The sequence below is a fragment of the Centroberyx affinis genome, unplaced genomic scaffold (assembly GCF_046629955.1).
Source record: "Centroberyx affinis isolate AG114_WGS23_722 - 3 ecotype Tasmania unplaced genomic scaffold, CSIRO-AGI_Caff_v1 ptg000985l_1, whole genome shotgun sequence".
Taxonomy (NCBI): domain Eukaryota; kingdom Metazoa; phylum Chordata; class Actinopteri; order Beryciformes; family Berycidae; genus Centroberyx; species Centroberyx affinis.
In genome coordinates, this window is record NW_027279552.1 from 109,489 (window position 1) to 181,577 (window position 72,089).

The following is a 72,089-nucleotide window of genomic DNA, read 5'->3' on the forward strand; positions in this document are numbered from 1 at the left end:
CCAAACATTCAGGAAGAGGAGAAATTAAAGTCTTATTGACTATAGGCCAATGTTGCGTTGTTCTAACCTTAAGTCCCTGCAATCAAGGTAGACGGACAGTTTCCTGAAAAGAAGGTGTATGTAATGAGACAACGACAGTCAGTCAGTCAGTCAGTCAGTCAGTCAGTAAATCAGTCAGTCAGTCAGTAAATCAGACAGTACTGCAGGCTGAGGTTAACCAGCAGTCGTCTCTAGCCTGTGGTCAGGACACATGTGGCTGAGGCTCAGTGATGCTCATTAAAAGCGGCACACTAGCAAACCTAAAAATCACCATAATATTCCTATAGTGACTTGGTGTGTCTTTGGTACACAATAGTAAGTTTGTAGTGACCTTATAGTACTTTATGGTATTCTTTTATCTCCTATTGTATCACTATAATACTCTATAATATTCGCATAAGGACTTATAGTGTGGCTGTGGTCAATGGTGAGTTTATAGCGTAGTCATATTTCTATAATATTCCCATAGTGACTTATAGTGTGTCTTTGGTGCTCAATAAGTTTATAGTGACCTTATACCTTATGGTATTTGTATTTTATCTTCTACAGTCTCATTATAAGATTCCTATGATATTCCTATCCTATTGCTATAGGAACTTATAGTGTGTATGTGGTCAATAGTAAGTTCATAGTGACCTTATCATACTTTCTGGTATTTGTTTTTATCTCCTATAATATCATTATAAGATTACAATGATATTCCTATCATATTACCATATGAACTTATGTGGCTGTGGTCAATGGTGAGTTTATAGTGTAGTAATGTTCCTATAATATTCCTATAGTGAATTATAGTGCGTCTTTGGTGCTCAGTTGTAAGTTAGTGACCTTATCATACCTTATAGTATTTGTTTCCATCTGCTATAGTATCATTATAAGATTTCAATGATATTCCTATAATATTACCATATGAACTTATAGTGTGTATGTGGTCAATAGTACGTTTATAGTGCAGTTATACTACTGTTATATTCCTATAGGGTGTTATATAGAGAGTTAATAGTTTAGCTGTGTATTTTGTATAGTTTCCCTTATTATATGATTACTATAGAGAGACTAAGACCAGATGAAAATGAGCTTCTTAAGAAACATACAGTAGGCTGTCTTGTATATTAGAGAAGTCTGGATTCGACACACTAATATCAGTCAATGAGTCTACACACAGCACAGGCGTATGGTAACACAACATGAATAATACATGTAGTCCAATATTTACAAGGCAACATAATACTTGTCATTTGAATTGACTGAAGTCCTGTTGCAGCTTCTCCTCTGCATCTCTCAGCCACAGCAAACACACAAAACTGAAACCCAACGCGTCTGATGGAAAATGAGTCTGTTTCAGTGTCACCGACTGGCACACGCTGCCTCGTGTCCCCTTCATTATAACCTGACAGGGCTTTATAGTTATAGTAAATAATTAATAACTCTAGACTTACGACCCCATACTGGCACATCTCAGCTTCTCCGTTCGCTTTAAACCCCCAACACCACCAAAATCTGCCTTCCTGCACCAAAGCTGTAAAATAAAAATCTCTCATATCTTCATTCAAGTGCGGAATCCGCTGATATCTGTCACTTCAACCAAGGGAATTAGAAAAAAAATCACCAACGGTCGAGACTAAATTGATATAACTAATAACTGTAAGTGGTCTTATTAATTACCAGTGATACTAACACAGGGAAAACTACACACAGAAGCCCTACTGTAGGGAACGGAAGTTCAATTAATAGGTAATTAGATATTTTAATGAGAAAAGTCGGTTCATTCTTACCGAGTCTCTCCTGTCTGAAGCTCTGCGCGAAACTGGACGGCAGCTCTCTCTCTCTCTCTCTCTCTCTCTGTCTATCTCCCTCCGCGGTAGACGCACACACACACATGCACGCACGCGCGCGCGCACACACGCACGCTCTCCCCCTACAAACACACCATGCTGCACATTTCATATATACCTCAGAGTACACCATTGTGTTTGTACATGTAGATGACATTCAGAATATATATATGTATATCTTCATTATTCATTCATATTCATATCTTATGTATATCATATACTGTATGTTCTAAGATACATTTTGAAACTACACATGTAGCTTTTGCAGTATGGGGCAGACACTTTGTGAGGGGAAGAGCTTTGTATTAACTGTGGGAGTTGATAGGTCGGATGGATGGAAAGAGAAGACAGTGTGTGTGTGTGTGTGTGTGTGCGGGGGAATCTCCAGTCACACTGATTCGAACAGATTCATTTCCTGTTTGCATCAACTTTTCCCCACAGCAGTGTGAGTGGTGGGAATCTAAACTTTCTTCACCCACCTGATCTGACACCCTGCCTTCATTGTTTATCTCTTCCCACTCTGTTGTGTGTATTCATGCGTTTAATGTCACACTCTCCGCTGGTTGAATATTCCACCAAACCTGTGTAGTGTGTGTGTGTGTGTGTGTGTGTGTGTGTGTGTGTCTATATGTTAACATTTACATCTGAGCAAAGTACACTAAGAGCAAATCAGTACAAGTCAACATTCCTGGATCACCATCTTCACCAGCCTGGTCATCAGGATAGTAAAATGTGAGCGACTAGTCAGTGCTGATGCTGCCTTCAGGTGCTCTGGGAAAACTCAGAATTACAAGTTCATCAACAACAACAGCGAATTACTGGCCTAGTATTGATGGATATTTCTAATTTCACTCTTTGTTTGACTTTTAGTTGTCACACATTTTTGCAAACACAACTTTTGGGTAACAATGAAAAACATCAATAATATGCCTGACGCACACTTTCTCTTTTTCATTCTGCCACTGCAGCACAAAGTATCTTTGTGTCGCTTTATGTCTAAAATAACACAACCACCACCACAATAATATTTTTGTTACAGGGTCCATTTTGTTAGAATTGTGGTAGAATGACGACTTCGGAACTTGGAAGCAGGAGCTTACGAGGAGCACCTGAAGGCAGCATAAGTGAAGAAAAGTAAAGAGAAATACTTTGTGTGTGTGTGTGTGTGTGTGTGTGTGTGTGTGTGTGTGTGTGTGTGTGTGTGTGTGTGTGTGTGTGTTTCTCAGTTAAAACAGCAGCTGGCGTCAGTTCAAATTTATAAAACTTTATTAACAAAAAAGGTTTTGGTCGTAACAACATCAGTTGTTTCTACTGAGTCAGACTAGGAACCATTGTAACCATAAGCACAGTAGTCAGATCACAGCATACCAGTCAGCAATAGTAATAAAGTGTACTAGCGGTTATTCCAGTAATAAATCCCAATGATCCCAGAACCAGTCCGCCTTCTGCTCTCACTCTCTCTCATCTGTGGCTGCAGCCATTTTGCATCCCTTCTAGTTAACTTTTTGTTTTTTTTTTCCAATGAAGACAGTAAGGCAGGTGGACAGACAGACAGTAAACAGGTAGACAGGCAGGTAAGCAGGTAGTCAGCAAGGCAGGTAGACAGACATGCAACTAGTCAGACAGACAGAACCAGCTAATAGAGTTGATCAATTTGAGGGCGCTTTAAGACACACACACACACACACACACACACGCACGCTTGTTGGAATGCCAATAACGTAATATTGCAACACACACACACACTGTGAGTGTGTGATGTCAATAAAAAACAGATATTACTTCTAGAGATCCAATACATTTTCTTTCCATTTAACATAAGCAAACTGAAGGTTGCACAGCAAAAACCTCAGCATCTCTTTCTCCCTCTCTCACGCTCCCTCTCTCACACACACACACACACACATAGTGACGTCCTCTCCCTCTCTCTTGCTTCTAATAAAGCAGAGATGCCTCAAAAGTAATCTTTAAAAAAAAAAAAAAAAAAAGGTTTCTCAATGACAGCAAGTCCTGAGCTAAGTGCAAAGTAAAAAAAAAAAAAAACACAAACAAACCCAAAGGTAAACACATAGCTAAACACACAGACAGATAGAAGAGATCTTGGTTGGTTGATCCAGAATGTAGAGATGCTAACAGCGTTATTGACAATATTCGATATACCTTCTGTGTTTCACATCATGATCAGTTGATGCAATCTCACTACTAGGATTTTTTTAAAGTTTCAAAAATCTACAAACTTTTTAATTTTACAACGGAATCACAGGTTTGTTCCAGTTTATGGGAAAGTTTATCTTCCTTTTTTTTTGGTATCAACATACATTTTGAAGGTAAAGTCTCAAAAAGCTTTATAATGTTACGATTTTACAAAAAGTATCCCAAGTTTTCTGCAATTTTACCAGCACTTTTACTGAAATACCGTTTATAAAATCTACTGGCATGTACAAATGTTACACGTAAAATAATTTAGCTCGTTGCATATTGAAATGTGCTTTTGCTCCACGTGGACAGGCGATGGAGAAGATTTCACGACAGCCAAATCTTCATCATCAGCGCAGCTAACTCCAGTGTTAACCATCCTCTTCCTCGTCATCATTCTAGTGCTTTTAGGAACGAGTGTTTTTGCAGTCAGTCAGTTCTAAACAAGATAATGCGGGAAGGACAGATTTCTATTTACAAACAGCAGTACAGACAAAAGGTCAGTCAATCATCGTCATTATCATCACAAGATTCATCTTCATCGTTAACATGATCATCGGTCCCCGAGGATTACTTTAACTCCCCTCGAAATTATGAGTATCCAGTCATTTCTCCCTCTTCATCCTCCTCTTCCTCCTCTCTCTCAATTCAAATGGGTTTAAAGGAATGCACAACGTTTTTGGGAGATTGTCCCATTGGTCAATTTAACTGTTAGGCGATGAGAACCTGGACACCAAAATCATTCATGTGTCCATGGTAGATCATTGGCTCCTGTGCTCCATGCTCCATACATGATGTTGAGTGATAGTAGGCAACTAGAATCTCAACAGTGAGAAAATGAGAACTTGTTACAGCTCTAAGGCTAAATGTTAAGTCATCTTAAATGATACACAGGTAAGACTGGCAACTGTGTGTAAATTGGTGAAATTTACTTGAAATATGACATAAAAATAACATACTGTTTTGAACTAGCAGGTACTGCTTCGCATGTTTCCACAAGAAGTGAATGTAGTGGGTGATGGGAGACTGTGTGCATCTAAATATCACTGCACAGTGGATGAATATGTAGCTGCTCACTTAAAATAGTTCCAAAAATATACCACAGTTACACCGGTTATATTAAGTTTGTGATGTTTCATTATTAAACACTGACAACTTTTTATTACTAAAAGGTCAGTCTTCTTACTTTGAATAATGCTAGTTGCCTACAATCACTTAACATACTGTATACTAAAGTGTTAGCATGGAGCCTACGATCACCCAACATATTGTATGCTAAAGTGTTAGCATGGAGCCTACTATCACCCAACATAGTGTATGCTAAAGTGTTAGCATGGAGCCTACTATCACCCAACATAGTGTATGCTAAAGTGTTAGCATGGAGCCTAGTATCACCCAACATAGTGTATGCTAAAGTGTTAGCATGGAGCCTAGTATCACTCAACATAGTGTATGCTAAAGTGTTAGCATGGAGCCTACTATCACCCAACATATTGTATGCTAAAGTGTTAGCATGGAGCCTAGTATCACTCAACATAGTGTAGGCTAAAGTGTTAGCATGGTGCCTACTATCACTCACCATAGTGTATGCTAAAGTGTTAGCATGGAGCTTTGGAGCCAAAGATCTACCAGGGACACATGGATGATTTTGGTGTCTATGTTCTCATCACTTAACAGCTAAGATGACCAACGGGCCAATCTCCCAAAAACTTGGTGTATTCCTTCGATCGATAAATAAAAATACAAAGGTAACTACTGGCAAAACAAATTCATTGCATGCAAACTATAACTATTCTGATCACAATGGATTTAGCCTGAATCTCTCCCTCTCTCTCTCTCTCTCTCTTGCTCTCTCTCCGTTGTGCACAGTGCCTATAACTGTCCAGTGCTGTCTGGCTAACTTAGCGTGCAGCGATACACCCTAACAAAACACAGTGGTTTACCCAGCAGTGTGTGAGTATGTGTGTGTGAGAATTTAGTCCAGCTCAATGGTTAGCCCAGCCACATCCAACCCCCCAGGACAATGCTTGTGTGTGTGTGTATATATATATGATTATGTGTGTGTGTTTGTGAGACTAGTGTTGGCTAGGGCCAGGCAACATTTCCAGTAAAGTGTCAGAGTGTTGCATGCTGGGATAGGATCTAAAGATGGAGGGAGAAAGACTGTAATTAAACTGGGAGGAGTCCCTCCATCTCTCTGTCCTGTTTATCTATCCATCCTTCCATCTCTATATCTGTCCCTCTATCTGTCGCTCTTTTTCCTTCATTCTCTCCATCCCAGCATCCCTCTATCCATCCTCGTACTCCCTCTCTCATCCCTACATCCATTGCTCCCTCGATCTCTCTATCCCCGAATCCCGCCGTTTCTCCCTCTCCTCCTCTCATCTCGTCTTTTCCAGTGTTTGTTCTAGATAGAGGAGCAGAGGAGGGGAGGAGGAAAGAAAAAAAAAAAAGGAGGAGAGAGGAGGTTTGTGAAGAAATCTGATACATTCAGTCGCTCTGGTGCTTCTGGCCTCCTTCACTTCAGTACAAACCCCTTAACAGCCCCACCCTCCTGCCTCGTTCGGATGCTCAAAACCCAGCAACCTCAGTGCTGATGGAGCTGGGTGAGGTGTAATTCCTGGGTTACAGTCTTTGTGGATTGGTAGCATCCAGCTGAACATTTGCAAGGCCACAGAGTGTGTTGGTCAGAATCAAAGCCATTAAGTTCCAGTTGTTAAACCAAACCCATCTTTAGTGTTATGGTCCACATCCACAACTATGCATTTCTTTTTTCAAAGTGTTTTTGTTTCACTTGTCCTCTATGGAAGATATATGAGCTGAGGGCTTCGAGTGTTGTGGATTCTTCACTTTCAGATGTCTCAGCTCCCCAACAGCGGCAATTTTGTATATGAGAAAATTTCTACCATTATAACCAATAGCTTTAAAATCAACATGGGAGTCAAATGGGTGCAATTGGTTCAAACATCCCATAGTTGAGGGGTCAGAAATAGTCAATAGCCAGTGTGTCAGTTTCCTCTCATAGCAACACTTAACCAAATCAGTGCCGTCTATAAAAAAAAAAAACTTTGGTGGCTCCATCACCCCATAGCAATCCCATCCAGTGGGATCAGACTGTTTCCTGGATCACAGGAAAACATCAGAAGACAGTGGGTTCCAGCACTTAGACAGATCTTAGACTACCCATCGATAGTGTTGTGGTGTTCAAGTCTAAACCCCATAAAGGCCATCTAGTTTTTAGGTCAATTCAGTTCAACTTGATGTCACAGATACTCTATAGCCATTTTGCACCCCCCCCCCCCGTAGAAAAGATTCAGCTTGGGATGCAAAATGGTGAGTGGAATCAATCCATAGGATCCAGAGTCCTGTGCGACTGAAATCGCTGGCAGCACCTAAGCTTCAGAATGCTTCCTGACAGAAGGTTTAATCAGCTGTATTGGCAGGCGGCGGATATAACTCAAGTTTGGTTGTTTTTCAGCTCCAAAATTTAGTTCCAGGAAACAGAAACTGAATGAACGGCTCCTTTACGCCGAGATGTTTTTAGATGTGGCTTTGCTTTCCAGGATTTAGACAGAGACCAGCCCATAGAGTTCCAGTGGTTGATCCTGTATTTAGACAAAGCTTAACCATAGAGTTCCAGCAGTTATAATATTTATCCACAATACAAAGAGCTTAGGCCACAGACTTTGATTACTTTTTTTTGAGGGTTTGGACTTTTCCCAGCCCATATGCTTCCAGTACTCAGTGGCCTGTAGACTTAAGGATTTGGTTCCCATCTTTAGACATAGCCACACCCACAGACTTCCATGAGTTTGTTGCAGTATTTAGACACAGCCGTACTCATACCAGACGGTCTGAGGGTCGTTGTTGGGGTCGGGGGAAGCCGGAGTGCTTTTAGGGCGTTCGACAGAGCCACACCGCGCTCTCTCGCCTTCTTTCTTTAAGTGGGAGGAGTCAGTCGAGCGGCCGTCTCTTAGCCCCTCCCCCTGCTCCGAAGAGTCGTCCAACCGCAGCGCCGGCACCGCCCTGACAGGGGTTACCATGGCGACCTCGCCGCGGTGATGGTAGGAGGAGGAAGAGGAAGGGCCGTTCCGAGAGACGGGAGTCCTCGCTCTTTCTCTCTCTCTTTCTCTCTCCCTTTCTCTCTCTCTCTCCCCGTATCTCTCCGTTTGCAGATTGAGGGAGGAGGAATGGTGAATGGGCGGGTTTAAGAAGCTCGCATCTCCGTGCTGATTGGTTGGACCGGCCAGCCGTGCAGAGAGTGGCCGTTCTCTGCCATTAGCTCCTCCCCCCTGCCGCCGAACCACCACATCCGATTGGCCGGGAGACCCTTCGTTTCCACGGTAACTGTCTGGTCCGTTGGAGCGCAGCAAATCAGCTGAAGCCAGGCTGAACGCCCTGCTCAGCGATTGGCCGGTTCTCTGGGCGAGGGGCTGGCCCGAGGCCGGCGATTGGCCGACAGGCTGGCGGGGAGAGGGCTTAACGCTCTGCCCTGGCCTCTGGTTGGCTGGCTGGACGGTGGGCGTGACGTAGCTGGTGGGAGTGGCTTGGTCTCGGCCAGTGGGGGTGGAGGGGGCGGGGCTTCTGGTGAAATAGTCGGTCATTAAATCCTCCCTGCTTCCTGTGGAGACCTAGACACAAAAATAAAAAATGATGGATAAATAGGAAGCATATAACAGAGAAATGCTAATTGTTTTCAATCTTGCCCAGTTTGTGTTGTTGCTTAGGTCTTTTATCTAATTTAATTTAGTGTATTTATTTTTCTTTTATCGTACTCTTTCCTATTTTATCTGCCCCTTTTATATTTTACTATTCTTAAATTTTAGGCCTTCCTGTAAAGCACTTTGTAAACTCTTCTTTTAAGTAAGTACTATATAAATGAAGTTTAGTAATAATGGTAATACGGTACCTCTCTGCTGTTTAGCATTTTAAATCGAAGCTCAGGTATCACATTCAAATGGTTTTAATTCAACAGAGAAGGTAGCATAAGGGTGGGAAACTGTATTTATTACATTCATTAATTCAATTGATTTAAACTTGTTATCTTTATCAATGTCTAGTCTAAGTAAGAAGGGTGCGTCAAGGCCAAGACTTTCCAAGAATTTCATATCTTCATGGGTATTATTATTGGTGTGTGTGTGTGTTCTTAAGAGGTAACTATGACGGCCTCTCCCTCTCTGTGGGATTGTCAGTATGAAGAATTGTGGTTGTAATATTTCAGTAAAACAGGATAATTGTTTGGATTGAACAGACAGGCGATGAGCAAAACGTTAACTGCCTTCATGTAATATTCTCACGCTGATTTCTCGCGCCTGGCCCAGTCGATACGTGTATGGACAACAGCCTGAAGTGCAGCGACAGATTTATGTGCGGGACTTGGCCACACAACAGCTTGGATCAAAGAAATAAGATTAGAGGTGATAACGAGTGCATTCATAAAAATCACATTCCGAGCACTCCATGGAAAACGGAAAGGAAAAAACGGACAGATTAGCTTTTTAAGATCGGGCTGTAACTTTTTCAAGAAATAATGAATTAACCGAATGATACACCAGTCCCACTAACTTCCTGTTTGAAAGCTCAGGCTGTAATTTTTCAAGGGCCCATGGGCTATGACTACTAAACAGGTGGTTACAGCAAATACAGCATTCAGACCGATGATGCATGTGTGAGTGTGAATGAGAATGTGAATGAGAATCAGCATGACGGTGCATGAAATCTGGGCCTACAGTCTACTTAAATGAGGCATACAGATGCATAGGTACTGTACATTTATTCTTTGAACCCTATATGTGTTGCCGGAGTTCAAAATTTTGAAACATTTAAGACTGAGAATCAATGAGAAGAAATTAAATTGAAATTCAATCGACTTTCCACTGACTGGTATCAATCAGTTTTTCAAATAAATGCATTCAAGAATTCTTCCATTGTGTAGTCAATGTTTCCCCACTAGATCTTATACACTACCAGTCAAAAGTTTGGACACACCTGATTGAATGTACTATTTTTCATTCTCTTCAAGCCATTTTGATCTAAAGGCTTTTGCTTAAATGCTTGAAATTAGTTTCTTAGACAAATATAAATAGTGAAGTTGATCCTATGTATGAATTTCTTTCCAAAGCCTTTGCCTTTCCATCAAGGCAAAGGGCGGCTACTTTAAAGAATCTGAAATATAAGATTGTTTAACCCTTTTTATCGTCACTGCATAATTCCATTTCTGTTATTTCATAGTTTTGATGTCTTTACTATTATAGTAAAATGTGAAAAATAATAAAAATAAAGAAAAACGAGTGTGTCCAAACTCTTGACTGGTAGTGTAGTTGTCCCCCATATAGTCTCAAGCCGTCACCTGGTATAAAAAATTAAACTCTATTTTCTCTGTTATTATCCATATTGTGGTAAATATAGTCTGAAAAAAGGTCTCTGCTGCCAATATGGACCCTTTAGGCAGAAATATAATATCTAGATAGAGAAAGGTTTTATTATTTCTTATTATTTCTTTGGGTTTTTAATACTACTCCAGATTCTGCTGAAACAGAAACAGCCAGAGCTCCAGGCAGAAAAATGAAACACTTTATTGCTTCTTTACCTTAGTCTGATATTGGACAGATCGTATTTCTCTCTCTTTCTCTCTATCCATCCATCTGCTCGTCGTAAAATGAAGGATAGTCAATCATCAATTCCTCTTTGCTGTCTGACTTGAGATTAATTATATCATTATATTATCATTTAAATGGTATATTCTATTATTACTAGGGATGGAACGATTCAATACACCCGCGATACGATGTAGTAAATAAAAGTTAATTGAAAAAGTGTGACTGTGCAGAATTATGTTTATTTCTGAGCCACAAATCTTTCTGGCGATGGCACTGGCTTGCTATAATGTAAACAATTTAGAAATGTAAATACAAAGTGCAAATAATTTAAGTTCAATGGTGATTACTACCTAGCAATCAAATAAAAAAAATAAAATAAAATGGAGCTAATATCGTGATTCATTTTTATGTTCCACGATACGTATTGTCACATTTTTGTATCGCGATATATTGAATTTCCATATATCGTCCCATCCCTAATTATTACTACTTTCATATAATTACTATTAACTCAACAGTCTTTGTGCTACCTGTATGGACATACAGAAAGCTGATTTCTTTATTTCTTCCCGTTCTCACTCTCTCTCTCTTCTTTGTATCAGTCTTCTTCATCTGTTTTTAGTGAACGCCCTGCTGCTGCTCAGAGCCAAACTTCAGCACAGTTCTCCGGTGCTTGAGGCTCCGACGATTAGCAACGATGAATGTAAATTAGCAAGCTTGAATGCACAGCTATCTCTATGGCCGCTACCTTCAGGGAACAGGCCAAACGATCACTCAAGAAGGTCCCATTCATTCTAACTGTTTCTCGACCGGTGAGAGATGCACTGCAGTCAGCAAAATGATAAACACCAGCTGGCAAGCAAGAGAAACACCGTTGCCAGTATACTCTCTCCTCAGTTGCCAAAGCACTGCGGCCATTTTACAGACCTGAATGCATAATAGTCAGTGCTCCATCATCAAAGACAAATATTGATGTATGGAATGTGACAGCAGTGGTTTCAAATCTACTTAACTCATATCTAGCTGCCCATTAAACTTTTATCTGTCCACATGAAGGAAGAAAATCAATGTATTTTGTCATTTTTCCTCACATCAATTATTTAATGAGTCCTAATTGCAGAGTTCCCACAGTGGCCCGGATGCAAAATTCCATGACTTTTCTACGACTTTACAAAACTAAGAGGGAACGCTTCCATGACCTAAAAACGCTGCTTTGTTAATGTTGTTTTTCAGTCGGTTTCCACTCCAGTTGGGCTGAAAACCAACGAACGTGCGATCCAAGTTGGAAAATACATTCTGCTATATTCCCGGAAAGTGACCCATTTGTTAAATTCCCTGATATTCCTGGACTTGCCCAGAGACTTTATCAAATCCCTTAAGTTTCCCTGTCTGGAATACACCTCCCTAAATTCGATGATATCCCAGAAAATCCCTTGATAGTATCTTTTCCTTTGTTAGAGCCAAGTATATATGTTTTTTGATTAAGGTGATAGTGCGAGTCGTGTGTGTGTGTGTGTGTGTGTGTGTGTATCATAGATGGTACCTGCCAGTTTTATTGCGTATATGTACACTCAGTATTCACTTTATTAGTTACACCTTCAGTATATTACCACAGGAGGTGACTAATTTTTTTTATCTATATGTTTATGTATATATTTATTACCATAGGAGGTGACTTTATGTTGCTCTCTAGCAGAAACTGTTCCAGCGTCACCATCTCACTTCCTGGGGACGATGGGCGGGTCTTGGTCCTGACCCCGCCCCCGCGCTGCGGTTGGGCCCTCTGCGGCGTGTGGTCGTACGGGAGGGTGGAGCTACGCGGCAGAGAGTGCTGCGATTGGCCGAGACCCGTGACGTCATCGCTGGAGAGGCTGGCCGAGCGAGCCTGGCGATCTGATGAGTCTAGAGAGAGGGAGATGTGTTAGTACTGTTTGAGTTTCTTTTTTCTTCGTCTGTTCAGCCATGGTGGCTGCTCATGCTAACTAGCCAGTTCTTCTTCTCTATTCCAAACAAACCAGAAATGTAAAATGCATCACTTCCTGTGTGCCAGAGGATTTCTCCTGGGAAAGCACTACCAGTTTAGAACACTAAATCACTATTGTGTTATAACAATCAGTGATAGAGAGTAGCAAAATTGACATTTATTTGCATGGATGTGTCACTTAATCAAGAAACGTGTGTATGTGTGTGTGTACCTCTACAGTTGACAGGTGAATTGGAGCTGGAGGTGTTGTGGCTGAGGTCAGCTGACCCTGGGCGACCTCCTGCGTTACCATGGTGACCAAACACGCAGTCAGAGGTGTTGAGGCGAGAGTCTTCATCAAACACCAGACCTGAAAAATTCATAAGTAAATTCATACATATGCATTATTAATGAACATCCACTGACTCTGAATAAGGGCTGAGGAGAATCCCGGTGTGAGAGTGTGCCGTGTTACCTCTGGGCCTGCGGCCGGGGCCTTGTCCCAGTCTGGAGCCGGAGCCGGAGCTGTGAGCCGGGCCCAGCGCCGCCGCCTGCTGACTCGGAGTGGAGCTGAGAGCCTTGGGGGTCTGACCTGGGAGCAGAAAACAAACCGGTAGGAAGAGAAAACTTGCAACAGCAGCACCATTAAATCACCATTATAAATCGATTCACTGTTAGCTACCGTGACATTTGATAGCACCAGAAAACTTCTTTATCTCTCCTTTCATTTTGCGTTTCTAAAAGTGAAAACCCACAAACCCTGTTGCTTCCTGCTGCAAACAGGATGTTGCTACTTGTCCCTGGTGTCACTCTCTTTTGAAGACGGATACAAGCTGATAACAGCCTCGATAACAGCTAATATGTATTCAGACCAGATATGCTGACATCAAGTTGAAACTATGCAGCTAGAACAGTGGAACCAGAATAAAGGCATGTATTACTGCAATACAGCTCCAGCAGATTTCCCACCAAATCTGACCTAATGGCACACAATATAAAGTGCAGTAGAGGCCAGTAGAGGCTGACAATCTTTTCAGCAATAGTCTGTGTTTACAGTAATTCTACAGTACCAATGACTCAGTTTAATTAATCCTTAAAGTGTCAATTACCTTGTCCATGTCCCTCCTCTCCGTTTACGCTCTCATTGCTGCCTCCTGGAGTACTGCTGCGATACAGGCCGCGCCCCCTGTCCGTCAAACCTGCGGACCAGAATGTGGTTAGGAGCCGTTTTGGACCACTGCCACAGCGTGACCATCGAACACACAAACCACAGGAAGCACTGACAGCGCTGCGAGAGTGCTAGAGGGTTAAAACACAGGGCCGGGGGGAGCGTTTGTTTGTGTGTGGTTAGTCACTGTAAGAAAGCCAAGCAGAACATTAGGAGTTCATTTATTTATTCAGGCAGACAAGCAGGCAGGGAGCTAAACACCATTTTGATATCTGATCTTATTCTGTATCATATTAATTCTAACTGGTACGAATCTACCCCAACTAATTGATATGATGGATATGATGCAGTTTGATTACATATTTGTTGTGGAATTGATCGATACTACTACTTAACCTGAATTGACTCCAATTTCGACATTTTGATCAGACCATGCAGGAATATGAATATATTTTTAGATGTCTGCCCAGAGAAATCATTCCAGTGTGTTGTGGAGGATTTTACTCAACAGTCTGTAAAACCTGCAGTGAAACCTGCCTCACCCTGCCTTTCGGAGCTGCTAACCCACCAAAAAAAAATTCACTCGTCTGGGTTTCCATGGAGACACTTAGTGTCAAGTGATGGTCTAAGTGCTTTTCCAGCGGCCGAGAATAAAATTCCGGGGGAAAACACTGAATCCTTGTAATTTTTGCATGAATTTTGAGGACTTCATTACCCAGAAATCTTGTTAACTCAGTAAACTAAAGGTCTTCTTCTCAGTGTGCGGTGGGGTTTGAGGTGGTGAAGAGGTTCAGCCATCGTTGGCGAGTCCAGCTTTCTCTGGACGGAGCGCTCGCTCACTGCTGTTTAGCAGATACTTGTATTTTGCTCTTAAGTTTCGACCCGTCACTTCCTATGTGGAGATGATTTCCCATAGTGATCACACCCAGCACCCAAATAATAATTTGGGTAAATCAGTTGAAAGTTTTGATTAGTCTCTTCTCTGTTGCAGCCACACTTTGTGATTTAGGCTGATAAGACGGGTGGAATTTTACATAAACATATTGCCTATTTAAAGATACTGAATATCGGCTAGTGGCAAATTCAATCCACAATGATCGGTATCGGCCTTCAGAAACCCATATCAGTCAAACCCTAATTCCTGGTACTAGAAAATGCAGTTGTCCCAAATTAGGTGATGCTGATGCTGACAACACAACAGATGGATGGATGGATACATATGGCAGACATGGCACATAAGCAGACAGGTCGACAGAGAGGAAGGTAGATGACAACTTTACAGCAGTGTGGTTGCTGTGGTGACCCGCCACTGCTGGATGAATAGAGAGAAAACTCTGCAGCAGAGCCTTAGAAAGCGAACCGATGCATCTGCAACAAGCTCTGTCCCATCCGTCTATAGGCTGTTAATATAGCCATCACTCCTCACTGACACACACTTACCAGATTACAACATATTAAAAAGGCACACATACACTGGGATATTATTTACACCCATATCAATCACGCACACAGACGCTTCAAGGATATGCGCACAGATGCAGGCAAGCCTTGTGTACTCGCAAGCGCAAGAATGTGTGTGTGCATCCACCCTCGCACACACACACACACACACACACACACACACACACACACACACACAACTTACTGTAAAGATCTCTAATGATGGCTGGTTCACAACTGCAACATACACATTGTGCTTGTCTGTGTGTGTTTTGTATATTTGTGTCTGTATGCTTGTTTGCCTGCATCAGCATGCTTGTGAAGTGCATGTGTGTGTAAATATGTTAATATATGCGTGTGGAATATACGTGTGTGTGCGTCCCGTTATGTCACAGCAACAAGTGTTATTGAAAAGACGGGGGTGAGGTGTGACAATGATGAAGATGGTGATGAAGATGTGTATGGTTGATGCAATGATGGCAATGATGAGGATGAGGAGGATGATATTAGAACACTCCGTTGGCTGCGAGTGGCTGGCTAGCGATGGTGTCAGCCGTGATGTCAGTGGACGACCAGAATCGCAGTCGTCTGCTGAGAGAGAGGGAGGGCCGGACGGAGGGATGTGAGGAGGAGGAGGAGGAGGAAGAGGAGGAGGAGGAGGGGAGGAGCTTGTCGTGGCTTTTACTGCGGAGAAAACGAAAGCGTTTCGCAGCGGGAGGAGCTGGGAGAGAGAGACAAAGAGAGAGAACGAGAGAGAGAGAGAGAGAGAGAGAGAGAGGTGGGAGGGCAACATGAGGAGAAATATAAAGAGAGATGGAGAAATGTAGAGAGAAGGATGGAGACTATGAGTAAATGAAAGGACACGAGTGGTTATGAAGTTATTAAGTTATCAAGCATGTGATTACCAGAATATAAAAGTAATAGATACCATGCAATAGAACCAAGTAGTTAGAATAGAACCAGAAATAGAATGACACTAGTAAAATCATCAAGTAAAATCATGCATTAGAATCAGGACTGGACTCAATTCACTCTGAATTCAATCATTGCATAGATTAAAGTTGCACTCGGAAAGATTTTTAGGTAAAAATCCAGCCTAAATCTCTTCACCACCTCCACCACAGAAGAAGACATTTAGTTTAGTGATGTCACCTTACAGGATTCAGTCAATTTTCAATCCTCAACTCAATCTCTTGAATAGGCGAATGTGACAACCGTCTCCTGCCAAATGATATGAATATTTATATGAATTTTGAAAAGAAATGCCTCTTCCTTAGTTGATCGTGAATTGAACCCAGCCCTTTGTAAGAGTAGAACCATGTAATAGAAACCCAACAGAAAACAGTAAAACCATGCATTAGAACCAATTTCTATCATTAGGATAGATAGAACTTTGAAAGTCATGCATTAGACAGCCATAGTACAGCTGATATAGATGCACAGAGGAGGTGGAAGCTCAGCAGGGAAAAAACAAAACAAATCAGACCCCTTTAGATGTTGTTTTGACGCCTGCAAATTTCAATTATTATGCTGGCTCTGCAGTCCCGCTTTATGGCTGTTGCAAAGTAACTGGTGTTTCTGCGTCAGAAAGCTTTAACATGTTGGCTGTGTCACCATGATGAAGCTACACAGGACGGAGTTACACATTTAGTTATGCTTTTTGCCACCAAAATTCCAAAACCCACTTATATAAATGGAGTATATTTGTATAGACGATATGCTATATTATACGTGGAGCAACGACTGATGACTGACCAGATATTATTTAGTCAATGTGATATAAATTGTTAGACGTAGCTCACCAAACTATCAGCCTAGAGGGAATATTGATCCTGAATGCTCCCTGATGTTATTTTTTTTTTAACAATATGGCTTCCAAATACATGTTGGGGTATTTTTGCTTCATCTTCACTTCATTTAAGCAAAGCTACCAGCTCAAAGTTGGACTCACTTCAGCAAACATATGTCAAGGGCCTTATGTTACCACACCCAATGGACAGAAGATTGCCCATCGCGTATGAATTCGAGAGGCACTCTCATGCTCTTTGCAGCTTCACAGACTACAAAAGAAAAGAGTGCTTTTAGATGACCGGTGCGTCTAAACAAAACATTTTGTAATGTTTTTGTTGTCAGTGCGTCTGACGTGTTGACGCGCGCATATTTGTCCGCCGCCGCTGAGCACCGACTGCAATCTAGCAGGAATGCCTCTTGTCATTTCAGATCGCTCACAGCCCGTTATAAAAGCCGGGTAGCATTCCTCGCCCCGCTAGCTGTCCCGGATGACTGATTGTCCCGTACGCGGCGGTGACCACTAAGAGGGCTTGTGATGATTTCCCAAACATACTGACAGGCCAACAAAAGCCCCACATTGATTTTTTGCTACGGTTCACCAACAGTTTAAATGTTGACATCGCTTTAAGGGTTTCTATGAGTGTGAAAGTGTACCCCTTTGTTTTGTTTTGTTTTTAATTTTTCCTGCTTAGCCCCTCCGTGTGTCACATCATGAGTTTGAGGATGTGACAGGATCTCATACAGCTGATAGACCATAAGGAGCAAAAGCCATTTCTGGTTGAATAGCAGCGAGCCAAACTGGCGCTACTCGGCTCCATCATAGGACTCAAGAAATACCTGACATCACTCTCCATCCACTGAATGATTTCCCCTCTCTTCTCTCTCTTAAAAAACAATCTTCCATCTCTCGTCTTAGCTCTTGTTCGGCTTCTTTTCCTAGCACTTCACTCTTACATGGTCACTCAATGGTCAGGAGTATTGGTTGCCTATTATGCTGGTGACGTAGGAATTGAAGCTTATTCTATTTTTGCACCACCGTTATTATTGTAAACTAAAACTAAGACAAAAACTAGGTGTTTACATTGTCGTAACCTGAAATAAAAATGACACTTTCTGAGAAAACTAAAACTGAACTAAAACGATTTGTCAATTGCAAAACTAAAAAAGATAAAATGAAAATATTGGTGAAAATGAATTTTGTTCAGAGAATTCTTGGCTATTTTTACTGAACAATAATTGAATAGGTAATTTTTTTTTAAAAAGAATTTATGATTTCATGTTTGCATCACACAATGCCTGTGGCAAATAGATACAAAATACCTGTTCTGAATTTCTATCCTTATACGTATAAAAAACACCAACCCTACCATAAACACTAAAACAATAAATAAATAAAAACTAAACTAAAAGATTTATAAAAAATAAAATCTACACTAAAACTACCAAACCCACACTGAAAACTCAGTGAAACTAAACTGAAATTGAAATAAAAATTGAATACTATATAAAAATTAAACCTAATCAAAGAAATCTCAAACTGTAATATTTCTAAAGAGCCTGAAAATTCTGTAATTAGATCAGGATGGATGGTGGATGTGATGTTGACTCTGGCTCCCTATGGTTCCAACATGCATTAGAAACCATTTCTACTGTAAGGAGCAGAGCCTGGCTACTACAGCAGAAACACAGTAGAGGACAGGACAGGTGCAGTGGATGATGAGGGATGTGAAAACAGGGGTGGAAATCTGCTGCCAGTCAGTCAGTCAGTCACACAGTCAGTAAGTCAGTCAGTCATTCAGTGGTCTACAGCACCCTCCAGTGGAGCAGACGGGAGGTGCAGCTGATCCAAAGTCAGCCCGTCCTTCAACTTTTTATGATTTTTGATGTTTTTGGAACCAAAACATGCAATATAAATGTATTTGCTACAGGCTGTATGCATTGGCCTTATTCCAGTGTATTAACCTGTGTATTAGCCTATGGAAAAGTCTTGTAAGGACACAATATTACTGTAGGTACTTGATGAAAATCTCCCTAATACATACTGACAACGGTGTGGTGACAACCACACCATTCGAATGGCTTCATTAAAACAGTGCTGTTACACTGCTTTAAGTACATTATGCTCCAGTAATGAACACATTACCCCACCTTCCCCTGTAAAACTAATCCAATCTGAATAGGGATAAAGTTAACTCAGAATACAGCAGGTAATTCTAGCTGGAATTGTTACTGGGGTAGATGGAGAAAATCACTGAAACTCCTGTCTAATACTAATGCTGTCTGGAAATGGTTCTTGTCATTTTTTGGAACTGATTGGCATGAAAATGGTCAAATGTAAATAATATTGCCTCAAAATATCAGCTTTCAAACACCCATATCGGTTGAACCCTGGTTTAAAATAATAGCTCCTTTGATCCAGTGTTTCACACATGTACCATTGGGCCTGGTAAGCCCTGCTGTAAAAATGCAGATTGTGTGTGTGTGTGTGTGTGCGTGCGTGCGTGTGTTTACCTCGGCTGATGGGCGTGAGCGCTGGAGACTGGGGTCCCAGGCTGGGGCTGGCGGTGGTGGCGGCGGTGGCACTGGTGTGGTTGTTGGCGTGGTTGCTACGGGCGTGGCCGCTGTCCGACGTGTCACTGCCTGTCCGCGGGGGGAGCGGGGGCGGGGCGTCGGGGGGGAGGAGGGGGGGCGGGGCGGGGAGCGGGAGGTCCGGGGCGCTCTTGGCTCTCTCTCGATCTTTGCCCCCCTCCTTGTCCCGGTCGCCCCCTCTCTCCCTGCTGCTCTCCTTCCGCGGTTTGATCAGCTTGACCAGAGCCTTGGCTCCGGACCACTGACTCCTCCTGTTGTTACAGAAAAACATTCATATCCGTCATAAATAAGTATGTATATCTGTTATATAATAAACTCATGTTAGAGAGATATATGGGGCAAATATTAGCTGTTTATTAAAAGTCAGATCTGGTCCAGTCAGTGTCGTCCACCTCTGATATGATGGATATGATTTGATTTGATTGATTACATATTTAAACAATGTAATAACATTTTTCAGATCACTGGTTCCTGCTGTACTATACAGCTATTTTAGATTTTATGTAAATACATAGATGAGTCAATGGTAAGATAGTTACTTTTTAGGTGCAGGGTCATAGAACTTGTACTGGTCCATGATCTTCTCTTCTAGTTTCTCTTTCTGGCGTCGCAGAGCATTCAGCTTATCACTGGAGAGAGAGAGAAAGAGAGAGAAAGAGAGAGAGAGAGAATTTTGATCTCTTTCTGAACTTTATACAACATTAACTGTCTCAACATGTATGTATCTATCTAACCATCCTTCTAACAGTTTCTGTTCTTGGTGCTATATACTGTATAGTTACATGTATAGTTTCTGTTCCTGGTGGTATATACTATATAGTTACATGTATAGTGGTATATACTATATAGTTACATGTATAGTTTCTGTTCCTGGTGGTATATACTATATAGTTACATGTATAGTGGTATATACTATATAGTTACATGTATAGTTTCTGTTCCTGGTGGTATATACTATATAGTTACATGTATAGTGGTATATACTATATAGTTACATGTATAGTGGTATATACTATATAGTTACATGTATAGTTTCTGTTCCTGGTGGTATATATTATATAGTTACATGTATAGTTTCTGTTCCTGGTGGTATATACTATATAGTTACATGTATAGTTTCTGTTCCTGGTGGTAGAGCTCTTTGCTCTCCATGCTCCTCTCCAGCAGAGTGTGGTTCTGCTGACTCAGCAGGTTGATCTGACTCAGGAGGTGGTGGTTTTCCTCTTCCAGATTACCCTTCAGTCGACTCAGCAGCTACACACACACACACACACACACACACAGGGAGTCCAAAAAGTATTGGGACAGTAGGTTAGTCTTCCTTGTGCTAACCCTAACCCTTCCATATTAAACACTGTTGAGACAGTTATACCAGCAAAACATAAACCACTGTTAAATGTGACAAAGGTATTTCAGCTGATTGGGATGCAAGGAATATCTGAATATCTTCAGCATCCAAATGCTGATAGGGATGAGTTGAGTCTGATCGGCATTCAAACACTCCTATGCTAAAAGCAATCTCAAAACAATGACGGTTGGTGTAGTTGCTCCCCTCTGTCCCGCAGGAAACTACAAAACACCATTTACCTCACAGTGGTTGTCCAGTTTGGTCATAGATAGATCCAAGCCCTGGTGTTGCTCCAGTAGCGTGTCATATTGCGCCATCCAGCGACTCACTTCCAGCTGGGCGGAGCTTAATGAGCTCTTCATTTCATTGGTCCGCTGCTGGAGCCCTTCCCACTGCTCCGACAGCTGCGTTTGGCTCTCTGTCACCCTGGGGGAGGAAATGGGAGACGTCAGGAGGACAGCCATGATAATAACGATACTGAATACTGATACTGACCTAATATTCCTTTTCCATACTGCTCTAACAAGGGCTAATAAGAGCAATTTCAACTAACTGTATTTTTTATGTCGATGTCTGACAGTGTGTGAGAGTGTGTGTGTGTGTACCGATCCACTTCTGTCTTCAGCTGCAGATTCTCCTTCTGCAGGAGCCGATTCTTCTGGGCTTCCTGGTTTAGCTCCTCCCTCTCCTTCTGACCACGCCCCTCCTGCTCCTCCCATTTCTCCTTCTGCTGCAGCAAGGTGCAATACCTGTAGAGAGAGAGAGAGAGACAGAGTTAGTGATAATACACAGGAAAGTAATGAGAATCCCAGTGCTGTCCGCCATGTTTTCTTGCTGACGTCAAAATATGATGTCACGCTGTGTAAGTCTGGGTCTGACTTTCCATTTTCTCGTGTATTTGTTTTCTAATGTTGCTACTTTCACACTCAGTAAGCTTATTTATTCACTTTTCCCTACCTGAGTGAAAGCAACTATGCAACTGATTCACATTTGATTTTTTGCACGCTAGTTTTTGCATGCAGTGTGAGCGTGCTAGTTAAATATCAGTGTTTGGGGAAGAGTCAGTATAGACTAAGCCAGCCAGAGCAGGCTCACAGTGAGCAACACAGTGTCCATTTCTTCCGCTAGTTAAACATTAGTAGTCACGTTTCCCCTGCAGGGCTAAGTGGGACTAACCAGGGTCAGGGTCAACATCTAAACAGATAGTGTTGGGCTACTAATTTCAAAAGTAATAGTATTACATATTACTTACTGACTTATTAGTGGGAGTAGTAATTTATTACATTTACTTGTTATATTATATTACTTTTCTGTTACACCTTTTACTGGAGAAAATCAAAGCAGTGGGAATAATTCCACCCAGAGAAAGCAAATTTTTCTACCATTTCTCATCTTATGAAGAAACCTAATCTAGCATGTAAGATAGCACCCAACACTCACAAACAGGATCTAAAACACTATAGGGAGGTACAGCAGAAGGCCATATCTGGTAAAATGGCATTAACCCTGCTAGCAATGACCCTGACAGACATTACATCAAAGGGGTTGGGTATAAGCGGACATCACAAATAATCAAGATTCAAAACCACCCAGCTCGTACCTTGTAAGTCCCTTTCGAAACCTTTGGAAAAACATTAGCGGCATGGTAACTTCTCTCTATAAACTCTGACTTCAGCTCCATATTGTCTACTTTGGCACCGCTGCCCTTCTGAAAAATAAACTCCACAATATGCCAGAAATAATCACAGGAATGTTTTGGGAGTTAAATTGAGTTACACAGATAATGGTTGGCCCCTGGTTGTATGGTGGTGTTGTATTGATTGATGTTGCTGTCAGTCAGTCACTCATCAATATTATTGTGACCTACAGCCACTGGTGGTGATATCAATACGGTGCAGGCACGGGATGTCAATAAACACCATCAAACTAATACTGGGAAAACAGTGTGTGTGTGTGTGTGTGTGTGTGTACCTCATGTGACTGTGTACATCCAGAGAGCCTGAGGGGAGCTATGCTCTGTAGTGCAGAGCTATAATAAACTACATCAGTTTACGATGTAGATCTACAGCTACTGGATTGGTCCCACATAGCCATAACCTGAATACAGATCTACAGCTACTTGTCACAAGCCACTCCCTAGTCTGGTCCTAATAGAGCATGGGTGTCAACTGGGAATGGATCAAGCAAAGTTCAAGCAAAATCTCCAGATACTTATTTGGAAGCAATATCTTTTTTTTTTTTTCAAGGGAGCATTTAGGACCAGTGTTCCCCTCTAAGCTGATAGTTTGGTGAGGTACATCTGATATTTTTTCACACTGACCAAATAGTATCATCAGTCATCAATACTGCCACACATTCTTCAGCAATCTTAATGATCTCCATCCCTATTTAACACACATTAGCACATAAAACAGCAGCTTGGTTGCCTGTAGTACAGCACCTTCTGCAACAGAGGGCTCAATTTCTTTGGGTTTCTCCTCCGAAAAGCTCTTGAAATACACAACATTCACACATTCATCATTCATTTCATCACTGTTCATTTGCCATCTGACTCAACACGCTCAATCACCACCATAATCACACATGAGCGAAATTATTCACACTCTCTAAAAAACAACTATTAGAACAACAGGCTATATGTCTATGCTATGCGCCTCCAGGGCTTTTCTTGGAGTTTTCTTTTCCCACATATAAATAGAACAGAAATCTAGCCTAAATCAGAATTCCCAAGGTATTTGTAAGAGTGGAGTCTTAAGGGAATAGTTTATCCCCAAATTAAAATTCAGAGCAATTTAGCCCCTGTAGTTCCATCTCAGCCTTCTCCCAAACTACTTAAATTAACAGGGCCATCTTTATACAGCCAAAAAAAAAAACACACATAAAATGTCCACACACATCATGCAGTATAATCCAAGTGTTGTGTAACCAAACAATTGCACTGTGGGTACAAAAGTCCACTATTTACCTCACTATCTCCTATATTTTCCCCACTGACAATACTCTGGTCATGCACACAATACAGTGCACTGGCAGAAGACTGCTTGCTACTGTAGGGTTTGCGTGTGACCAGAGCATTGCATTATATGCTATGTAGAAGCTAGATAATGAACACACTAGTCAACTTGATAACAAAACACTGTACCGTTGTTGTCACAATCAACCAGCAGACTGGACACTTAATCAAAATAATGGCATTTATAGTCCATTTCGGGGCTAAGGTTGTTAAATACTCAGAATTCTTCTTACATTTCAAAGTGTAAACGCATTTATGTTAGCCATCCGTCTTGCCTTGTATTTTCTAGGACCGACTGAATAAGTGAACCACACAGAATCCACATTAAATATGTATGCTGCAAATGAACAAACGAAATAATCCCTGAACCTTGGTGACATCAGGATCATCACAGGACCTTTAGCTTTATAGTTAGGGTTTATGCGCTTACTTGCTGTGCAGCGTCCTGTGCTCGCTCTCTAGCGCCCTCTGCTTGCCTTTCAGCGTGGCGTGTTGACTGATCAGCTGCTCGTACTCGTGCGCCTGCCTCTCGTGCACGCTGAGCAGGCGCTCGTGGTCGTTGAGCACGCTCTCGCGGCCTCGCTTCGCCTCCTCGCGCTGCCGCTGCCACGACTCCGCCTCCGTCTCCAAGGCGGCCACCTGGCCCTGCAGCACGGCATTCTGGGCCATGAGAGAGGCACTCTGGGAAGAGAGCGTGGAGTGCTCCACCTAAAACACAGGACTCAATGGTTAAAATATATCAGCAGAAAGGGGAATATATTACAAATGGTTTTATTCCTACTGATTAGTCCAGTTTTTCAGTATTTACTGCTGCCAAAAACACTTTATTTTACCCAATTTTGTCTGTATGGTATACCTGTAGTTTTGCCGTTTGTGTGTGTAAGGCTGTATTCTGTTCCTGCAGGGTGGTAGTGTGTCGTTGCAGCGCCACCATCTGGTTGTTAAGGGAACTGTTCTGGTTCTCCAGTTGTTTTAGCTGCTCCTTCAATAAACTGCTCTCTGTCTGCAGGGAGGCATTCTGGATAAAAAAAAAACATTAAAAAAAACAAAGATCAATCACTCAACATTGAGAGGGAATACCAACCTATCAGTCCTACAATAGAGGTGCTCCAATGACAGTGGATAAGATGAAACATGAATTATTAATATTAATTATCACTGTGGGCGAAATTGGATCGTTGCAGCAGCAGACAATATGATACAGTAAAGTAAAATAGAATATAAATGAGAATAGAGCAAATAGGGGGTATTTAACATTAACCCATCAATTTAAACACTAGAACAAATTAAGTATATAAGTATAGTAAGTATGAAAATATATGAATTACATGTAGGCAGGGTGTGCAAAAATAGCAGCAGTAGAACATACTGAGAGAATGGTTGAATATATGTAGTGCTTAAAAATGCACAAGTATATGTAGCATAAAATAAATAAAAACATAAAAAAATCTAAACATATATCCAATATATAATAAATGAAAAAATTTGAGAAATATGAGAAATGCACTCAGTCAGAAAATCTTACATTCTTCTCCACATCAATGAGATGATCTTTGAGTCGTAGTAACTCAGTGGTGGCTGACCCTTGACCCCGGTCTCGCCTTGAGGGCTGCTGGGAGTTCTCTTCCACCTCCTGTTGCTGACGCAGGGCAGACACCGTCTGACGAGCCTGACACAGGAGAACAAACTCATTACAACACACTTAACGATACAACACAATATTAATATCATGTTTAAATATGTAATGACATGTTTAAATAATCAACAATATGTAAAAACAATTTAATCACACAAATCTTTAGCTTCTGTTCAATGTTTTTTAACCTGTATAACATTGTACAGAAGCTAAAGATTTGTGTGTGCCTGTCTGTGTTAAAGTTCACTGTTCTTTACATTAGGTAAATATAGGTAGAATATATTTTATTGTTGGCTACAAAACACTTGTACGCTCTTTTTGGAACTCTAACCCAGTGCTTCTCAACTTTTTTTATATCAAGGACCCCTAATTTAGTCCACATTAGGGCCACGGACCCCCATTTGGTGAGTTTTTGTCTCTCAGACCCAAATCTGAGAATATTTTTATTGTTAGATATGATTTTGTCCAGAATAGAGAGATAACAGTGAAACTATGATCAAAATCTAGTCATTCGTCTACATTCTGTAATTGTTCTTGTAAATGAAATGATGAAGTTTAACAATTTGCTGGGGACCCCCAGGAATGCCCTCAAGGACCCCTGGTGGTCCCCGGACCCCACGTTGAGAACCACTGCTCTTAACAACCAGACCCCATTCACTTCTACTGTTTGGAAGAAGGCCGAGATGCAACAGTGGCAGCTAACTCGCTGTGTGTTTGGTGCTCGTACAAACTTCATTTTTAGGGTGAACTGTTCCTGATAAGAAAAGCGTTAATTTCAGGGTGAGGGGTGTGGATTGTGTGTGTGTGCACGTGTGTGTGTGTCTATGTGTGTGTGTGTCTCCTTACAGTGGTTAACTCTGTGCGTAGTGTAGCGTTGAGTGTGCTGCTCTCCTCTAGTTTCTGCTCCAGATTGGAAATTTTCTCCTCTTTAATCTTCATAGTCTGTTGGACCGTTTCCTCCAGCCGAGACTCCAACAGCCTGTACCTACTGACACACACAGACACGCACACACAAAATAAATCAACAATAAATAAATTAATAATACTCAATCAGTAAGTAAATTCCATTCATCCATTGTTTGATTAACAAAATGATTTTAATTTGATCAACAGCCTTAAAATGTGTCTAATATATCAATATGCGGTGTCAGTGTTAGGCTCAATATCATAATATGAATATAATTGACAAATACATGCCAATATATTTCCTGTAGGCTCTGTGTGTGTGTGTGTGTGTGTGTGTGTGTGTGTGTGTGTGTGTGTGTGTGTGTGTGTGTGTGTGTGTTACCTGTCCTCTAGTGTGTGTTCTTGCTGCAGCAGTCTCTCTCTGTTCAGTCCAACCTTCTCCAGTTCTTCGTTCAGTCTCTCCAACTCAACATTGTGCTGCTGGACACTGAGCTTCTCTGACACCAACTCCTGCAACACACAAAGCTCCGTGTTACACAACTGGGAATGGGTTTTATAGTCATTCATTATCATTATGGTAACTCTGCGTTTCCATACAGCTGAACAGTCCAAACGTTTCTCCGTACCTCTCTCAGAGTAGCCAATGTCCTCTTGTCAATAGTCGCCTGCTTCTGAAGCTCCTTGTTCTCCCTCTCCAACTCCTTGCCTTTGACTGCCACCTCCTTCAGCCTATCCACTTCCTTACTCAGAGCCCCGCCCTCCTTCTCCAGCGTGGCCAGTCGCATGGCTTTCTCCTCCAACTCTGCCTCTTTCCCCTCCAGCTGCGTCCTGATGCGCCAGCTCTCCTTCTCCAGGTGTTTCCTGTCCTTCTCTGACTGGTCCAGGTCGAGTTGGAGCTTCCTCCTCTCCTCCTCGCCCTCCTCCCTCCTCCTCCTCTCCTCCTTCAGTTCGTCCACCTCCCGCCGCAGCTCCTCCTCTCTGCCCCGCGTCTCCCGCCTCTCCCTCTCCGCCTCCTCCCGTTCCTCTCTGCTCCGCTCTCTTTCCTCCTCCAGGCGGTGTTTCTCCTGATTCAGAGCGGCCACGTTCAACTCCAGCCTCTCCGCCCGCTTCCTCTCCCCTCGCGCCTCCTCTCTGGCATCCTCCAGCCTCCTCTGTACCTCCTCTCTCTCCCTCTGCGCCTCCCTGTGCTCCTCCTGCAGGGCGGCCAGGCGGGAGGCCGAGGAGCGCAGGTTTTCCAGGGAGCAGCGCAGGTCTAGGTTCTCCTTCGTCAGCAGGTTGTTCTCCTCCTCGCGCCTCGCGAGCCGCTGGAGCTCCCGCCGGGCCTCCTCCGCCTCCCGCTTCAGCCTGCGCACCTCCTGCTCCAGGGAGGACGCCTCCTTCTCCAGAGCCTCCGACCGCTCGCTGGACACACGCAGAGACGCAACCTAGAGGTGAAACAGACGAGAGTTAGATTTATAATTTAGTCCTCCCCAAGATTTATACATAAGCCCAAAAAGGTAACACTTTACATTAAGTTCAGCTAATTCATTAACTAATGCATTTACGAACATGAATTAAACATGAATAACAACTTTAACAAAGATTAGTTATGTTGTTTTTATGATATGTAATGTAAATGTAAATTAGGGCTGAACAATTAATCACAATTTTATTGAAATCATAATATGGCCTTCTGCAATTTTCAAATCGCAGGAGGTGCAATATTTGTTAAAGGCGAAATGTGTGTCAAAATACCATTTTAAATTAAATATTGTCGTGCTACAGAGATGTCCTGGCCTACACATCATATTCTACAAGACTAATGATATAAAAATGATCATTCCCTCTAATATCGCAAATCATATCGCAATTGCAATATCAGTCAAAATCGCAATTAGATATTTTTTCAAAATCGTTCAGCCCTAATGTACATGAACAATCACATTAATTAATGTTGATATACATGTTTGTTAATGTTAACTAACGTGTTTGCTAACATGAATTAAGCATGAGCAGTGACATTAACAAAGATGAGTTCATATTACATGCATAATAAACAGTGCATTTAGTAATGTTGTTCTACATGTTTGTTAATGCCAATGTATTGTTTAAATTGAAACCCTAACTCTTCATGTATTATTTAAACATCCTAACATTAACTACAGTGATTAAGTCACAATAAGCATTACCTAACATGAATAGTGTGTTATTCATGTAATTCGGTAATTCCTAATTCCTGTTACTCCACCACATTTAAAAAACAAGGTAAAGTATATAGTATATAGTGGTAGAATACAACACAGTACAGTATAGCAAGCCTACTTTTTTCCTAGCATTTTGAGATTTGTTTGTGGTGCATTACAAACAAAATGCATGATATTATTATTATTACCTCTCTCTTCAGAGCGTCTCTGCTCCTCTCCAGCCTCCCCGCCTCTCTTTCTGCCTCCTCGCATCGTCCCGCCTTCTCCCTCAGCCTCTCTGCCTCCTCACTGACTAGTTTCAGCTGGGTTTCCAGGCTGGCCAATCGTGAGCCGGTGTCAGTGATGTTCTGGTGCAGCTGGCGGTTCTCTGCCTCCACCTCCCGGACTCTCGCTTCGCTGTTGGACTGAGCGCGCTCGCGCAGAGACCCCACCGCATCCGACAGGTGCTGCCGCTCGCTCTCCAACTCTGAAATCTGATTGGACGAGACAAAGCACAACTGAGAGTTAAAAAACGACTTTGGATGTCTGGGCTTCAGAGTACAGCCGAATAGAGACATAGCAGCAGATACAATTTGGTCTCTTATTTCATTTTAACTTGCAAATGTCTAAAAGAGTTTTAACTTAACTTGACACACCCTCAAAACAGAAAGTGTGTGTATTGTTTGTGTGTGTGTGTGTGTGTGTGTGTGTGTGTGTGTGTGTGTGTGTGTTAGCTACCTGTCTGTCTTTCTCGGCCTTCAGAGTGTGTATTTCTCTCTCCAGACTCTGTTTCTCCTTCAGAAGCTCCTCCCCCAGAGACTCCATGTCCTGATTGGTCAGTCTCTCCTGGTCCAATAAACCCTGAAGTCGCTCCAGCTAACAAACAAACAACAAAAAAATGGATGAACAAAGGAATAAACAAACAAATGAATGGACAGAGACCAACTGTTGCAAAAGATACAGTGTATAATGTATTTTCACATCCTTTTCATAAGCATAGCCATCTTCAAAGCCCAAACGGAACGGATATTTGTAGTCCTCAGTTCTGATTGGCTGAGCCACCTCTTAGCTGTTCTAAAATAACTGTAAAGCATGGCACTTTGTGGCTTATTGCTGAAATATAATGGTCCGGTCACACGATGGATGATGTGACACTGCCATATTTTGAGACTCCTCCATGTTGGATTTTGTTTCACAGCTGGAAATTATGTTTTTTTTGCCCTTTGTGGGGTTCTCAATGGAAGTGAATGAGAGGCGAAGCAAATTTTGGCGATGTGACCGCCTCCTACCTTCGTGCTGAGGCCCTGGTTCTCCCTGTCCAGCTCCTGGGTGTGGAGCTGCTGCTCCTGCAGGAGGTGCTTCTCCTCTCTCAGTCTCTCTATGGAGGCCTGCAGCTCCCGGTTCTCCTTCTCCAGCTTCAACACCCGGCTGGAAACGCACTCGTTCAGCTCGTGCACCAACGACTTGCGAGCTGCAACGCCGAAAAATACTTCAGTTAGGACGGACGAGAGGACGGTACCGCCGGACACACACTCACATCCATAGATGGAACAGAAGAGAAGAGAACAGAGTGATGTCGTACTCTCTGTGTTAGTGTTGTCGTGGTTCTTGGACAGCTGCTCCAGCTCCCAGCCCAGATGAGCCGATTCATTCATACTCTGCTTCTGTCCGATCTCCAGCAGCATGTTCTCCTCCACCAGCTCCTCCAGCCTCCGACGCTCACTGTCCCTCTCCTGGACACCACACACACACACACACACACACACACACACACACACACACACACACACCGATATGAGCAGCTAGACAGACATCGGACCATTTTCATGCCAGAAAATTCCAAAACTCTTCATCTAAAGAATTAATTTCATGTGTCACAGACTACATCACATATATTAATAGACTTAGTTAATTTAACCCAACCCTGACTTCTGTGAGTTTAAGCTGTGATGACAGCGGTGCGTACCGGTCTTGATATCATCATGGTCCATATCAGGTTTTGACTGATATCAGTTTTTGAAGGCCGATGCCAATATTGATACATTTGAATTGAAGCTGCCAGTAGCCAATTGTTTGTGGCGCCATTCAAAATCGTTCTATTTGACCATTTTCATGCCAAAAGAAATTAAAAAAAATGACAATTAATCAGTGTTTCTCCCAGAATTCTATTCTTGTCAGGGTGGAAAAACCTCTGAAACAGCATTTAGACAATCATGGGACAATAAAACTCTCCATTGAAACCCACAATAATAATAACAACATACTTTTGCATACTCAATTCTGCAATAAACATATAATCAATCAAACTGCATCATATCCATCATATCAGAGGTGGACCACACTGGCTGGACCAGATCAGATTTTAATAAGAGGACAATATTGGCCAGATATATTGGTTTAACCCTAATAGATAAATAGCTACAGATAGATTATTACCATTTCCAGGTCGTGTATTTTCGCCCGCAGTAACAGGTTGTCTTTCTCCAGTGTGTGCAGTTTGTCACAGCGCCCCCTGGAGGCCGACAGCTGTTCCTCCAACAGCACCTTCGTCTCCATCAGAGTCAGGTTGTCGTCGCGAAGCTCCTGGACGGACACACACACACACACACACACACACACATTGAGTGGCCTGCCACTGCCAGCTGCCAAGTCAGTCTGCCTTCATATTGTGTTTGTCACTGTCAGCTGAAAGCTTTATGCATTTCACCTCAGCACTGGGTTTTACTCTAGAAAGTGCTCGTTTTCTGTCTGTTTTAGTAGATTGACGTGCGTATTAGAGGTTCATAAGGATGCCAAAATCATGCTTGTGATCATGTAAGTGTTAATATAGATTATACAGTGGTTATTAAATATGTATAGTAAGAGGATTAGATTAGATGTAACTTGAATGAAACACGTGAGGAAATCGGGTCGTAGGATGCAGCAAAGACAAATAGCATATAATTAAGAGGAATAGAGAAAAGTATTAAACACAACACAAGAACATATTAAATAGAAATATGTGAATGAAAAGTATTTAAGTGTATGAATTACAGCATGCATGCAGGGTGTGCAAAATGTAGAACATACTGACACAAAAATGAATGAAAAACATGAACGATATGAAAATATACCAAAATTTTTTAGAAGTGTCAAGGTATATGCAATGTACAATAAATGAAAAAAATATGAGAATGCATATACATAAAATACATAAAATGTGAATTACAGCATATATACAGGATGAGCAAAAGTGTGTTGTATTTGCATTAGCAGCTCAACAGAAGGCTACACACGTATACAGAAAGTGTATAGATGTGCACTGTGAAAAATATGAAACTTTAGTTATAGTTATAGTTGTGTTCAGTGGAATACAACTGTAACTGTATTTATGTGTGGTGTCAAGTTCTGGTTGCACCTCTACTCTGGTCTTGTAGAAGTGAACGTCGTTGAGTTTCTCTTTGCATCTGGTCAGTTCCGTCTCCAGTCGGTCGACCCGGGCGGCTCGCTCCCTCAGCGAGTCCACCTCGTCTCTGTAGACCCGCACCGAGCGAGCCTCGCAGGACAGAGACTGGTTCTGCACCACACACACAAATACATGCACACATTTGTATTACTAGACTTGTTCTATCACTTGCCATCCACTACATTCATTCCCCAACCTCTAACCCTAACTTCAACCAAATACCAACTTGAGTCTACATGGAGGAAGAGAATATACACACACTTTCTATTTTCACAATGTCTGAAGTTAGTTAAATTTAAGACCTTTTTCATGCCAGTTAGAATGAAACATGAGACCAATTTTGTGACTATAATAAATGTGCAAATGAAACTGTAGACTCAGAATATAGGTCTGTGTGACTGAGCTGATTTCCCACCAGAAAAACAGCATCCCAAGAAATCACAACATTTTTAAGATCTCAGAAGCTGAATTTAAAACTTAAAATACTGTAGTTGACTGTATTCAAACACAATTTCAGGTCTTGGGGTTAGATAATATAATTTAAGACATTTCAGACCTGCACTATGTGTATTGTTTTGTTCATCAATTAAGACAAGTTAAAAGGTAGACCAGTCATTAATCTAAAGGCAAATAAAAGAGCAAAAACCCCAAAATGTGGGGCTGGAGACATTTTTCTCAGTCTGTTTTCCTTCATTTTCTCTCCATATTATCTGAGAAGGACTGTGGTTGAGGGGATGTGAACAGTGTTGGTTGGTAACACGTTGGTAATATAATTCATTTTCCCAGCAATAAGTAGTGTAATGAATTAATGTTTCAATTTCAGTAACAACAATACAGTTGCCAGTCAAAAAGTAAGGCAATACTTTGGTTATCACCCCCTCTAAATATGAGACTGAAGTTGAAAACTATGATTAGCCTCATCCCGGATTCTTTTTCCTCATAATTAGCCAGCATCCTTTGACAACGAGCTTAGAGAACTTAGATGAGAAATGGCAGAAAAGTTGAGAATTCCTACTACTAGTACAAAAAAAGTAAAAGTAAAAAGAGGAGAAGAACACTGTTTGGTTTCCTGATCGTTCACAGGAAAGGAAACTGACTGATCCTGATTTTCTAAGCTGAGAGAAGATACATCCAAATACAAATCAAAGCTGCATTTCCATTAGTATTAACAGGTCATTTATCCTCAATAATTCCTCTGCAATGTTACTTTAGGAACCTTTTCACAGCAAAACAAACCTTCGCACAATACAAGATCATCTGCCACAGACTAGGAGGAATGAATTGAAATGAAAATCAGTTGTGATGCCAAATCATGTCTAGAATCAGGCTAAAGTCGTGTGATGTGTCCCCGGAACATGCAGTCCAGCGTGGTTCATGAGCGACAGTGCACATTGTTCTTTTTCTCTTGTTTTTCCCTCATTCCCCATGATATATCATCTAATCAAGCATAACAAACAGTAATGGTAGATAAAGAGCTGACCTCCTGCTTCACTCGCTGCAACTCCTGATCCAGACGCTCCACCTCATGTTTTGAATCCATCAGCTCCCCCGTCTTCTCCTCCCTGCACACACACACACACACACACGCACGCACACACACAAATAACAGGTTAGCTTCAATTTCAAATTTTACAGTAAGTCGTACCGCTGCATCGTCGTCAACCCCACACCCTTGTAATGTCTAGATAGGTTGAGTAATTAAAGAGTTTCACTACTAAAACAACTGAGACTGGAGAAACATACAGTAGACTTGCCTTACTGTTAACCTCCATTATATCTAGCTAGAAGAAACTAGACAGCGTATCCTGCAGAATGACTTCCAGTTGTGTTTGTTCTGTATAGTGGGAGTTTATAGCTAATCTCCAAATAGATGGATACCCTCTGTGATTACGCAGTAGATTTATCGGAACTAGACAGCGTAATTAGCTATTTTGGCTGTATAATGGTTTCCATTTGCTGCCTGTATCGCCATAGTTTAGCCTTAAATGACCGCTCCACCGATTTTCAACCTCATCTCTATGTACTTATATACACCATTACACTTGTCAGAACTCCCTGTGTCCATTAGACAAGCTCTATTCATCCCCCAAATCCTACACATGGTGATGCAATCACAGGCCGACCAGTAGCATAGAAGTTTGCCAGGAAACATTTGAATACGTTTTTGACTCTGTGTCTCACTGTGTTTCCTGTAGCTACTATGAATTTCGGTCCTAAAGATTTAAACCTGAATAGGTGGGTATTTTTTATTCTGCAAATAAAAAAAAGGTTGGTAAAATTAGTTTAGGCAGGTTCACCCTCTCCTCCTATGGTTAACTAGACTGGGTAGTATTTCTTTCCCTATAGGACTTCACTCTTGTATGATGGCTCTATGGTCACAGGAGTATTGTAACCTTTGCTGGTGATCTAGGAATTGAAGCTTATTCTACTTTTGCACTCATTTCAAGCATCATCTAAATGAGACACCATAGCTTCTCAAACATTTCCAGCCACACTCAACATCACCATAGTAAACCCTAAGTATGCAATTTCCGATACTCACAGTTCTTGTCTGTATCTGCGGAGTTTGGCCTTGGTGTCGGCCAGCTCCACGGACAGATGCTGTTTCTCCTCTTTGGTCAGGCCGGACGCGGTCAGAGCCGGGCCCCCGTTGCTCACTCCCACGCCTCCAGAGCCCGGCCCACGCTCCGGGCCGCCCATGCCCAGAGACCTGCACCCTTCCTGGGGCTGCTGACTGGACAGGTAGTCCCTCTCCTGGGTCAGATCCGCGATCGCCTGGAGGAGAGCAGAGTTCATTTTTAAGTTCGCTTTGAATTCTCATTTCTCGGTTAAGCAAGATGTGGGATGCGGAGGACAATATTCTCCCACTAAGAGAGTGTGTGTGTGTGTGTGTGTGTGTCTCAATACCTCATTAGCCTTGTCTCTCTGGTCAATGAGTTGCCGCAGCGACACAGCCATGTTGCGGGACAGAGGGTCCAGCTCTTCCTGCGCTAGCTCCGCTTCTTCCTCCAGCCAGGACAAGTCAAGGACATTCAGCTGGTTATGGGTGACCTGGAACACACACACACACACACACACACACACACACACACACACAGAAAGAAACTCAGTTCAGCCGAGGATCCTCAAGGACATTCAGACCCACTGATTCTATACATCGTAATTCACATAAAATGCTTGGATGGAAACCGAGCTATAGTGGGCCACAAGGATCAAAAGGAGGATGAAAAATACTGTTAGTTACGGCTAAGGCTTGGTGATAATTCAATATTACAGTTTATCATCTTTCAGTGGAATCATATGGTGATGATAGGGTGATTATGGGACATCGTGACACACAATTCTGCTGTCTAAATTGACAAATTCTATTTAAAAAGTCTGACAAAATGAGGTATGGAACATTTTACGGAATATTTGAAAACCATATCACCCACCCTAGTTACAGCTGTGTATCAAAATAGTTTCATGACTGCTGGATCACATCAGTGTTAGCAAGCAACAAAAACCAAAGTACTGGCTTATTTCTTTGTGTTACCATATTTTCTGTATATTCTTCCAGCTTTTTTCAATCGGGAATTAGTCACTCAACAGATTTGTTTTTGAAGGGGGGGCATTTTTTGTGTTTTTCTTTAAAAATCTGGATATCAGTTTGACATTTATTATATATTGTACTGGTTTCATTTTCATTTAGAAGACCCGGGCTGGACTTTAGCCTCAAACTCTACCGACCTCCTGGATGTGAGAGACGATGGCAGCCTGGGTCTCAATGTCCAACAGCTTGATCTTCTCAATCATCTCCTCCTTACGCTCACACTGGAGACAGACACACACACACACACAAACACACACATATATGTAGGAAGGAGATAAAAACAGGAAATACACTCAAATGAAAAATGGGTTAAAAATAAAATAAACTCAAATTAAATTTAAAAAAGCAACACAACACAACAACAACACAAAACAGAACAGGAGTGTAGTTGCTGTAACAGTGGTGTGAGCAGAACAGGACCATGGGAAATGTAGTTTGAGGTCGGGAAAGTTTGTTTGACCGTTACGGAAGAATGGACTATTTTGAATAACATCAATGGCATTTTCCTCTGGCTTTATCCTCCCTCTGTGCTTCCATTGATTCCTCCCTCATATCCCTCTTCTCTGGAACCAGTCAAACCAGCACAGGTAGAGGGAGACAAAAGGAGGGAGGGAAGAAAGAGAGGGAGAGAGAGAGAGAAATTTGGAGAGAGGCGGGGGGAAACAAAAAGAGCCGCGGGGGGAACAAAAAGGGAGAGCTGAGGGAAAAGAAAGATAGGCGATAGTGGAAAATTAAGAGCTGAACGAATAGATAGAGAGAGAGAGAGAGAGAGAGAGAAAGCACCTGATCCCCCTCCCAGAAGACTCGCCCCTCCCCTCTGCTCCAGGTAACACAGTTAACTCTTTGCTGACCACAGCTGACTAGTTCATCTACAGCTTAATTACAGGATTCCCATGACTTTTCCACGACTTTCCATAACTAAAAATGACCCATTTGTCAAATTCCCTGATATTAACTGAAGTGAAGCAAGCATGTTCAATTTCCCCCTATAAAAATATAGGTTAAAATAAAAAAGTAATATTTTCGATGTACAGTATAATACTACCAGAATCCTGCCAGGTTTCACTGTAGGTGAAAGATTGTTTGATTGGCGTCTCTATGTCGTCCTTTTTTTTTTTTCCCATGGTTCCCCACCCATATGCAGTCCCACCCTGCCTCTTATCAGCAGGCTTATAGAAAGGCTGTGCTCAGACATGCAAAACTAAACAGACTGAAATGCACTTCCTGGGGTGTGTGTATGTGTGTGTGCGTGTGTGAGAATTACCTGGACAGCACAGCCTAGTATCAGCAGCAACAGTCTTCTCAACTCCTCCATGCTCTTAGCTGGGGAGGGGAGGGGGGGACAACACACACACGTATATCAGAATGTAGCATATAACACACACACACACACTCAACTGACAAACAGATTAAAGCCCATGACATTGTGAAGAAGAAGAAGAAGAAGAAGAAGAAGAAGAAGAAGAAGGAGGAGAAGAAGGAGGAGAAGAAGAAGAAGAAGAAGGAGGAGAAGAAGGAGGAGAAGAAGAAGAAGAATCTTTTTGTATAGAACCTTTTGGAACAAAGTTTACAAAGTGCTTTCACAATCAAATAAAAGCAAACATGATACCCTTAAAAATTAAAACTAGTAAAAACAAAAAGGTGCCACAAGATAAAACGGGTAATAGTAGAGAGTAAAAAAATAATATAATAGTAAACCAATTAATTATTTATTATCATAAAATATAAAAAAATATTTGTTAAGTGTTATTTGTCAAAACAGCACAGTTTTTAACTCTGCAATGATGCAGCCAATCCAGACACTTTCAAACTGTCCACCTGCAACACTGACACAGAAACTAGACATAGATAGATATAATATAGACTCAGTCTCATTATACAACATACAGCAGTATCACTGGCCTGCACAGACACTGGTTGTTGTGTTGAACTCTGGAGAGTTTACTCCTTTAGTTTGGTTCATTTGGCCAGGTGAGAACAATGCCATTTGAACTCTGGTGGCACCAAGACAACTGAAAATGTGAGTCTCAGTCCTCTAACAAGAGAACTGCAGTGTGGTTTGTTAGGGGTGAGAACATAATACCAACCAACTACAAGAAACAATCCCAAAACACAAAGGATTATGGGTATAAGCAGACATATGTTGACATCTGACAGTCAGCAGTTCCTCATGCTTGGAAAGTCTAGAACAATAAAATATTCAGCTGTTTCTTAACTGGTGTGGAGAACAGAGAAGATAAATTACAGCAAAGAGAGCAGACAAGTCCAGCATGCTGAGCTAATGTTACAGTGACTGGTAGCAGATTTGTTTTGACTCCCCCACTGCCAAATCACTAACTGGCAGGATGACAGGTTGCCAAAACCCTGGTTCACTTGTAATTGGGCAATATGAACCTAAACACACCAAACACAAAAATGCAACAAAGTCAACTTTTCCACTAAGGTTCAGACCAAAGAAAACAAATTGCAGGTGCGATCGCACCCATAGATTATACTGCTTCTGTCAGTGTCAACACCCTATTTTTGCTTAGCCAATGGGCCACACTATGGAAAGCGCATGTATTCCTTTGTTAGAGGCTATATCAAAGTTAATTGTGTAACAGCTACATAACACTATAGAGGCAATATCAACAAAAAATCATTACTGACAAAACTGAACTGACTTAGTCGGGCAGAAATGTTCAAAGTCTGAGTTTATTGACCATACTGAAATCAGGCTTCTCTCTCTGATTGGTCAACATGTTATCTAGATAAGAACCACCACTGGCTGACACACTGATCCTAGAAGTAGCGATCCAGGAAGTAGCATGCAAAACTACTAGTCAGACAGACAGCTAGCAGCAGAAAATAAGGAAAGGTCAAGTAGCAATGTAAAACTAGGAGTAGAAAACAAGGAGGGGTCAAGCAGCAGTATAAATGAAATAGTAGTAAATCAAATCAAATAGGAGTAGAAAATAATGCTGACACTGATGTCAAAACAGCTGATGTGTGTTGTGCTTCTCGTCACCTCGATCACCTCATGATCACAGCTCAATGACCCCTAACACACACACACACACACACACACACACTCTATCTACCCCCCCGGGACGCATCATCACAGCCTGCTTCTTAAGGTTAGAATAATAAAATAATAACCTGATTTTTCACCCAGTAGTTCTCAGCATTCCCATCAAGACACAAACATCTAAGTACATCCAATAAGATACAGACTCACTCTCTCTCTGATTCGCTCTGGAAAATGTCCCATAAGGCCTTGTATGTTCATAAAAGTAGGGGTAACATCATGAACGGCCCAGAATGCATGGTAAATGGATATGATCCACAACCAATTGGATTGAATCGTAATGTGTTTCTTTTTTCTTTGACCTTCTTTTTCTTGCTTTAGGCCTCTCTCTGATGACAGCTCATAGTGTGTGTGTGTGTGTGTGTTACCTGATAGCGGATCCTTGGCGATGCAGAGGATGTTGGGAAGAGACATGACTATTAGCTGCTGCAGGTTCTCCTGTAGGGGGGCAGAGAGACAGAGAGCATACACATTTTAATTTTTGATACTGTCCCATCAAATGTTGAATAGATATTGATATGGCATCCTGCATCAATGTTGAAAACCAGTGGAGGATTAGTATTGTCAGTCTATCATGGCCTGTAGTGACACACATTGGCAGTTTTTGAGGAAGAGAGCTGATATCCGCAGGCTCTGTTCGTGTTTTTACAAAAGCTGCTCAGCCTTGATCACAACACTTTGGGTTGAAATGTATCAAAGTCCAACCACCAGGTGACCCAGACTAGTGTGTGTGTGTGTGTGTGTAGGCCGACAGCCAACAGGAAACACCCTGCTGTCAACAAAGAAAGGGTGTGTGTGTGTGTGTGTGTGTGTGCGTGTGTGTCAGGAAAGGAACAGCCCACTAGGAGGGAATGCTTTCCATTCCAGAATATCCTCTCCTGTCTCCCAAATGCACCTGACTGTCTAGAGGGGGTGAGGACGGGGACAAACAGAGGGCTTAAAGACCTTGTACGGCAGCAAAAAAGGGCCATTTTTCATGCTTATGCAAGATCAAGGCAAACAGCAAAACATTTAACGGACTGCAAACCATATCCGTGTTTTCCTCCAAGTATTTTCAAGCCAGTTATGATGCATTGTATTCGCCTTACACATCAACAAGAGAAGCTGATGCGTTTGGTTAGTACTGAGAGAAGCAGCAGTGCAAGTCTCTGTATCAAAACATGCTATATCTCCTCCAAAGCAAGTAGGCGATATTATGGGATGTGGGAACATGGAAGGAGGCAAGGAATGAGGAAACATGGGAAGGTTTGGGAGGAGACAAGTTGATGACCTCTGGCTGAGGAGTAGGGAAACGTACTTGTGAGTTTGAGTGCGTGTGTGTGTGTGTGTGTGTGTAGGTGTGTGTGTGTTACTGAGTGTATTATTCCAGCCCGGCCCTTCCCTGCTGACAGTCACTTCCCTCCTCCCAAAACAACCAGATAAAACACGCACACACACACACACACACACACACACACACACACACACTCACACGCACCTGCAAACAAACTCATACAAACCAGCCCACAATAGAGAATGGTATCAAAATTCAAATCACAAAAGTATTGCTTAAATAGGCTGCTCCATCTCCTCCCATTTTCTTTGTGTTGATGTGTTTATCACTATTAAAATGAGAGACATTTAAATGAGATTTGAATGCCAACTGCCATTTAAGGGAAAATAACTGCTGAAATAAATGATGATGTTCAAGACAAAAACAGTAAATTGTAACTTATTTGGAGGTGCTATCTATCTAACTGGCCAATGATTTAATATCTTATTGATGTCTTATTGTCTTATTTTATTCCCCTTGCTTGCTGTCTCGACTAAATATCACATCAATATAAAGAATCTGAATAGCTCTATCTAATATCATATTTACATTCAACTTAATTACAAGTAAAGCTGTCATTACACGTGAAAAATCAAGACCTGTAATACCTATATTAAGAAGTTTTAACACTTTTTAAGACCTTAAATTGAAATAATTTCAGACTTTTCCAGACTCTGTAAGGACCTGCAGATATTCTGATAAAGAAGGCAAGTCTTAAATATGCTGTCATTTGATCAAAGTCACAACTTCATGATGATATGAGGCTCTGGTCTAGAGCGTCATCTGCTACCCAAGCATATACACAGGCACTATCCACTTACACATACACACCTGAGCTGGAGGAACAGCTTTGAGGCAATGTGCATGTGTGTGCGTGTGTTTTGCATCACAGAGCCGGGGTATTACCTGCAGATATTGTTACACTGCCCTATACACCAGGAGGTAAACTGATAGCCAGTCTCTCTCTCTCTCCCTCTCTCTCTCACACACACACTGTACCGTGTGAATAAAACATGTGAGCTGGCTACCAGATGTCTTTAAGGGACAGAGAATTCAGCTGAAGCACACTGTTGATCTGGAAGCTTTTCCACCGGGCTTTGGTCTGCTTCACACACACACACACACACCAGCTGAGGTTAAAAATAACCATTCAGTAAACACTAACCATACATTCAGAGAGAACGTGAGGTGAAATATTGCATGAGTGTGATTGCTGGACTTGAAAAATAAGCAATGAAACCTGTGTAATGACATGTGGTTTAGGTTGATATCTTTCTATAGTCACATTATGATCTGGGGGGGGGGGGATTTACAGGCACCTGGATAGAGTCCTGCTTGAACCTGATTGGCTGTCGCTTTACTAAGTTTAGCTCATGTGTATCATATAATGAATCAATGAATGCTGTCTAGGTTGCCGTTTCCATTCGGACTAAGGATTAGGGCTTTAATGCCACTGGTAAGGTCGGTGGCTACTAACTGGCTCTCCATTATAGATGAGACAGATAGATTTACACTCCTCTCTCCCTGGCTAATACCAGCTGTATTCACAACTTGCCTTGTGAATCATACTCGGTGTGGGAAACCCTACCTGGAAGACAGCAAAGCAGATGGAAAGAGAGGAAAAGTCAACCAGTCTTTGGACAACATTTTTTTAAATGTATAAAAATTATCCTTTTATATCCTTTTATATCCATTTATATCGTTGAGTGAGGAGCAGAGCTGGTTAGCAGCAGATCCAAAACAAAAGCTACAGCAACTGGATCGAAGGGAACATATGGATGATGGATGATGCTGATCCATATTTTTAGCTAATGTTAGCTGTCTTGGCTAATGTTGGCTATTTCATGCTGTTAGTGTTATATTTATTTCCAAACCACTGCGGTCTACTTCTTACTGTCACCAAATCTTTAGTATTGGTAATATGCTAACATTATGCTTTATATCGCTAGTGGCGCTTCTTCGAAAGTCAGGCTTCACGTTAGCTTTGTATGCTAGCTAATGCTAACACTAGCTTTAGCTGCTAACTTTAACTCTTACTGTTATAACTAAGTGTCAGGAACAACTTTCACAATTCAACCTTGTTGGTTTAGAGATGTAACAGAACTTATGTAACGTTAACAACATGAAGTACCTGACTGCTAACATTAACTAAAGTTCTGGATCAACATCATGGATGTTTCCTTCAATCCATTTTGGGGTGGGGTGGGGTGGGGGGTGGGGGGGTAATACCAGCTCCATTCCAGATCTATGGACTAGCAGGATCTAACACTATAGTGACAAGGGATCAATACTGCCTGCTGACCCACTTAGACACACACACACACACACAAGGCCTAAATCCATAGCCCACTAACACACTGGGCTCACATTTCTAATCCACGATCAATAAAATGGTAGCAGCTAACAGGAGATCTGAATTGAACTGACCCACAATCTGTTTTCCAACACTTTATCACCACTTTTACTGCTTTCAAACCACTATAACATCCTGCTACTGAACGATAGAGGTGGTAAAAAAATAAAAGCAACTTGGCTTATGCAAATCATAGAGGTGGGGACTCGTGTCACATGACTTGGACTCAAGTCACAATTTTAATTGCTTGAGACTTGACTTGATGCATGAAGAGAAGACTTGGGACTTGACCTGACTTGGGTTCTGGTGACTTGGGACTTGACTCTGACTTGTACTCTGATGACTTGAAAAGGTTTCTAAAGTCTTGACTTGAGATCTTGTGTTTGTGTAAATGACTTTGAGATTGAAAGTGATGAGATTTGTTCCAGCAGACAACTGAATTTAAATTCTGTTTTCTGAATTTGTATGGAATGATTGAATTTATTGAAGCTGAAACTGATTATAGAAATCAAACTCATGATGCTCTTACCAAGTTTTTATCCTATTAAAACCATATTGCATTGAAGAGTCCTAGAGTTTTCTTTAAGATATTAAATTGATACTGGACTCTTGATTTGTTCTGACTTGACTTGGTGTTCTACATTTAGACTTGAGACTTGACTTGAGACTTGTGCCTCAAGACGTGAGGCTGACTAGGGAGTTGACTAGGTCGCACCTCTTATAAATCAAGTCTTTCACTCGTTTCAACCCAGCTGATGTAGCTGTGTTGGAAGGTGCTGCATGGGAGTTTTCAAAGACAGAAAGACAGAGAGAAACGGATAGAAAAGTGAAGGTCCATTCCTTCCTCCATAGTAACTCCCACTCTCTTTTCTTCTTCTCTTTGTTTGTCTTTATTGACACACAGCAATGACGCCACATTAGCCCTCTCTGTCTCTCTCTCTCTTTAACCCAGCTGTTCTTCTCTCTACCAGTCAAAGGGGTGGGAGGTGACCACATACACACTCACACACACGGTTGGTGAAGTTACCTAAACCTAAAGTTAATGCTACACTTCTCTCACTCTCTACTAACCTCAAAGTAACGATACCACACACACAGACAACATCAGCCTTTCCTGACAGTCGCTAACAGGGCAATAAAACACAGTCAACAAGTTTGACCAGGGAGAAGATAATACACTGGAGAAGAGTAAGACACACACACACACATACACTGGCAGGGTGTAGAAGTAGGCCAGAGGATGTGGAGTTAAAAACATCCCATCTAGACCCAAGGCTTTGTTCTGCGGTTCCCACGGTAACCAAGGAGGGGTATAGCGAGAGGGGAAAGGGGCGAGCGAGCGGAAGAGAGAGAGAGAGAGACAGAGTTGAGCTTAACTTACCACACTACAAAAAAATCTCAACATAGTTTCTACATACTTTTCAATGCCTCTGATATTATACATCAGCTGGACAGATTTCTTTGTTTCCCCTACTGATGTGATTTGGTTTCACGAACAATAGTTCCGCCTGGCAAGTGCAAAATGGAGGAGAAGTTGATTCCAGCCATTCAAAGCTTCCCAAGTTCTCTACAGCATTCTACATTTGAAAGACTACAAAACAATGCTGGGAGAACGGTTGCATCTACTGTCGGGGCGGATAGTGTGGAGTTTTGCATGAAATGACTGGGATGGAAAGCCAGCCAGAGTGTAAACAGGCTTCTAGCTTAGCAGCAGTCAGAGCTTGTGATATCAGGTTACCCTGCTTTGTACAATAGAGGAGGAACAGAAGGGAGGTGACAGACCCCCCCCCACACACACACACACACACACACGCAGACCCCCTCCACCACCCGTCATGGTTGGTCCCCAGGGAGACTTGGAGGATCCACTAGACCAGCCTCTATGTCTGCTGGGAGATCGTCTCATTAGGAGAAAGCCAACGCCTAGCCACTCTGCCACACATGGACATGTGTGTGTGTGTGTGTGTGTGTGTGTGTGTGTGTGTGTGTGTGTGTGTGTGTGTGTGTGTGTGTGTGGTGTGTGTGTGTGTGAGAGAGAGAGACAGAGAGAGAGAGAGCTGTTGTTCCAGTTGATCCTAAACGTCTCATCTTAACACTCATAATTCAGTGACTTAAGGTCATACTATAGGGTGTGTGTGTGTGGGGGGGGGGTGTGTGTGTGTGTGTATGTATGTATGCATGTTAAACCCAGGGTATTTGACTGCAGTTAGAGATTAACCATCATCGGACAGATTAACCCTGTCCTGCCCAGAATGACCCACTTCATAGAGTACATACACACACACACACCAGATGTGGTCTGCAGTCTGTCTGAGCTGGCTGCTCAAGGTGTGTATGATCGATGTTATACTGATTTTGGTACATTTTGTCATGTCATACACATGTTAACCCTTCTTTTTCAGTTTGCTATACTTGCTATCACTTATATCACTTATGTTATAATCCATGTATTTTCATAGTTTTCATTCATATAATTATATGAATAAATGTTCTAGTGTTGTAATTGTCAGTTGTGATATCCTCCCCTTTTTCTCTATTCTTATTAATATCCCATTTCCCTTCATCTTATCTTATGACTGAAAGGCTCATAATTTAAAAACTAATAATAATATAAAAACTACTGGCTTTGTTTACATGGTGATTTATCAGATTGAAGACTATCTTTCACTCGGAAATCTGTTATCTGAGCTTTACATATTGACGATATGTGACAGTGAGGCATGAGTTTTTTGCTTTCATTAATCGTTTTCTGTTATTGTGTCATAATGTGGGGGCGTTGCTAAGCCCTTGGAGACTAGATCTGTGATTAAGGGCTATACAAATAAACTTGACATGACTTGACTTGCCGCTCATAAGGCATAAGCGTACAGTGAGTGCAAGATAATGATTATAATCACAGTTTGATATAATAAACACAATGTGCAAAAATGTAGGGGGCAACTACATAATAACTGACATGATGTTAAATGTAATGTAATTTTCTGATGTTTGTCTGTGCTTGTCACAGGCTTAAAATCTGCTTGTACCGTATCACAGTGCACATCAAGTAAAGTTTTACATGGATTTAGAGACTGTAGAAGGTCTGTTCACCTTTGTAGTTTGCATGTTTTTTGAGTTATGATGGTGTACAAAAGCTACAAAATGGTTACATTCCATCCTCAACTAAATATCGCGATATTCGATAATATTGAACATCGATCCAAGCCTAGTTGAGGCCCAAGATCACTGCTGCTCAGGCGCTATGGTACTTCTACTCAGTGTTAATTGAAGGGTATGCACACTAACACAATCAAGATGTTTTCATTTTTAATTTGAATCCATAGTCAGAAATGAGTAGGCTTTTGTTTTATACCTTGATTCTGCTGGTTGCTATGTTCAAATTAAAGTGAAAGCAGTCAGATTTAATAGGTTTGCATTCCCGATCTCAAGGCAATAAAGTCTAGAACATTGGAAATGGCGTGGAGACTTTTGATTTCCACTGTGCATTGTCCAAAACTTTGCCTTGTTTATCACCATTCCTGAAACGAAAATAAGCTTTATAGGCTATCGGCTCCAGTGAAAAGCTAAATCCAGTAAGAACACATTGAATAAGCCACCTACAACTTTATTTGTAGCTTAGCATATACAACACATCCACTAACTGCCTTAAAGCTACTTAAATCTACAACACATGTAGTTTACAAGGACATAATATCAAATAATCTGCCAACGAGTTTCTATAAAAACACTAACTACTCTAGCATGCCAGCAATACACTCCCATCGAGGTGTGTGGGGGGAGAGCTTAGAGGAAGTGTGTGTGTGTGTGTGTGTGTGTGTATCAGCAGGACCGCAGCTCCGCCAAATCAACTAAATCTCCTTATCGCACCCACACTTTCTGCATGATTTACAGAACACAGACACACACGCACACACACAGTATTTATGGCTCAGCCTTGTTTAGCTTTGACAGGATGGGTCGCATTACATCACTGTGCTTGGCATCAGTACACATGCACACCCTAAAAGACAGTAAACACACACACACACACACATTTCATTGCCTTGGCTTATCAGCGCTGATCTGGTGGCAGTTTTTGAATGAAAGTCCAACCCGCTTTCTTCTGTCAGTCTGTTGAAGCAGTTTCCATTCAGTTTCTGTGTAATGTGATTGCATGTAATATTATAATGCAGACATACAGAGTTGCTGTGAAGTATGTTTCATTCACCAACCTATAATACTGCACACCTAGATGAAACTTTCTATGAAACTCTACAGATCCCCAAGGGGAAACCAGGCAAACTAGCAGTCTATGACAGTAAACTGAAATGACCAGTGCTTATTCTGTATGACAATTTATGCAGTTATGGAAAGTAATAGCACACATTCTTAAGCTGTAGTTTTTCAAATCAACAGATGGTGCCAAATGGGTTGGACTGCAAATTTCCTGTACTACAAAATGACTTCAAATTCCATTTATTTGGGATTTCTGGTTTTCTCTACCCAATTTCTTCTACAGTAAAATGACAGAAGAGAAAGTGTGATAATAGTGCACCCACTGCACTTTTATATACGGTGGTTTTATATGTATATGGTCATGAAGAGAGTTTTTTTTTTCTTTGAGACATTAAATGGATTAACTCCATCAGTGACACATGTATTCCTCACTGTGCTCTGGTTTTTTAAAGCAGAAAATACCCTAAAATTCCCATTTTAAGTATTGAAGGGATCTGGAACAAGACTTCCTAACAAGGGTCAAATTAAGGGTCAAAGGTCAAAGGTCAAATTAGGGCTAGGTTGTGAAGAAAATATGTTCAAAGTGTCTTACTATTCTCTAAAGACGAAGAATGAATAATGTTTAGCCAGAGACAATATAGATGCAACTAATTAAGTAAAGGGAATGAATATGTTTAAGAACTACATTTTTCTCTTATTGGGAGTTTATACTTTATTTTCTTTATATTTCTTGAAACTTCCACTCCACTTACAGATCGAAAAGAGTATTTTGCATTGATTTGACACTTTATATTCAATGTATTTTGAGCAACAAGTCAAATGTGTCAATAGTTTTTCTAGCCTCTGTATTTCAGGTCATCCTGTTGTTTCTTCCATCCTTCCACTTTCTGTTTGATTAATTCACCATGAAGTGGATTTTCTGGACAAATCACACGCTCAGGCACCTTTCAGAGGAGGTTACCATTTCCTGTCTAAGAGAAAGAAGTGATTCAGTGCAGCCAACACAGTGTCATTTCCTGGTATCATTGATCGCTGCAGCTTATTGGTCCTCAATGACGCACGCTAAAAGATGATTGGTCGGGGCAATCGAGGCTGATCCATGAACATTGATGTGCTCCATCATCAATAACACTATGAATAACACGCACAGAATGAGTGTTATCCTGACCCTGGTCATGTGTGTGTGTGTGTGTGTGTGCCTGCGGGGCGACTGCTCATGTTTCTGACACCAAAGCTTAAAGAGACACATCAGAAGACACACTCGTGACACATATGATGGCCGAAAGACACACTAAACACACACTACACACACACACGCTCAGAGGCTGCACACACACACACACCCACATTGTTTCACCCCCAGGCAAAGTAAATCAGCTGAGGATCAAATAACGGTAACTTCTCCAAACAGAAAGACAGACAGACAGACACTCAACGAACCGGAACGTAGGCACTGGTGTGTGTCTGTGTGTGTCTGTGTGTGTGTGTGTGTGTGTGTACCTGATAGTACGTCCTGATGTGTCTGGTGAGGACGGTGAGGTTGTGGAGGCGAAGCGACACGTCATTGTTCACGTTCTTATTCAGCCGCTGATTGGCCGGGCTGGGATCGCTATGGAGACAAACACACACACACCACAGGAGCAGTTAGAATGGGGCTATCAATGGCACATGGCTATTTAAGACAAACATGCAGGCACAAAGATCATTATGCACACACACACGCAGTGATGTAACAAACATCCAGGGCAACTATTGTTTTGGGGGAAAGGATTTATACTCGCTGCTTTCAGTTAAAGTCTTTACAAGCACACACACACACACACACACACACAAGCCTGTGCCAGACTGATTTGCATGCGAGTTGGGGTGTGTGTGTGTGTCTTGGGGGGGCGAATGACCTACTAAAAGACTGTCATGACGTCAGTTCGGACATCAATTCACTTCTAATTAAAACTATTCAAAATGTAAATAGAGACGAGGAAACAGTGTGTGAGTGTGTGTGTGTGTGTGTGTGTGTGTGTGTGTAACAAGATAAATCACAAATGAACTTCAACTGTTCCTGCGGGAAAGAATTCCTACTTATTTCCTTTTGGTTCACAGACTGAATGACTGACTGGTTTTCTGACTGAGTAGCTGGTTTATAAACTGATTGATTGGTTTACTGGGTGGCTGGTTAACTGACTGACTGGTTTTGGACAGCCCAGTTTAGTTATTGAGTGGTTTACTGATTGATTGATTTACCAACAGACTTGTTGACTGGTTTCCTGACTGACAAGTTTAATCACTGACTGACTGGTTCACTGACTGGCTGTATAGCTGGTTCATTAACTGACTGGTTTACTGACTGACTGATTTTCTGACTCAATAGCTGGTTTACAAACTGACTGATTTGACAACTGACTGGTTTTCTGACTGACTGGTTCACTGACTGTCCGTGACTGGCTGACCCTTTAATATTCTTAACCACTCTTCCATTCTCTCCTCCTCCGCTTTAACCCACTTTCCCATAAACCCCCACCGAGTCCTAATCACCCCCCCCCCCCAAACCCGCCCCAGCCAACACACACACACACACACACACACACACACTGCCCTCCCAGCCTACATTTCAGTGTGTCGGAGAACAATAGCACGATTATCATTGTTTCTGGAGACAATAACTAACTAACATATGAACATGTGGTGTGTTGGGACAGCAGGACGTCTGGACGGGGCATCCAGCAAGCAGGGCTGGGTGACATTTTTTTTTCTTCAAATAATAAAAAAACAAATATAAATCAAAATGTAAACACTCCATTACAATTTCATTTTTTTCCAATTCAAAATCCACTCTGTAAAGCCTGATATTGATACCTGTAACCCCTGTTGTTTTACAGGCTGACAATTTTTTTCACTTTTTTTTTTCCATCAATAATGCGAATGATCATGTTCGATCAGTCAGCATGATCCAGCTCTGATATGATGGTTTGATTGATTTATTGTAGAATTGATCAATACTACACTGGTTGTCTATGGGAAGACCTTAACCTGAATTGATTCTAATGAGACATTTTGACCAGATTCCACACAAGTATGCATGAATATGTTTTATCATTATTACCCTGGGTTTCAATGGAGAGTTTTAGTGTCCCATGACGGTCTTAGTGCTGTTCCAGAGGCTTTTCCACCCTGGCAACAATAAAGTTCTGCGGGAAACATTAAATACTTGGGATTTTGTGGATTTTTTTAGCCATGAAGGTTTATAAATATTGAATATTGGACCAAAATATCAGCAGCTTTCATCCAAAGACTATCATCCTTCAAAACCCATATCAGATTGACCCATACTAGGCTTGGGCCAATATATTGCGATATTTCGTGTATATTGCGATATTTTCCACGGTATCAAATATTGTGATATTTTGAATGTTGCGGATATCTCTATAATTATTATTATTAGCCTAGAAATTTGATGTAATTTAGAAGAAATAAAATAAAATACAAAAAAAAAACCCCAGCAAGACAGCATCACAATATTACATTTTGGATATCGCCCAAGCCTAAACCCTACTTATCTTGTATACCCTAATATGTCACTCAGTTAGTGCTGCATCACCTTGTCGTTTGTCACTACACTCTGTATAAAATGAACTGAACCTGGTACGACTTGTGTAGCTCAGCCTAACCCTTACATGCCTGATTCCTGGGTCTCAAACTGACTGAGGTTCAGCTCTAAATGATTAAAACTCACACTCTTTAGTTCTTTCTGCAGACTTCAACAACACATCTGGCTGTGATGTCTAGAACCTGAAACCAGCAAGAAGCCAGGATGTGGTCACAAGTGCACGCGCACACACACACACACACAGGAAACACTGGATTAACTCGCTTACCGCTCATATACCCACTGCACACACACTCAGAGACACACAGCAAAGAAAGTTTTTGACTGACTCATGCAGTTAAGTTCACCGTCCCGGTGCCGCTACCTACATGTGTGTCATGATCTTGTGCAGAAAGACGCCGTCCACCAGCTCCATGAACATGTTGACCCGCTCCTCCGAGCCCACCCCGTTGCACGAACCCAACGGACCCAGCGTCCGCACCTAGAGAGAGAGACACATGATAGAGATAGAGATAACTACATCACACTTAGAACAGGTCACATTAGCTCAGATATTCACCTGTTGAATTTCTATTTTTTTTCAATGTTAGAAGGTAATGTGTGTAGCATTTTTGAACATCAGTATACTGTATCATTGTCAAATTGATTGTGATACCTTGGTGTAATTACCGTAAACAAATAAGACCATGGTGGAGACGATTGGTCGCCTCTATCTCACACCAGTTGGATTCTTAGTGCTAGTGTTGAGTCTCCAAATTAAGACTACATTTCCCATAAACCCCATTGCTTCCTGTCCCCACTCCCTTGCATCACTGTATTGAAGAGAATAACATGTTGGAAGTGATTTTTCCATTGGCCTTTCACCTTCCACCATCTGCTACTGTAAGAAACTCTGAAAGCTCTGTTTGCCTGTTCCTGTTTGTGCCGTAAAGCAATCCAGCGGATTTCTTGTGTGCCACCAATCTCAGCAATGGACGTGTTTGTTTATGGCAATTATACTAATGTCACAAAATCAGTGCAGTAATGACATTTAAGTGCTACATGCAGCACCTTTATACTAAGACCTGACATGCAAATTATAAAACAAGAAGAAAGAGAGAAGAAAGAGGTGAGAGTTAGAAAGAAGTTAGAAAGAAGAGAGAGTTATTCGAACTCGTCAGGTGAAAGTTGCCCTGTGTTGCCCTTCTACGCATTGATTGTGTGTGTGTGTGTGTGTATCCCCAACAAAGGCAGGAAAAGTCGATGGCTGTCCGGTCAGGTCGACAGGATGTGAGGTCACAGAGAAACAGGAAGTACCACAGGTTTAATGACCTGCTCTGGTGGTTCTCATAGTCTGGGTTGAGAGCCCAAGCCCATATGCTTCCCGAGTAATTATGAAAAAACTGGTATCTACAGCTATAACAAATCAATGCATATAAAACATTTATCCAAATGGTGTTAAAGTGGTGAAAACACAAAAGCAATCCAGTGTTAGCGTTGTGTTCAGGGCAAATTACCTGAATTTGTCTCGCTTTTGTCTGAAATGTGTTTTAGAACACCTTGACATCAGCTAGAGCTTATGTGATATCACCAACCTACTGCTTTAACTGATAGATACCCTTGAGCATTATGAGCATCCTAATGAAAAGAGATGACATGCTGGCAAATACCATGTCAGCATATCATCAGCAAGATAAGATGAGCAAGAGCTAACGGAAACAGCAGCGGCCCAAGAATTGAGCCTTGAGGTACACCAGCTGTAACCAGTGAAGCAGAAGAAACACAATCTCCAAAAAAATTTCTGTTTGACGGTTTATATGAGAACCAAACATGGAAAGTCCCAGAGAGACCAACCGAAATTCCTCAATCTAGCACTTAAGCTAGGGCTTTTATAATGAAAAAGCATGCCTGAGTCACTGCAATTATATGCGTAAACCACTGCCAACTAGGAGTCGGTGTAAGGAGTTTTGGCTAGGTGCAACAAGGCCAGAAATAAATCAAGTGTGTTTGTTTCTAACCGTTAGTTTGAATTGTACTGGCCTCGTTCTCAACTCCAAAATGTCACTGACTTGAGGAGGAGACAGAGACAGAGACAGAGAGAGTGAGAGAGAGAAATGTGTAGCCCATGTGTGTGTGTTGTTTGAGTCATTGCGAATCTGTGGGAGTGTGTTGAGTTGTTTTAGTTAGTGTGTGTGTGTGTGTGTGTGTGTGTGTGTGTGTGTGTGTGTGTGTGTGTGTGTGTGTGTGTCGTCCGCACTCACCCAGACCACCAGCGGCGACTCCATGAAAGTGGCCAGCAACTCAGACAGAGTCACGTCCATGTTGACCGAATGGCTTCTGATTCCGCTTATCAATCACCAATCGATCATCAATCCGCCAATCAGTCAGTCGATATCCGCAGTGGGCTCGCGGTAGGGCTCTTCACCGGACAGAACAAAGCCCCCGCGAGGCATCGATCCCCACTGCACGAGCTCTCTCGCTCACACACACACTATTGTCTCGCGCTGCCCCGTTCCCCTGAACATCGGGTTTACAATAGAGAAAAAAAACGCTACATAAAAATTAAAAAACGGTTTCGGATACTTCCACAAACTCCCGTTCAAACACCGGATTCTGCTCCTGCTTTTCCTCCTAATTTAGTGGGTAAATATGCAGTTTGTTTTCCAGCTGAAAGTAAAGCACTTGATCCAAACTTCGCAGGACAGTTGTGCGCGTTGCCAAGGAGACCCGACCCGGACCGTAAAGCGGCGAAAACGCCGTGAAGAGTAAAATTGAACAAACAAAGTAGAGCAAACGCATGCATTTAAAACAGAGAAAAGGAGAGAGTTAAAGAATAGTTGTTTCCGCTGGTTGAGCACAACCGTTACATCTCCTCCATGTCTCTCTACCACTCTCTCTCTCTTTCTCTCTCTCTCCATCAACCTGACTATTACCGGAGGAAGAGCGGTTTGACTGACAGCAGTGTAAGCCAATCCAGTGCTGCTAGAAAATCAGTGCCCGCCCTCTGGAGTGAAATCAGCAAATCACAAGCAACTCTGCGGCGTTTTCGTTAAGCCTGACGTCAACGCCAGGCCGCAGCGACCAGTCAAAGAGCTCGAAAGTACCAAGATAGTTCTCACCCTATTCCAGCCGCCCGGAAAAAAGTAAAAAATAATGAAAAGCATAAAATAAATAATTGAGATATCTGAAAAAGATAGTCAGGGTGTGGGGTCCATTCAGTAATGTTATAAGTAAACGTGAATGGTCTGATTAGGTAGATTTATTTTAAAATTGTGTTTATTGTGACAGTAAGTTTTTGTCTAGCCCTTTCATGCATGAATTATTAAATCACAAAATAATATTTTTTTAATGTGTGTTTTTACTTTTAAACAAGTGAAAAATCATGCCAATAACTTTTTTTCCCAATATATTTTATTTTGAAGGAGTTAGGTATCTGTCCACTGCAGTGGACACTACGCATTATAAAAAGTGATTCAATGGAACTCAATATAGGTCCGAAAAAACATATGTTTTTAAAACATTTGCTAAGAGCAAATGGTATGAATACACATAAGAGCATTTTAAAAAACATGTTTTTTCTGACCTATACTGAGTTCTACTGAATCACCTTTTATACTGTTGATGCATGGTGTCCACTGCAGTGGACAGATACGTCCACTGGAGTGGACAGATGTATTTTCACTCACAGAAAAAAATGTACAAGAAAAATATTTCTAACATCTTATTTAGTTGAAAAATATGTTTGTTTTTTTACCTGTCTGGTTTTCTGAGATAAAAGGATTTCACAGATATTCCTGAGGTACTTGGCGCGTCTCCTCTCCCCTCTGCCATTTTGAATTTATGACGCAATATCTCAAAATGACAAAGAGAGCCAAAAATAATAATCAAATGGAATTGTAGACAACGCTTTGGGGGTCCGCCACCTGGTGGTTGGGGCATGGTACTACAACTTAAATGGTTCAAAATGGCTTCCAAATATCTGTCCACTGTAGTGGACACCATGCATGAAAGGGGTAGGCCTAGCCTCTACTCCAAAACACTCTGAGTTGTAGCTTTAGAGGAGTCAGCTCAGTTAACCTGAACTAATAGTTGGTTTTTGGTTTGTTAGCTAGCTAACTAGAAAGTAACAAGCTACTAGCTAATTTAAACAAATGTTAATGTTAACATACAACTGCTAGTCTCTACTATCGCTAGATATTTGATGATGATTAGCAAAAAGACAGTGATGGTTAGCTGACCAGATATATGGTGAGTTAGCTAACTAACAAGCTGACATGAACACTAAGTTAACAGTTAAAAACAACATAGTAAGTAAACATGTACTGTATATTCCATACTGTTGAGATGGCTGAAGACGCTGCTGCTAAGAGCTGAGGACCTCCAATATGGCCGCCAGCAGCATCATTATGTAGCCTGAAAACCTACCATTTTGCCTCACAGAGTAGCCATGCATAACACTGCTACCATAGTAAGGATGTTCATTTAAAAAATCCAAAATAAATACATTTTAGCTTTCATGTTAACAATACTTGGGGCTTGGGTGTAATTTGGTCCAAATAAGCCTTAGATGTTTACAAGACATCTGCCACAGACTTTGGTCTGCACATTTTTTGTGTCATTTGTTTTACCTGCTAAATAAAGTTTTTGATTACCAATTTAAAGACATTATTATTAGCCTAGCTTACTAACACCTTAAACATTACACTGTTTGGCTGAATCAAATAAGATAAACTGATATTAGACCCAATTTGAGACGTTCTCATTGATTCCCAAACAAATGAACAAAGAGATGTTGTCTGCCTGATGAGATTTAAAGGGAAAAAAAACAATTTTTAACAGCGCTAAAGTGTTTTAGGGTAGATTTCTCCTTTAAGCCAAGACGGAAGTAAGCAGGAGGGAAACCTCTTGCTTTGCCTGGAGACTCTTTGACTGCACTCCACTCCAAACAAAGTTTGAAAGGGAAACCAGAGCTCAGTCCAGATGAAAAGGATAAGGGGCCCAATGCAAAATAGAGTAACTGATTACATAAAATACAATATGTGAGGAAGTTTCACAAAAAAATAACAAAGAAGCAGTGATGAAACTGTAGCTGAGCAGAGTTTATGACTTGCTCTTACTTACTGGGACCATTGTACCTTTTATAAAGAACATAGCTTTTACAGGTTACATTGTAAAGTGAAAACGACAGTGCAAATTTAGTAGAAATCAGTCAGTCATTTCTTTGGAAGACATACTTTCCTTTATCCAAATCTGGAGTATGCTTTTGATTTGGCTTGATCAGACAGGAACCCTGCTTTCCTAATATGTTGTGAAGTGTGATGGTGACGTATTGTGGTAGTAGGTTTAAACTTGCCCAGGACCAACAGATCTGTTTGAATATGTCTTATAGTAGAACTAGAGGATGTGTGTTTCCCTTCCAAAATAAGGGAAACATAATAATAAGACATACACATAATAATGGCAAAGCTCCAAAAGTCAATGTCAAGTCTATACCAAAGTTTAGTTTTCCAGCCTACCAGTTACTTCACACTACTGCAAAGCTTCCCTTGAGAAAAATCTGCAAAAGGTGCAAAGTGTATCATATTTAAACATTAACATATCATTGTCATATTAATTGTGATACTGTTTCTCCAAATTCAGACCACATTTCCCATAAACCACGGCATCTTTGTTCTTTGTCTTTACTGAAGAGGATAAACATGTTGGAAGTGCTTTTTCCCATCAGCATTTCACTCCTTCCACCATGTGCCATTGCCAGAAACTGAAAGCTTTAGCTCTGGAAGAACAGCGCCCTCTTCCTGTTTTGTGCCGTAAAGCAATCCAGCAGATACAGCAGAGAGGATCCCAGAGTAAACCCTGGTTGTTCAACCGGCACACAGGAGGCAACAAAGCAGAAACGATCTTTGTAACACTGAGTAAAGACTGTGATATGGATCCCATTGGTTTTGAGCAGTTGAGAGTGTTTTATTTGGCAACTCCGCCACTTAAAACTCTCAGATCAGAGTCATTATCCAGCCTGATTACAAGCTGTTTTCCTGATATGTATATGATATATATATATATGATATGTAATAACGATGATCAGTTATTTAAGCAGCACAAACCTGTGCTATAGCCTAATTATAGGTGTACACAAATCACATTTCATAACTCAACTCATAAATGAGTTTCCAACCTCTAACTTTTTAGATCATGTATGTATATTTTGTATATTTATGTTCATGAATAAAATATCACAGACAATAAAACTAGTAAAAATGTATCATCTTTATGGGGCAGTAAAAATCTTAATCTCACAATAACTTTTAGAAGGTTACTGTACAAATACCACAATGAAACTATCAACTATGAATGAAACTATAATGATTCATATAGGAATATTATATCATAGGATATAAAGAAAGTGGAAATAATACCCAAATGAAATTCTGCTGTAGTTATTGAAACAAAATGCAAAATGTTGTCAATAAACAACATAATAGAGATTTGTGCATCATTATTTCTATTTCCCTGGTAGATTGTACCATTATTTCACCCCTAGGTGGTAGAATGAACCAAAGAACTAGTCCTCCCAGTATAAGCGCTGATAGACAAGAGTAAAGCATGCCACAATAACAACTAGAGCTTCCGGTCAAGACTTTCAAAGTAAAACCCGTTTTGATAATTTACCAATTTACCAACACACACTAACACATTGCAAAGGTTTTTTTTGGGGGGGGGGGTTTCTTTTTAGTAATACAAAGTAGGATTCAACTGATATGTGCTTTTGAAGATTGATACAGATACTGATGTTTTTGCATTAAAGCTGCCAATAAATTATATTTTGATTGACCAAAAACATGTACAAGTTCAATAAATAAATGATTGATGAATGAAAAAACAAAAGTCAGAACTTTATTCATGGTTTCACAGATTGTTTTTATGGGAGGATCTTACGGAAGCCCTGAAAGGCAACATACTGGTGGATGACATGAGACACTAAAACCCAAGTTTTAATTAAGACCAATATCAGCCAAATCATCTAATACAAAGCATCAAACTGGAAAAAAAAACTATTTGAGAAGCAATCAGTGATAAAACTCCACACTTAATACCCCACAATGTTTGTGCTTTTATTCTGAAGTGAGAACCGTTTCATCTCCGGTCTTAGGGTGTGTAACACTAGCAGCTTGACGCGCTTCATTCAGAGAACGCTCGTTTGTCGAGATATTTCCTGAATAAACAGACTAGCGCGGTGTTGGTTTGTAGTGCAGATTAATAAAATGTTTTGGGGTCCTGACCTACTACCGTCTGCAAGTTATCAGAAATTCGGAGGTAAACCGACTGAGTGGAACCCATTCATCCAGGGAAGCTACCTGACGAGGTGGCCGAGTGGTTAAGGCGATGGACTGCTAATCCATTGTGCTCTGCACGCGTGGGTTCGAATCCCATCCTCGTCGGTGGAGGAAACATTTTCAACAAACTGAAACATACAAATTGAAGTTCTTTACAGTCTCGTAACATTGTAACAACTTCATGATATATGGAATATGGTCTCAGCTCTCTTACCGCATAGTTGCTCAGCAGCCGTAATATCTTCGAAGTGGTACTAATGCTAACTGGTTTGCTAGTTAATGTTAGCAACTGAATCATAGAAGCTGGAAACATAGATAGGGGCGTTACTTGACTGAAGCCCAGTTAAACTATGGCGAAGTCCCTGCATCTTATATCATCTACCACCAAAACTTCCAAACCCACTTCTAAAAACAGACTACATTTCTGACCAGGTATTATTTGGTCAATGTGCCTGTATGTGACTATAGGTCACCAAACTATCAGCTTAGAGGGAACATTGATCCTGAATGCTGCCACTACGTGATTTTTTTTTTTTTGGCCTCCAAATAGATTTCTATCACTTTTTTCTTAATATTTGCTGCCCATTATAATGATAAAAACTATACCAAATGAATCAAATTTAAACTCAGGCTATTAGGTAAGGTGAATGCCACACTTTGACATTCTCCATTGATGCCTAGGAACATAGTTTATACACACATAGAAGCACTTCTTATGTGTTACCCATCTCTTGTATGGAGAACACCAAACTCCATTTAAAAATGTGAGGATTTTAGTCTTGATTCTAATTTGACATTAGACAGTAGAAAACATCTTCATCATCATCATTATGAAGCAACCTGGAACAAAAACACAGCCAGTCATTTTCTATCAATCATCTATTTATTTACTCATTGTCGTGAATATTCATTAAAAAAAAAAAGAAGCAGGTTTTCTCAGGAGGAAGTGATGTCAGATAAACAGGAAGTGATTTTAATAAACAACTTTACATTCAAAACAGCTAATTCCACTTAGCCCCGCCTCCGACCTGCCTCCTGGACGATAGCAGGGAGGCGAGGGGGGCGGAGCCTGCGATCCTATTGGTGCATTCTGGACTTCATAAATCTATTTTCAATATTACAAATATATAAAGGCTCTACACAGTGATAACAACAGTGATATGGTGTCAGATCTACTTCAGGTAATAATACTTCACTGTCTTAAGAGACAGGCATACACACACACACACAGGCATTTACATTCACTTGCAGAGGCACGCGCACACACACACACACACACACTCTAAATATATAATAATAATCAAAGTCAGCATCATCTGCTGATCAGGAACACGCATCTAAAAACTACAACTCTCAACTTTCACTTCTTTTTTCTGCGTTCACCCCCCTCAAGGTTTTCGGGGTCAGAGGTCATTTCTACTAAAACGTGATCAGACAGGACAGAAACAGTCAGACAGACGTAGTCAGACAGCCAACAAGAAAACCAGTCAAAAGTCAGTCAGACAAAAAAAAAAGTCAGCCAGTCAAACAGATATCAAGTGCTGTGTCCTTTATTTTAGTGTGATTTAATAGTGTGCAGTTTAAGCCAGCCAGTCAGAAACCAGTCAGCCAGCCAGTCAACCAGTCAGTGAGATGGTAAGTCAGTCACCTGGTCAGTCAGTAAGTCACCCAGAAACCAGTCAGTAAGCTGGTAAGTCAGTCACCTAGTCAGTCAGTAGGTCACCCAGAAACCAGTCAGTAAGCTGGTAAGTCAGTCACCTAGTCAGTCAGTAGGTCACCCAGAAACCAGTCAGTAAGCTGGTAAGTCAGTCACTTAGTCAGTCAGTAGGTCACCCAGAAACCAGTCAGTAAGCTGGTAAGTCAGTCACTTAGTCAGTAAGTCACCCAGAAACCAGTTAATTAACCGGTCACTCAACCAGTCAGTCAGTCAGTCAGTCAGTCAGTCAGTCAGTCAGTAAACCAGTCAGTCAGTGTCCAGAAGGCTGTAGTGTCAGGCCATGGATCGCCATAGACTCCCCAGTATAGAGGACAGTCACCAGCTAATGCACTAATGCGGTGTGTGACATTAAGTGTGTATGTTCTTCGTAGCAATGAAGGCTGTGGCTCAGCGTGGATTTGAGTGTGTATCGTGTGTGTGTGTGTGTGTGTGTGTGTGTGTGTGTGTGTGTGTGAGAGAGACGATATGTGAAGGCTGTAGCTCAGTGTATGAGCAGGTATACATATACAGTATATTGGTATCTGCATTTTGTTCCAGCAACAAGAAAAAAAAAAAAAAAAAAAACAATTTCGGCACACGGTGATGAAAGATTTTCACATTTACTCCTTACTAGAGGCTTCGTTTATACAAGTTCTGCACTCGGGACCAAAGTCAAGCTGAACCTGTTATTTATTAAAAAAAAAAAAAAAAAAAGAATCGGAAGTTTACATTGATTTTCCATAACAGTCTATAACGCATCAAAAAGCTAATGATTGCCAAAGGTTGGAATGCTGTGATTTCGATATATTTTGTAATCCTGTTCGCTGAAATGATCGTAAGATTAGGTCAAAGGCAAAGTCAGAGAACTTTTTTTTATTTTATTTTTTATGAATGAGGCCCTGCACTTCTTGAGAAGACTGTACAACTTTTCAAAATAAACATCTCAGCGTCCCGGGCTCAGATTTTTGGCCTGGCGAGGGACTGAGATGATGAGAAAGAAACCACTATCAGAATAAAGGCCTTTTTCCAGGGCAAGTTTAGTGTGTTTTCCTGTCTGTCATGTCAAGTCGATCCACAACAGGGACCTTCCCCATGTCAGTACATTCTAGAAAAAAAACTGTATGTGCTCTGTATATCTCATAATTATGTGCGTGTGTGTATGGTATAGTATATACTCTATTATCCCCACAGCATTGAGTAAGAAAGTGTTTTCAGTCCTGTTTGTGGACTCTGCAGGTCTACTACTGTGAGCGGTGTGTGTATTGTGTGTGTGTGGTGTGTGTGTGTGTTCAGCGCAGCCAGGAGCAGGGCACCCACTGTGGCTCCGTGTCCAGTTTGTTGATGAGTCTCAGCAGCTCGTTGAAGGCCTTGTCCTGGTCCGAGTTGACGATGACGGCGTCGAACAGGTGGCCGCAGCTCTGCTCCATCTCCCGGGCTTTCTCGATGATTTCCCGAAGCTCCTCGGGCTGCGGACCACACGCTTATTATTATTATTATTATTGTTATTGTTATTGCAGTGTCCGTATATTCAACTTTCACCGCATATAAGCACAGTTTGGACGGACGGACCGGTACCTTGGGGTTCTTGTTGTCTTTAGCCAATAGGGCTCTGAGTCTCTCCTGGGAGGGCGGGGCTATGAAGATGATGTAAGGCTTAAGGTCTGAACTCCTCAGCACCTTTAGAGACTGCACACACACACACACACACACACACACACACACACACAGAGGAGATCATTAACATTCAAATTCTAACTTCAGATGCCTCCCCAAAATCCATGTACCTATAGCTTAAAACGTCTCTTTTTCCATTTAATTACACACATCAACAATATGAAACACAGATAATCCGCACATTTATATAATGGTATAATATAACCAATCAGCTAAAAATAAATACATAAATAAATAATCCTACTACTGGACACTTCAGCAGCTTGGATTGTTGCAGACATTGGTGTGTGAACCTGGGTCCTCTGGTTATAGGATAGTCTCTCTACTCACTATGCCGCCATGCTAAGCGTGTGTGTGTGTGTGTGTGTATGTGTGTATTCTGTATCCCAACCTGTGTGTGTAGACAGAGCAGACAGATCTTTCCGGTGTTGATGACCTGCCTCACCGAGTCTGTGCTGGTTCCGTACAGGTTCTTCTCAAACTCGCCGGACTCGATCAGCTTGCCTGGAGAAGACACAAAAGACGCGATGGGAGTTAAGCCCCGCCCCGCCCGGTGCTCCAGGAAGGAGTAAAACAAGCGCCGTGTGACACTTGAAACCGAATAAAAACATCGAATGCTTTAAGTGTTACGAAAACAGAAATCCTACCAGCTGCCAGTTCGGCCTCGAAAGTCTGACGGGACACGAACTGGTAATCTCTACCGTTCAGCTCGCCTTCACGACGACTCCGTGTAGTGTCTGCAACACACACACACACACACACACACATTTATTAGGCGGTCTAATTAATGTATCTATGTGTATGTGTGTGTGTGTTCAAGTCTTACGAGGCACGGCTCCGGCGAAGCGTTCCGGTTGGTTGTTGAGCAGCCTCTGCCTGAGCTCCGCCTGCCCACAGCTGCCCGGGCCGATCAGCGCGATCGGCCGCTTCCGATTGGCCGGCTGGTGATACAGAGCCATCTCCTCGTAGGTCAGGATCTCCTCGTTATCCAAGTCTGGGCCGATGGGAGAAGAGGATGGAATCAGTAAAGGTCTTGAATGACATTGCGTGTGTTGTATAGTTTTAAGGCCACTTTGTTATAGCTGATGGACAGAGTTCAGACGTCCTGGGTACACACAGGGCTCTGTACTAGTGTCTTTATTGTTCATCATAAAGAGTAAACCATAAAAGGGAAAGTGCTCATACTTATGGAAATGACTCCAATGACACAATTTTCAAACTAAAATGAAATCTAAAAATCAAAAAACTTGATTGTTTGGGCATCCAGGTTTGCTCAGAAGGCAGACAGACATTCATACCGTCATTCCTGTGGGCGTTGTACAGCAGCTTCTTCCTCTTCCTCTTGTTCTTCTTCGCGCACCACAGCTTCCCTGCAGGGAGACAAGAGACGCCGTATAAGAAAAATCTGACTTTACTCATAAATGACTTTCCTATGGACCTGCTGATGAGGACTTCTTGACTAGGAGGGTCCCGGGGGTTATGAAAGGGTTAGAAGAGGCGAGAACTGACCGGACTTCTCAGGCTCCTTGTCTTCTTCTATGGTCTGTTTCATGGCTTCTCTCTGCTGCTGGAAACTCTTCCCTACAGAAAAAAAAAAGATCATATAGAGTACTTAGCATTCACACTTGCCACTTACAATTAGTTGAAAGTAAAAGTACCTAAAGACAGATAAACAGACAGACACGCAGCAGTACCTGGTACCAGTCCGGCTAGCGGCTGGTTTTCCTCGTCTCCGTCCCTGTAAGCCTGCCACCAGTTGGGGTCGGTCTGGCTGATGATGTGGAGAATATCTCCTTTCTGGAAGGACAGGCCCAGCTCTCTGCACGGCACGTAGGGGTCATCTGACGGGTCGTAGTCAAAGTGGGCCTTCACGTGGACCTGGGGGGAGAGGAAGGGAGAGAAATAATAGGGGCATAAACTTATAGTCAAATTGGATCAGTGAGCCAGAGACAAACAGTTTCATTTGGTTTTATCGGTTTATTTCTTCGGTCAGTTGTAGGTCGGCGGACCGGACTCGCGACTCACCACGCTCTCTTTGACGGGAGGAGGTTTGCTCTGAGAGCTGGGAATCAGCACGAAGGTGAGGACGCCGTGCATGTCCGCCTGACACACACACACACACACACACACACACACACACACGGAGAGAGAGAGAGAAGCACGGAATCATGAAATTGAAATACTCACTCACGCTCGTTTGTTTAGCAGTATATCAAAGAACTGTCTAGACGTCGTTCTCCCCTGATCTCTTTCGCTTCTCGTGTCTGATGGGTATCACTTACAAGAATGTCAAAGACTTGGTTGACGTCTTTTCCTCTGATCTCGATGCCGTTTATTTCCAGTATTTCGTCGCCTTCCGTGAGCAGGCCGCTGCGCTCGGCCGCGCCGCCTCGAACGATGCGACTGATCACCACGCTGTCCATGTCGTTACGGACAGTCGCTCCCTGTGGAAGGCAGAGACATGGCGGAGTGGCGGCAAATGCTGACACACAACCCTTTGATGCAGCTTCCAGTCTTGGAACACAAATTGTTTTGAAGAATTTCCTGGCAAATGGCCCTAACCCTAAATATACGTTATATGTCTGGAACACATTGTCTCAACTGTTAATGTGTTAGTGTGAGTATAGATGTCAATATCTGGCCTCTATGTGGGTTATCTTGACCGTCTCTTCCCCCCTGCTGTGAGTGTGTGTGTGTGTGTGTGTGTGTGTGTGTCTGCTTGTCTTACCAGTGGTATGTCTCTGGCCTTTTCTATGCGCACTATCTTGACCGTCTCTCCTCCCCACTGGGTCAGGGTCTCTCCTGGGGGCGGCAGCGGTTCAGGCTGCATCTCCCTCTCCGCCGCGCCGTCATGGGCCAGGAGCAATGCCTGCGACACACACACACACACACACACACACACACGATAACTCAGCCATGGACCTGAGGCAATGGCAATCACTGTTTTTGCTAATGCAAGTGTGTGTGTGTGTGTGTGTGTACCTGTACATGTGTGTCTGACAGCAGGTTGCCGAGTTCGAGTCCATCTTTGTTCTGACTGGACTGGACCAGATTCTGGACCTGTTACCATGGCAACAGCATAAAACATATTTTGTTCTTTTCTGTATCCTATTCAACTGTTGCTGCAATGACCCAAATTCCCTACATCCATCATTAAAAGGTCCATCTAATCTAATAGTAAGATGAGAGAGAGTTATGAGCTGGACCTGAACTCGGGGCGTCTTGAGCCCGCTGTGACCAACTTTTTTTTATTTTTTTACCATCTTTTCTACTTGGTTAACAATGGAAAAAGCACAGTATGAACCGAAGCTTTCCATTTTTTAAAGCCAAGCGCAGGGCGGGGGGCGGAGATGCCGACTCGGAGCAGAAATAATGTGCCGCTCTTTAATGAGATTCCATTGAAATGAGACATGAATAGCTCTGACAGCTAGCCAAACCCGACACTGTGGTAGAAAATAATCGCAGCGCTGATCGTGTTAACACTCCTAGATACGGGCTTCACTTTGACCCCGCTATCATCGAGGATTTTGTGTACGATTTTCAGTCGAATCAAACAATCAGATGGATCTCCGGCAGCCCGTAACGCTTCAGCTCTCACTACATTCCTAAATCGATCCATCATCCCGACACTTCTGGCATCCTCAGTGCGATTAAGTCAAAGGTTTGAGCTATATTTTAGAGCAGTACCATGTATTATACAGGCTCTAATTCTTCAAATGAGCCCTTCTGCTGTATCTGTCTGCTAATGAGATGTAACATGCTGTTAAAAGACACTGATCACAGATAAAAGAGTTGGGTTGGCAGGAACGGGTGTGTGGATGTGTGTGTATACATGTGTAAGTGTGCACACATAAGCATTAGTGTCTCAGCTCTAATTGATGTGGAACAGAGCGGCTCTGTCTCCAGCCTCGTTATTACACACTCACTGACCTGTGTGTGTGTGTGTGTGTGTGTGTGTCTTTTGTCAAACGAACATGGTGCAGCAATAAAAGCATTGAATCATTAAAAACTCAAATTGAATGAAACTGGGATATCCATGACTATTCCCACTCCAAAGCTCTGTGTGTGTGTGTGTGTGTGTGTTACCTCCACTGCTAGCTGATGGGCTTGCTGTGTGTGTGGGTATGGAGGAGAGGGTCTGTGCATACTGGTGGCCACGGCATTATGGATCCTCAGCGCTGACTGGAAATCAGACTAGACCGGAGAGAGGACATCAGGAGAAACTACATATTTAGATCACTGACAGTACAATGATAAAGTAATAATCTGCCACATTTTCATATAAGTAAATGTCCGTCTTGCTAGTCTCTGTCGCCAATTAATATAACACAACATCGATTCAGCCTATAGCCAGTTCATGAAAGCTTTTATAGTTGCTGTTCTGAACACCTGGAGTCTGGAAGGTCTTTCCTGGGAAAACATAAACAGAAGAAGAACCAAAAAGAACCAAGAATACAAGTCTGGGAGGGGAGGGGGGGGGGATCAGTGAAATTCCGGTTCAGGCTCCACTGACGACACTGCCCTCTCCTCGCAAAGCCGAGGTCAGGAGCGCCCCGGTCGAACAGCGCTGTAATCACATACGAACCCCGAGGCTCTTTCCCCCGCTAAGTCCCTTAATATTACCTTGTGTAGTAGTGCAAGAACCAGCTCTATGTCGCTCTGACTCTGCTGGTCTGACAGACAGCCCTGGACCTGCTTCAGCGACAGCAGCAGCTCCTCCAACTCTGGAATGAACAGACACACGCGTTCAGGTCAGTTACTTGAACATATTAATTACATATCTTTATTTTCACTGGTGCTGGAAGGGAGGATGATGGCATGAGGCAGACTGCTTGTCTGGCTTTTGACTACTGAAGGGAGGTTATCTCATTTTGTAGTCAAGACTTCAGGTCTACTCTCTGTGTGTGTGTGTGTGTGTGTGTGTGTGTCTCATTAAGTTCCCTTACAGAGTTTTAATTAACTCGCCCTCGAGAGCCTCTCGTCTCCCTCCCTCCCTCCCTGAGGAATTCCCTCCCTGACGGCAGAAATGTCTTCCTTACATTCCTCCTCCTTGCCGCTCTCTCTCTCTCTCTCTCTCTCTCTCCATCATCTCCCCTCCTTCTCTCCAGTCGAAGCCATTTTTCAGTCCGTTTATATTTCCGAGTTTTGACGTTGCCTCTCTCTTCTGTCTCGTCTCCCTCAGAGAGCTTTACTACAGGAATGACTACAGGTCCTGCCCACCACTGAGTGTGTGTGTGTGTGTGTGTGTGTGTGTGTGCACGTGCGTTACCCAGCAGTGTGTGTGTGTGCTGGCCATCTAGCGGTGGCTGCTGCGGCGTGTACGACTCCACTAGAAACGTGGGGTTGTCAATTCCGACGTGGGGATTCTGGGAAAGCTTCCTGAGGCGCAGAGAGGCGTTCAGGTCCAGCTGCCGACCCTCCTCCTCCCGACGACGACGAAGATCCTCCTAACACACACACACACACACACACATGCATCATCACATAAGTGTAGAATTGTGTATAATCTTGAATTTAGTGTCCACGATTACCAATCTTACAAAATGGACGTTTCGTTGAATCCATGTGTGTCAAATCAAGCGCTCCTGTTTAGGTTCCTTGGCTAATCACTGCTTCCTTGCCTCTTCTCATACATATTAATTATGTATGTTATATTCATTCATACTGTATCTCTAGTCACATTACTAGACGCCTGCATAGAGATAGTGAGCTGAATGACTTAGAATGGAGAGACAAATCACACAACTGCACAAACTTTCGGTCTGATATTGGCATTTGTTAATAATAATAATAATAATAATAATAATGCTTGGATGGAAACTTGGCCTATGTCACCTAGTTGTGCTGCAACTATTGACTATTTTCATTTTCAAAAAATCTTACATTGAATCTTACATATAATAATTAGATTCTGTCAACTAAATACCAGCCCGACAAACCAAAAGTATTAAACTTTTCAAAATGTAAAAAGAAAATACATAAAAAATGTAAATATACAGAATGAATTTAACTTTGTTGATTGCACTGTGCAGGCTACTATTTTTACCACTGATAACTTTTTTTTTAACCCAGATTTTTGTCTTACTCTCCAAGTTTAAGCGATTACTGGAAAATAAGAATATGAAAAATATTTGAAAACGTAAATTTGTTTTTCGATAAAAAACTGAATTCAACTTTATAAAAAAAAAAAAATTCAGCCCCGTCGTCTAGTGAAATACGCTGGGCAGTAATCAAACACAAGTGACACGTGCGTGTGTGTGTGTGTGTGTGTGTGTGTGTGTGTGTGTGTGCGTGTGTGTGTGTGTGTGTGTAGGTACCTGGTGTTGCCGTATCCTCTCCAGCTGCGCGGACCGCCTCACCGGCAGCGTTCGACTCCCCAGCTCTCCCGGACAGTCCACGGCCATTTCCCGGTGCTGCTGTCCTCCCCGCAGCTCTTCCTCTCCTCCTCCTCCTCCTCCTCCCTCCCCAGCTCCCCCGACGTGGCCGTTCAGGTGGGAGGTCGTCATGTGTGTGGTTTGGAGGGACGTGTGCGTGTGCGTGTGTATATATATATATATACATACAAGTACCAGGAACAGTCTAGGAGGGTAGTTCAGCAAACAGGGCGGCCATGACACCTTCACCTGGGGAGGAACGGAAGAAAATGACATCATAGAGCTGGTTTGACTGGTGCCATTGTGCATCCCCACATCAACTGGAAGTGAATGTGTACTGGGGGGAGGCTAAATAGTGACAAGAGGCAGCCATAGACGCAAAGCATAATACTAAATGGCTACCTGGTTTACTGACTGTTTTAACAACTGACCGGTGTACTGGTTTATTGAGTGACTGGTTTACTCACTAGTTTAACAACTGACTGGCTTACTAACTGGTTTAGTGACTGCATGGTTTACAGGCTGACCAAGTTGAGTACTAACTGGTTTAGTGACTGACTGGTTTACTGAGTAACGGGTTCACTGACTGCCTGGTTAAAACGCAGTCACTCTCTCAGTCATCTCTACCTCTCTTTTCCCCTCTCCCCCCCCCCACCCCACCCACCACGCGTATCCATGACAACGGCTTTGTCAGCAGCTGGGAGGTCCCCGTGCCCCACACACACACACACACACACACACACACATACTTGAAGGATAGAGGACTATAGAGCGAAAAGGTGGGAGGACGGGGTTGGACAGATATGAGAACGGAGGGAGGGGACAGAGAGAGAGCAAGCAAGGTAGAGACGAATGGGAGGGAGCGAGGGAGGTAAAAATAAACAGGTGGAGAGATGGATGGATGGATATCTTATCTTACAGTGCCACAATAACAACAACGGCATGTTTGATATGCTATCTCTTACCGGCAGGACTGTGGACACACACACAAAACACACACACACACACACACACACAGAACAGAGGTCCCATGATGCAGCAGTGAGGAATGCCAGGCAGCCTGGGAACAAAATTCCATCGATGGGGGAGGGGAGTGTGTGTATATGTGTGCGTGTGTGTCACAGCCATCACAACACACTAGCCTTGCACTATCTCAGGACATTTGGACTTATTTACTTTGCTCACCTATCACCTTGAAGCGCTGAGAACAAGCACTGCAATGTTCATAGTACTTTTAAAGTATTACAGCATTAGACCTGTAAACACCAATTTGTCTTAAAATGAACAAGGGGATTGGACATTTGGCATGTAAAACTGACAGACACTTAAGGATTTATATCATAATATATCAATATATATCAATAACATAAACACAACAAACTGGCCCACAGCTTCCTAGTGTCAAGAGCTTCTTTGAACGCCTAGACTAAAGGCAAATATGTCCTGGAGATAACAATATAATCACAAAATAAACCAAGCTGGACCAGTTTTACCTTAAACCTGCAATAAGCGATGTCAGACCCTATAACCAATCCTGAAACTAGCGTGTGCTATGTGGAGATTTCCATGAGACCAACTGTGTTGTTTTCACCTCTTTTCTAAAGCTTGTTGTCATGTTCAGACAGAGTAGCAGCTTTTCAGTTAGTTTACTTAAATCCAAAAAAATACCAGTACCAGCCTTCAAAAACCCATAGGTTGAACCCGTGCTTCACCCATAAGACTTGAAGTCTAGACACTTAAGATATATATGATATCAAAGTTATATATTTTTCAGGGTTAAGCCTCCAAAACTGGAAAGACAGACTCTAGGCTGGGCAGCAGGTGAGTGGAAGCTAAGCAAGCCTCTGATAAGCTTTCTGTCTGAGAGAGAGAGTGGAGCCAGAGATAAACCCCCCCCCTAAAGTCTGAATATACGTAGTCTGGGGTCTGTAGTCAGTGTCTGGATGCTCAGACATCACTGACTGGAGGAAGACTGGAGGAGGATTTCACCAGCTCTCCTGGAGATCCAGCCTCCCTCAACAACAGCACAGAGATATAGCGGCTAACATCACTGTGAAGAACACAAGACACTGCAGGGACAAAAGTCAGAATGTTGAAACTCATTCAGGAGCCTCGAGCAAGGAAAACAAACCACTGGAAATTGCTAAGAAATATGTGATACTAAACCATAGCACTGACTATGTATATTTACATGCAGGGGAAGATATATCCATGCCGCAGCCACGTTTAATATGGGAGTAAGCCAGGCATCTTAACTGGGTTTGTCATGATTCAAATGGGGGGGGGGTATTCTTCAGAATGCTCTAATGTAATTTCAAATCTGCTGCACTTCCCGATTAAATGCAAATGCGATCCATTGTACCAGTGAGTGAGCAGGTTTTAAATTACAACATAGTACCTGATTTTATACACCGAATAGCAGAATGGGTAGGGATGGGAATGGGTATTTCTATGAGAAATGTATTTTAATGAATAGGCCGATATACTGAAGGTGAGCCAGAAAGTAAATTTGGGACACTGAACCAGGTTAAGAGGTTGTCCATGCATGTAAACACAGCCATTTAGCGGCAGCAGCAGCAGCCGCCCAGCATCTAAGCTGAGTAGCCTAAATGTAGTTTTTCATCCTCGGGGCTCATTAAAAACACACTAGTTCTCCAATCATGTGGAAACCCAGCAGAAACAGGACCATGACCTACTTTGAGTGCTGATCCATACTTTAAGAAAGCTGCCTTTTGGCGATCAGCGTTTCTGGTTGAATTTGTTGTAGATGGGGGGGGAGGGGTTGGGGGCTGGGGGGAGGGGTATGTTTGGTTTTGAGACCCAGTTTGGCTGGAAAAGCCTGTATTATGGCTGATGAAGACCTGCAGCTGTTTCCTACTGGATCCCTGCCCTCAGACTGGTGACTTAGCTAAATAAGCCTTTATCTACAAACCTGTTGGACTACACACTGGTAGAGAAACACACACACACAGTGTTGATAAGCTATGACCTAATGTGAGGACCCCCGCCCCAACACCATCTGCCGCCACAGCTTACCCCCTGGTGTGCATGTGTCTTACTAGCTGATGCAAAAGTTCAAGGCAAAGCTGTAGAAAACAAAAAGCTCCTCCACTGAAGGGTGGGAACATTTTAAAGCCTCCAGTGATTCACTACTTCTTGCAACTACAATTGAACTCTAAGTGCTATCAGACTCTGTTTACTGCCTGGTCTGTATTTCCTGCCTGGTGAAGATAAATTCTGCTGCCCTTTTACTTCAGCTTCCATCTGCACCTATTTTGCAGCAGCTGTTTGTGTCCTTCGTAGTAAGCATTTGGTTTTGGACTAAAATGATTATTTTAACATTATCAGCGATATCAAAATATCGAAAAGCCTTTATTGTTGTTGATTTGTTGCTGAACTGACCATGATAGGATTGAAAAAATATGTTATCATATAATGGCGCATTCAATGATACCCTGTAAAGAAATACAATACAATTTCAAATTTTAAGATGACCGAGAACATTGACATTTTACTCACCATGACTAGGTGACATAGGACTAGGTGTAGATATTTGTGGTGCTTTCACACCAATCTGAATAAATTGGCCTATTTGCAAATTTGGCCTGGACTAAGATGCAATTCTTTTACTAGGATATGCTAAGAAAATGTTCCTGGCGGACACTTCCATTACTTCCTGTGGCTGTCAGGTGATTGACAAGAAGCAGAGCATAACATAGGCTAATGCATGCACTTGTATGAAAACACTAAACTCCAGGCCCACACAATGAAATAAAGATAAAACAGCAACTCTGACCAAACCAAATACAGGCTTCGTGTTGCCTGTGATGAGTTATCTCGCTCTTTGGAAGTTGTTTTTCATACTGTACAAAAAGGTAGGAAAATGAGCATCATATCTCCACCTGTGCCGACTGTGTGCGCACACCGGCAGGAAAAACGGAAAGGACAAATGCAACCTAGATCACCGGTACAAACGTGAGGACGCAAAATGGCTCGAGTGAAAGTGACCTTCTGAATGTTCAGCGGGTGGATGCGGTGAAACACAAAACAGACAGCTCCGGCCGACAGACACAGAGAGAGAGAGTCAAAGAAAGAGAGAGAGAGAGAGAGTATGTACAAGGTGCACAATTGTAAACAAACTACATCGTGTGACACAGAGTGAGAACAGCAGTAGGAGGTGGTGTCAAGAATCTAAGAGTGTGTGTGTGTGTGTATACTGTGAATGTCACTGGGGAGCAGAAGCAGAGCTGGCTCTTATCTCCTGTTACGCACACGCACACAGGCCCACGCACACACACGCACGCACACACACACACACACAAACACTTCTAGATTCTTGAGAAGGGTTGTACCACCCTGTACCAGACAGGGAGAAAAAGAGGGAAAGTGAGGGAGAGAGAGGGGGAATACAGGCATAAGCTCAGTTTCCGTCATTACTCAACAAAGCGGGAATGTTTTGTTGAGTTAAGAAATTATGCGATAAATAGCTCTGAAAACACATTTGTGGAATAAAAAATAAAAATAAAAAAAAAAGATGTGGTGATGTTTGTCTGTAAAATGTTTGTCCACCACAACCTCCAGAAATGTCATACCTGCTCTGTCTCCCATGTCTAATTCTCCAATGTGGTTGTATCTTGTATGGGAATGGTATCGTATTAGTTGGTACATTAGGATATTGTATATAATATTGTAATAAAGTTCTTTGTTTGGGTCTTCAGACAGCATGAAATATGACCAAAATTAGCATAACAACTAACCA

At 42.1% G+C, this 72,089-nt stretch overlaps 2 protein-coding genes and 1 non-coding gene across 3 annotated transcripts in view; 1 reads left to right on the forward strand and 2 right to left on the reverse strand.

The window, feature by feature from the left end:
* Positions 1-3,164: 3,164 nt before the first annotated feature.
* ccdc88c (coiled-coil domain containing 88C) lies at positions 3,165-53,120 on the reverse strand. The gene is made up of 31 exons (XM_071522419.1): positions 52,514-53,120; positions 50,642-50,754; positions 48,170-48,278; positions 39,158-39,227; positions 36,987-37,045; positions 35,860-35,943; positions 35,038-35,181; positions 34,673-34,905; positions 33,611-33,692; positions 32,083-32,241; positions 31,122-31,268; positions 30,268-30,418; positions 29,975-30,156; positions 29,424-29,561; positions 28,895-29,179; positions 27,150-27,947; positions 26,906-27,033; positions 26,464-26,605; positions 25,507-25,650; positions 24,838-24,999; positions 24,412-24,689; positions 21,574-21,717; positions 21,208-21,394; positions 20,729-20,874; positions 20,160-20,249; positions 19,543-19,871; positions 13,742-13,831; positions 13,108-13,224; positions 12,865-13,002; positions 12,333-12,571; positions 3,165-8,701 (listed from the first exon to the last, which is right to left on the reverse strand). Exons 1-31 carry the CDS (start codon positions 52,571-52,573, stop codon positions 7,895-7,897), a joined length of 5,955 nt encoding a protein of 1,984 aa, XP_071378520.1. The 5' UTR covers positions 52,574-53,120; the 3' UTR covers positions 3,165-7,894.
* Positions 53,121-57,609: 4,489 nt separating this feature from the next.
* Positions 57,610-57,691, forward strand: trnas-gcu (transfer RNA serine (anticodon GCU)). The gene has a single exon. It is a non-coding gene; the product is annotated as a tRNA-Ser (tRNA).
* Positions 57,692-59,975: 2,284 nt separating this feature from the next.
* The window catches only part of LOC139646523 (protein PALS1-like), a 17,693-nt gene continuing 5,579 nt past the window's right edge, over positions 59,976-72,089 (reverse strand). Inside the window, exons 2-17 of the mRNA XM_071522422.1 lie at positions 67,274-67,579; positions 66,226-66,403; positions 65,580-65,680; positions 65,043-65,150; positions 63,939-64,016; positions 63,685-63,825; positions 63,239-63,400; positions 62,982-63,059; positions 62,651-62,834; positions 62,466-62,537; positions 62,255-62,326; positions 61,783-61,950; positions 61,604-61,693; positions 61,348-61,460; positions 60,858-60,968; positions 59,976-60,748 (exon numbers count right to left, since the gene is read on the reverse strand). Coding sequence (XP_071378523.1) covers positions 60,572-60,748; positions 60,858-60,968; positions 61,348-61,460; positions 61,604-61,693; positions 61,783-61,950; positions 62,255-62,326; positions 62,466-62,537; positions 62,651-62,834; positions 62,982-63,059; positions 63,239-63,400; positions 63,685-63,825; positions 63,939-64,016; positions 65,043-65,150; positions 65,580-65,680; positions 66,226-66,403; positions 67,274-67,462 — 2,022 coding nt within the window. The 5' untranslated portion in view covers positions 67,463-67,579 and the 3' untranslated portion in view covers positions 59,976-60,571. The remainder of the gene's footprint in view (positions 60,749-60,857; positions 60,969-61,347; positions 61,461-61,603; positions 61,694-61,782; positions 61,951-62,254; positions 62,327-62,465; positions 62,538-62,650; positions 62,835-62,981; positions 63,060-63,238; positions 63,401-63,684; positions 63,826-63,938; positions 64,017-65,042; positions 65,151-65,579; positions 65,681-66,225; positions 66,404-67,273; positions 67,580-72,089) is intronic.

What these genes read in the sequence shown, in the direction of transcription:
- ccdc88c (XM_071522419.1), bottom strand. Translation starts at nt 52,573, where the DNA reads ATGGACGTGACTCTGTCTGAGTTGCTGGCCACTTTCATGGAGTCGCCG. An exon ending in ACCAGGGCCTCAGCACGAAG is followed by an intron (nt 29,562 to 29,974) that starts GTAGGAGGCGGT and finishes TTTGTTTGTTAG; the next exon opens with CTGGAGCGACTTCAGGGTTT. An exon ending in GAGACGCTCTGAAGAGAGAG is followed by an intron (nt 27,948 to 28,894) that starts GTAATAATAATA and finishes TTTCACCTCTAG; the next exon opens with GTTGCGTCTCTGCGTGTGTC.